Source organism: Ochotona curzoniae, unplaced genomic scaffold (assembly GCF_017591425.1).
Source record: "Ochotona curzoniae isolate NIBS_2020 unplaced genomic scaffold, NIBS_Ocur_1.0 scaffold_4701, whole genome shotgun sequence".
Taxonomy (NCBI): Eukaryota; Metazoa; Chordata; class Mammalia; order Lagomorpha; family Ochotonidae; genus Ochotona; species Ochotona curzoniae.
Window position 1 is genome coordinate 54631696 of NW_024467122.1, and position 72089 is coordinate 54703784.

The window sequence follows — 72089 nt, forward strand, 5'->3', positions numbered from 1 at the left end:
TATTTCTTTTGAAAGGCAAAGTGATAAAGAGCAAAGCATTCACACATAGGTGAGAAAGAGATATTTAACTCCTCTAGTGGTCATAAGATCCTGAGTTGGGCCAGGTCAAAGCCAGGAGCCTGGAGCTTCATCTGGTTCTCCGTCATGAATGACAGGAGTACAAGCATCCAGGCCACCTCCTGCTGCTTTCTCAGGTGCACTGGGAGAGAGCTGGATTGAAAGTGGAGTAGTCATGACTTGAGCCTCCAGTCTGACACGGGATGCTGCCATCAAAAGCAGCTGCTTAACTGCTGCATCACAAAAGCTGCTGGCCTTTATACATTTCCTTTTGATTTCATTTTCCATGAAGCTTTTGAAGTCCCAGCATATAGTTCCTGCCACTAGTCAGCTCAAATCACTTTCAATTGTTTGAGCATCGGTTTCCTTCCTTTAATGTGGAGAAGCTGGACAAGACTTGTGCGAAGGCATATTCCTAACAGTAAAATGCTATGAGATAGATGGGGCTACAAGGCCTACTCTCTGCAGAGAGAAGAATCTGTTTTTTTTTTCCCCAAGTTTGGTAAGAAGAGTGGGTTCTTTTCTGGAGTCCTGGTGACACAGTTCTGTGCAAACAAATTAACACACCCGTCTGTACTGACTCATTTGGCCTGGAACAAATTCTCTCATACCAAAGGAAACTGAGGAGGGAGATAAGAGAAATACTTTCTAGTTCGTTATTGTTGAGAATACCACACCCAAGTCTTATTTCATGAGTGCTAGGCAGGGTCAGCCTCTCCCTCTGAAGAATGGGTAAGTTCTGGATGACGCCTCTGAGCAGCAGTGGGGTCAAGGACAGGTGCCAAGGCACTGGAATATGTTGTCACACCTGCCTGTCTCCTCCTTGCCTTTGTGCATCATCACAATTGCAATTCAAAGGAAATTCTAAAGGGAGTATGAAGCTGAGAAAGACCTAGGTCTCTGACCATGACCTAAGAGACACCCCCAGCCCCGCCCATTCCTCTGTGGCCTCATCTGGTAGCTTGTTTGGTCTAATTCTGATGGGCTCCAGCCAATGCCCAGTTGAAAGCGTGGTTTTTTTTCTCTCTCCCCAGTCCTAATGCTTTTCATTTTTCTGCACCCATACTCTCTGCGCCTGTGATAGACTCTGAAGGTGGTGGGGGCATGTCACTTTAGCTTCCGGGTCCCCTGACCTCACATTTTGCAAAGGTTGGCACTAATGACTCATGCCTACAGACTTCATATTATTCTTCTCTGGTAATAGAATCCTAGCATTTTGACATTTCTAAAGAAACTTGACCATACAAGCCCTTCCACATCATCATGCAAGTGTTCCAAAAAGTACGAATTGCTGGTGCACATAATACTCATGGTTTGAAAACTTAGGGCAACCCACTATTTAAACGATTTCAGCAGTCAGTTTTCTAGGGTCCTGGTTTCTCTGAGTATGCACACTGACCTGTGCGGCAAGCCCTAGTTTTTTGCAATGTGATGTAATGTTGAGCCTTTTAGCTTACTGCTACTTTCTCACAGAATTGATTCATACTTTACATTCTCAAGGGTTCTACGAGCTGAGTCTCATCACTTCCAACAATCTGGTTATTCCAGGCACTACAGTTTTAATACAGCCTGCAGCCTCTTAAAATGTTATTCACAATGCTTTTCTCTAAGGCCCATAATCCTGCAAAACATACTGACAATCATCTATAATTAAAAGCACTTAATAACCCACATACAATAAGAGGACTCTAATCATAACCTCCATATAAATATATCTATCATACTATAAACACTCCAGCTATTTAATTTGAAAGGCAAAGATGAAGAGACTCTCCATTTGCTAGGTCACACCTTGAATACCCTGAGCCAGTTAGAGCTGGCCCAGAACAAAGCTGGGACCCACTAAGTCAGTCTAAATCTTCCGTATGTGTGAAAGGAATCCAAGCACACAAGCCATCACCCCCTGCCTCCTAGGGTGTATCTTAGCAAGAAGTCGAAATGGAAAGTGGAACAGGGACTCAAACCCAGGCACTCTGACACCGTGTGGACACCCCAAGTGGTGGTCAAAAAAGTTGCAGTGAGCAGCTGCCCTGACATATACTTCTTTATAGTGAGATCCTAAGGTCCTGTGTGGGAGTCATTCTACAAACCTCCACAAGTAACTGCCCCACATGCTTCTAGGTCTTGGCTTTTGTTCTATAGAGCAGCTAGTACCACCATAGGCAGAAACTCAGGTGCTCTATGCAGATCTTTACAAGACAAGAAGGCTTGGGTATTCCTTATCTTGCGGGGGAGTCAATGAAACAGATACTCGGCCACGGGGCTGGGGACTGGTCCTCTCCCAAAAAGGCTAAGAAGCAGAGGTGTTGGGGCTGGGGGAGAAGTGTTAAGTGAACTTACTGACCAGTAAGACACAGGAGGAAGAAAGAGCCAGCTTGGCTCCCATCTTCTGTTGACAGGTTGCTCTCAGGACCGCAGCAGTTGCCATGTTTTCAGAAACCAGCTTTGATTCACTGCATCTGATTACCCTGACTCACTCTCTGCACCCTCTCATTTCATTCTCTTTGGGGAAGAAGCACTGAAAGCCTGCCTGAGGTCCCTTCCTGGGGAACTTGGGCTGACGATTGCAGTGCATCCAAGAGTTGTCTCTGGAAGGCCATCGTGATTCTGATTACTCATTTATGTTGACTAAGCAGACTTCACATTCTCTTCTCTCCACTTTCCACTAAGAAGAGGAAAATTCTGATAGGATTTTTGTCTACAACATTTTGTTTATTGTCGTTGGTCCTACACTTGATTAATTCCAAAGTCTCTTCAGTAGATGACAAATTAAAAGTTTATTGAGGGGCCTGGCACAAGACCCTAGTGGCTAAATTCTTGCAACCACCAGAATCCCATATAGGCATCGGTTTGTGTCCCGGCTGCTCCACTTCCATCCAGCTCCCTGTTGTGGCCTGGGAAATCAGTAGAGGATGGCCCAACGCCTTGGGACCCTGCACCCATGTGGGTGATCCAGAAAGAACTCCTGGCTCCTGGCTTCAGATCGGCATAGCTCTGGCTGTTGTGGCTACTTGGGCAGTGAACCAGCAGATGGATCTTTTTCTCCATTTCTGCTTCTCTCTGTGTGTTGGCTTTTCCAGTAAAAAAAGAGAAAGAGATAATAAATTTTAAGTTCATTGAGGAAATGATTATGCTTGAGAAAAGAATATTGTAATTTCATCAGTGCTGAAGTATGGTTTAGCTCAGGATCTTTCATTCTAATGCTGCTCATATGAAAATATGTTCATAACAAGGGGTATGCAGGAGTGTCTGCAAACAAGTATGTTCTACAGTATAGAGAATGATTGAAGGTTTGAGAAAAAAAGAGATTAGTTTAGTCATAAGGGTTGGCAATAAACCGAAGAAGTGACTCATTTTCCATCTTCCCATGACACAATCATATAAAGCAAAATTTTTTTTTAAAGAAACTTGCATGTTTCCTGTAACCCAGGTCATGTAGAATTCCCTAGGACCTAGGTAATTATAATGTGTAATTTCCTGGGACCTAGCGAATGTATAAAGTATAATCTCCCGGGACCTAGGTAATGTGTTGTTCCCTGGGATCTAGGTTTTGTATAGTTCCCTGGGACCCAGGTAGTATGTAGGTCCCTGGGACCCAGGTAATGTGTAGTTCCTCAGACCTAGGTAGTGTGTAGGTTCCTGGCACCCAGGTAATGTACAGCTCCCTCGGATCTTGGTGGTGTAAAGTTCCCTGGAACTGAAAATGAGATTTTCCCCCCAAATCCTGATGGAAAAAGTTGTCCTTGACAATATATGTTATTCCCATCAAATGTGCTTACACTGACACTTGGAATTCCCCTCTTCAGTCAGGAGGAAGAGGATATGCTTGGTAACGAAGTAATTCTCTTGGTGTCTTAGAATAGTAATAGCTTATTTCACACTCTGCCTCCACATCTCTCAGGGTTGGCGTGGTAAGGTTTTCTTCAACATGAGACTTCCCTACTTTGGAAGCAGCCATCAGCTGGACCCTTGCATCATTGTGACAAATAAAGGAAGTGTGAGTTACACAGTAACTGGATGCTTCATCAGGAGATGATATGAGTATTTCTACCTACAAAGTGGTGAGGGAAATAAGTCAGCTATTCAGCTAGCCACACTTAGTTTGTGAGGAGTGGGGAAAACTGATGTTTCTACACAAGACCCTGGAGAAGACATGTAGGATTTTCCCTCAGCTCTGGGGACCAGTTTTATGCACTGCTACCGAAGGAAGAAATTATATCCCAGGAAAGAAAGCTTAGCAGAGTGTTTTGTGCGAAGTGCAGCTTGTCCTCCCTCAGATCATTGTAGCTTTCCAGCTCTTCTCAGGTACTGGGTCTGGGGGAGAGTGGTAGGACATGCGTAGGACATACTGGCACACATGCACACACAAGTACACATTTGTTCATACCCCCATCATGTCACCTGGTGTAGATTTGTAAATGATTGCTCCAAACAGCCATGCAAGAAGGGGCAAGTTGGGCTCCTCTTCTGTGCGCTGAGCAACTTGGATGAGGAGGGGGCTACAGCCAGCCCACTCCACTGTGGGGTATGTGCAGAAATCATACTCGGATGTGTGCTCTGCTGTGCCGAAGGCTTACTTCGCATTTCTGAGGACTGAGCTCTGGCAGTACAATGAACTCACTAATGATCTGGTATCCAGAGCACGTCACATCCAAACCCATCAGTCTGCTCTGGGAACCTTTGCAAATGAACTCCCCAAGTTCTCTGCACACAACATGCCTTCAACTTGGGACTTGGCTTGCTTTTCGTGGTGCTTTCTTTGCCATTTTCCACAGAGTTTTTGTGGATGATGCCTATAAATCAAGTTTGAAAGACACTGTGGCCAGAGGCTTTTCAAAGAAATTTCTGGTCTTTCTTCTCTAGGTTTTGAAAAAAAAAAAATCCCACATCTTTAAACGGCACTTTCTTTATCTATCTAGGGCTAAGCAAAGGATTATAGAGCAGAGACAAAATTTTCTTTAAAAAGAAAGAACAGATCATAAAGAGTTTTCAGGTACAGGAACCTAAAAGCTCTGATACTGGGAGCATTTTTATAACTCTATAAAAGTGTCTTTGTTTCTTCTTCAGCCCCATTAAATGAGGCAGAGGAGAAAAGCTCATTTCTCATCTTCTCCTCTGAGGTTATCCCCCATTATGCTGCCCACGTGCCCAGAGGTTAGTGCATTAGCCTCGCCAAGCCCCTTAAAGGTCTCGCCTCTCTGCTCAGATTCTCTCTGCCTGCTTGGAAAGCAGGCAGCAGTTTAATGAGACAAGTTCTCCCCGGAGACCCGTCTCCCCTCTAGGAATTCTGTAAGTGCTTTATATACAACAGTAATAGGATGGTTCAGCCAGACTCCCTGGCTCAGCTACACTAACTGCCGTTCCCTCCGGGAAGGAGGAGCGGGTCGCCCAGTGATAAAGCCATTAGGACTGACTGCGCCATGGGAACTGGTCGTCCCTGAAGCCGCTTTGCTGGCCCATTGTAAGCATGAAAGGAAGTCGGGGAATGATGATCAGAACGCACTTCCTGGTGGGAAATAAAGCTGTCTATGGGGCTGATCTGGATAACAATGAGCCAAAAGCGATGGAGTGCAATGCCTTGCTGCTGAGCGGAGGCTGGCAGCACTGGGTCTAGGAAGCTCAGAGTGAGGAGTCCCGAATCAGTCATGCTGGCCACATGTAGCTGAGTTTCCTGCTCATGGTTGGGAACCAAGGGGACCATCTGCGAAGCCAAGGCAAGGCATCTATGAGGCATCAGCGAAGAGGATCACATCTGTGGAGACTGTCTCCTCTCTGTCCATGACTGCTCTAGCTTTGTCCTCTGAATCCGGAGAACATTGGCTTTCTTATGACTCCAAGTTTCAGAAATCCAAGAGTCCCTACTCAAGTTGAGTTCAAATAGGATGAAAGCATTGAGCTTTACCATTGACAGATTAACAATCACAGGTAGGCATGTGACGGTGACAGCCATGAACAGCAGTGTCAGATGAATTAGGAATGGGGATGAAACTTGGGGTAGGAATTTGGATTAGAACAAATGAATACCTGTGTAGATTTGCACTTCAGTCTTCTTCCCATCCCCCCATCACTTCCTTCTCCCTCTCCTTTCTATTTCTATTCAATTGATGCGATGATGTTGAAGAGAAATTCACAAAATCTTGGTATTTAGTATAGCAGAATACCACTTAGGAAGCCTGCATCCCATTTCAAAGCCCCAGAATTTAATGTCTAGATTCCAATTCTATCTTCGATGCTAACATGCACCTTGGAAGGCAGCAGGTGCGCCCTGAGTCCTCAAGTTCTTGCTGTCTTTCTGAGACCCAGATTGAGTTCCTGGCTCCTAGTGTCAATCTGTTCCAGCCCTGTTGGCTATAGACATTTGAGCAGTGAATCAACCGGTGGAAAACCTCTGTGTTTCTGTCTTGCTATCTGTCAAATAAACAGAATGTTAAAAACAAAAGGAGACTAATCCCTTTCCTCTTGAGTTGGGATGAACGTGGTTTTAAGAGAAAGACCATGTGACTCTACACCTTTAAAGATGGTGTCTTCAGAATGGCTCTCTGTTGTTCTGTCTTTCCCTTTTATTTAGAGCACCTGTTCTGGGATACAGTGGCTTCCAGGTCCCGTGGACTGTCAGGCAGCCTACGGAGAGAGCCACGCTGGAAGGACTAAGGTCTCCTGCCAACAGCTGCATGGCACACCACTTGCAATCAGATTCCTAAGCCCCAGCCAAGCCTTCATTTGCCCTCAGCCCCTGGCAGTACTGTGACTACAACCTCAAAAGAGACACCCTGAGCCAGGATACCATGTCAAGCCACTCTGAGAGTCTGACCACGGAAATTGTGAGGTCATTCAGACTCTCTGTTTGCAGTCCCTACGTTTTGGAGTGATCTATTGTGCGAGAGTAGCCAGCTCAGGCAACTGGGAGTTCCATCATTTTGCAGCAACAGTGATTCCAAACAACAGCAAACGACCTTCAGAATGGAATCAGCGTCACGCGTCCTCTAGTTGCACTCTGATGTCTTAGTCTGTCCTTTTACACAACACATCAATAATCTAAAGGAGGGGGAAAAGAAAAATGAGCCAAAAACTTTCCATTCCTCTTCTTTCAGGTCTCCCATGTGGGTACAGGGTTCTAAGGACTTGAGCTATTCTCTACTGCCTTTACAGGTCATAAGCAGAGAGCTGGGTTAAAAGTGGAGCAGCCGGAACACAAAGCAGTCCCGTATGGGATGCTGGGACTGCAGGCAGAGGATTACTTTGCTATGTTACTGTGCTGGCCCTAATTTGTTATTTTAATGCAATTTAATATTGCTTTGAATGACTTTTCTTATGTCATGTGAAAAAAAGTTCTCAAGTTGAAAACTTCAAAGCAGTTCTGTCCATCTGATGCAATTTTGTTTAAAAAAAAATATTTACTTTATAAGGGAGCAGCATTTGACATAGTGATTAAGGTACTACCTGCAGCCCTCACCTTCTATACCGGAGTACCTAATTTGAGTCTCAGTTATCCCACTTTTGATCCAGCCTGTTTGCATGCGTTCTAGTAAGGTAGCAGATGACACCTCAAGTACTGAGGTCTGAGCCACCGATTTGGGAGACTCTTGACTTCTGACTTGGGCCATGTTCAACATCAGCTGTTGAGAGCATTTAGGCAGTGAACCACCAAATGGTGGAACTCTTTCTTCATACCTGTGTCTGTCTTTCAAATAAAATGAAAACTACTAAATATTTTAAAATTTTATTTATTTTTTATTTTAAATTTTATTTATTTCTTAAAATATTTATTTAAGTTTTAAAGATACAGAAACAGATACAGGTCTGCCATCCACTGATTTATTTCTCAAAAACTCAATAAACTGAAGTTGTAAGCCAGGATCTCAGCCTGGGTCTCCCGCACTAGGGACTGGGGTCCAGGGACTTGGGGTGCCCCTACTTCCTCCAAGCATGGACCTCAGCAGGAAGTCTGAACCAGGAGCAGAACCGGAGCTCAAGTCCATGTGCTCTGATTCGGAATGTGGGCATCTCAAGTGGCATAATACCCACCATAACAAACATTCTAGTGTGAGTCTTCATTTCTAAGCAGTTTAGAATATATATATTTTCCTATTCTGGTTTAGAGATTGTTAGACTGGCAAAAATTGCCACAGAAAAAAAGAGATGAGAGGGAGGAACAGGAGGGAAAAAATGAGTAAACATGAGAACCACAGCTCCTATTAGCTTCTCAGTGAGCCTCCTTTCCCTGGTTAGGGAATTCGTTTTTCTAGCAGCTGGCCCAGCGTGTCCTCTCACAGTTCTGGTTCTTGTGAACTGGTCCTTTGGCTTTCCCGCCCTGTTTGATTTATCAGCCTTTCTCAGCATTATATCTTGTTGACTCTGGAAAAACAGAGTGCAGTCAAATATCTGATACATTTTCCCAGATTCTATTATGAAATATCTTCAGTTTCTAATTCACTGAAAGGTAAACAAGTCATAGTCTTCCCCAGAAGTGACACACTTTGTTGTCAGAACCCACAGGCCGAAGGCAGGCGACAGAGGCTCCAGGACCCTCCCCAGGTTGGCTGCGGAGGGGCTCATCTTTTTCCATGTGGGTTAGCAGGAGGGGCCTAGTAACTCTTGGATGCTTTACCTAAACAAACACATCTGCTTGCTCAGGCAAAGTGGTGGTTTTTTAATTTCCAAGCAACGTGCTTTGATGTTGTTAAGAGGTCACTTATTTCATGACACTACAGTGGCATATAGTAATTGCTTAATTTCGGCAAAAATGCCTACCTCATTTTCATTCCAACTGTTCAAACCCAACACACACACACACACACACTACAGCTAGGCTTTAAAAAGACACTGTAGATGGTGTCAACGCCTACAGCTGCTTATAGTATCATATAGCCAGCTTCTCTTTCAAAGAGAAGAATCCCAGCAGATCTTTCTGACAGCAATCTGTCCTGAATCCAAAATGCACATTTCTGAAGTCTTTCATTTTATTAAATACTGGACAATGCCCATTAACTGAAAATAAACAGTATTTGTGTGGTGGCTCTTCACGGGTATATATGCATACATATATATATTATATATACCTTATTTTTTGTTATTATAATTTTATAATATATTTCCATAGACCCTGGAATGTCCCCTTCACAAGTCCCCCCCCCCGCCACTGAGTTACCCTAGATTATTACTATAGTATCGTTCTTCCAGAAACATGTTTTAGTAAGATATACTTATGGATGCAGCACATAGAAATAATAAACAGATACACTTGACTGACAGACAGGCGGGAATTCAGCATAAGGACTTCAAACAAGCATATAGCAGCTTCAAGTGCAACAAGCATCTGCCAAGAGTCTTGGAGTGACTCAGCGCCAGATGATTCCATAGCAGCTCATACAGAGAAACCAAGGTTGAATGTGGGAAAAAAAAGTCGGTTCATGTTTCATGTAAGTCGTGTCAGTGTAGTACAAACAATTCAGATGCAGGAAATCAAAAAAAGACCACAATACACACTTCCAAATTGAGGGAGGGAGGGATTCTATTGCCTAGACAAAAAGTAAATAAATAACCCACAACAGGACATGGGAACCATGACGAGCACGGATTTATTTGAATCACTCAGAGCCATCTTCAGGCCAGCAAGTAGATGTTCTCTTTGACAAAGGCAAGCTTCAATTTTAAGTTTTATTAAGTTCTAGACCCAGAACAGTGCTGGGCACACAATAAGAATTCAGTAAATGTGGGGCCTGCACAATGGCTCAACTTGCTAATGCTCTGCCCTGCAGTGCTGGTGTCCCATATGGGTGCCGGTTTGTGTACTAGCTGCCCCACTTTTGATTCAGTTCTCTGTTTGTGGCCCGGGAAAGTAGTGGAGGATAACCCAAAGCCTTGGGACCCTGCACCCATGTAGGAGATCCAGAGAAAGCTCTGGGTCCCAACTTCAGGTCGGCTCAGCTCCAGCTGATGCCAGAGTGAGGAGTGAACCAGTAGATGGAAGATTTGTTTCTCTGTGTTTCTTCTTCTCTTTGCAAATTTGCTTAATAAAAACAAACAAATTTTAAAAAATAAGAATTCAATAAATGTTGACTCAGGAAAAATTGGAGCAGTGTCTGTCATTTTGGATCACAGCTTTGATATTCATTGTGTACCTCGTGTTCTTGTTCCATTTGAAACTGCATGCAGGTGCGAGAGGAGCTCTGCCCCTCCCTCAGCCTCTCCCCTCGAGATAAATGGGCCTGCTGGAAACCCGCAGACTTTAGGGTCTCTGGTGAGATTGTTCACGTGGCTTCTCTGACTTTCTCTCATTTTGATTTCACCCTAGTAGCACTAAGCCTATTAATACTTCCACCTGGGGAAGCCAGCCAGGGAGAGGAAAGAGGCCACAAGCCGCATTTTGCCCTTCTTTTCCTGCAGGAGCCAAATTATGTTATTTTTCTAAAAGCATCTCTCCTGCTCTTGCCATTGTCAGCCTCAGTCATCTCTTGGAGCTGGTGGTGGATGCCCTCAGTGTGGGGGCTGCTTTTCTTGGTAGGAATCTGCTGGTGGGCTTTTGAAGCAGCCCCAAGCTGAGCTGTCTGCCGGCACTTCTTGGTGCTATTTTTTTTTTAAAGAATACAATGAAAAAAGAAGCCATTGCTGTCTTTTCTGGTGCATTGGGGTAGAAAATGCTAGTGAACATTTTCATTTTCAACTATAGTTTCTTAATTCCTTGCAGTAAAAGAAATACAGTCAGTTGACCAGCCAACTCAGAGCTTCACGGATCCCCACATTTCTGCTTAGCTTGTTTGCAAATATTGCACTATGGCACCAGGAAAGTAGGAACAAGGGATGGGAGACTACGTGAAGGCAGTGTGAGCAAATAATTTTATTTTACTTTTTCAGTGAAATTCTTTTTTAAATGCCAATCTAGGCTTGTTTGTAGCTGGCCTTTCCCTGCAAGTCTGCAGGCCACCAGGTCAGGCAGCTGTGTATGTGCCCCATGGGTGAGAAGTCTTATGGAAGAAGTCTGACCCATTATACAACTAAGTGCAATGGAGGCTTGAGTCATGAACAAATGCCCTTGAGCCTTTTTAATTGATATGAACAAACTTGGAAAGGTCTATTCAAAACTGCTTCGGGAATACAATGTTAGGAAGACAGTGACCAGGAAATATCAGACGAGACTGATTCAACACCGTAGAGCAGGTTGACACCTCACCACCCTCTTCTCATAACGTCAGACAGAATTTGAAAGGCTTTTTACAGCAATGTGTGGCCTTATCATGTGCTAGCTGCTGAGTGTATTGCCAGTCTGTGGCCAGGACTGCTGACTCTCAATTGGGATTGAATACATGAACATTACTATATTGAACAAAGAAGCCCAAAGGACAGAAGCAGACACTGGTTTATCTAATCTTGGTGACTATTAAATACAGAAATTAAAACAAGACTTAAAAACATAAGAAAGCTATGCCAGAAGAAAAGGATGCAGAATGGATTCGTTGTACTCTACACCTTGCTCATCGAACCCTGGGCTAAACTGTATTCAAAAATGTTAAGCCTAACCTAAATGTCACCAGTATCAGATCAATTGATTCACAATTTATGGACTAAGCAGTTTCAGATCAATTGATTCACAATTTATGGACTAAGATAAATACTATTTTATGAGGCTGCCTGTAGATTTTGGCCATCCTGGATAGAAGTGTCTATATGTGCAGAGACCGCAAGCCAGGAGCGTCACCATCCTGTATCTAAATTAAGATTCTTGGATTGGGCAGCAAGGACTTGGCCTTGAATGAGGTTGTCAAGTACAAGGACTCAAGTTACTGCTCACAATAAGGCAATCATGACGCCAAGAACCTACTCTCATGCAATGTGGGGAGAGAGAGTAGAACGAGAAGTGAATAAGGTGAGGTATAGGCTCCAGCAGTGAGGAGAAGTCAAGGTCTAATGGATTTCCAACAAAGGATTTAATGATGCAATGCTGCCAATGCTATGTGTTCTGTAGCTACTCTGGTCTGAATATCTGTGCCTTCCCCAAACTCCTATTGCCATCCTAACATCAAGGTGATGATATGGGAAGTCAGGGCCTCTTAAGAAGCGTCTGGATTAGAGGAACTTTCAAGAGCAGCATTAGTGGCCTTAAATAGGAGACCCAGAGAGCTCCCTTGCCCTTCTTGTCCTGAAAGTTAAGTAAGGAGGCCATCATCAGATATTATATCTGCCTTGATTTTCAACCCCTCAGCTTGGAGAACTACCAGAAATAAATGATTGTCATTTATAAAACAAGCAAGCTTATGGGATTTTGGATAAGGTGATGATAGCTCCGAAGAACTAAGACAGAAATAGATAGCAGACCATATCCTGTGTGTACTACAATCTGTCTCCATGTTGTTGGACTCCTCCAACAGAGTTTGATGAGCTAGGAAGTTCAGACTACACCTGGTTTCAGGGACGCACAGAGTGGCCTGTGCTCGCATCGGTGGCCAGAGGGAGCAAGGACGTGATCCAAAGACCGACAGATGGCTCCAGGACAGTAGGGTCGCCCAGGGATTCTCAGAAATGCAGAGGACGCCAAGGGATCATGGCCGTAGGCTTAAAATGTCTGGTTTTAACAGTGAAACCAAAGCTTACCTGGAAGTCTAGGACTAGGCAGAATCGTAGTGCGTGGCCATTGTCGCCTCTGGGATCGCTGGGAAACACAGGCTTCCTCCTGCTCTGTGTGCATGGTAGCACCGCTCCTGCTGGGCAGGCTCACTGCACCTAGTTTTAGGAAGTGCTGATTTGGCTGTCTCCACCATTCTCCAAAATGCCTAGGCTGAGTTCCTCAGTTTCCTAACTCCTTTCCTTTAATCTCTTTAGATCTCCTTGGCTGTGTAACGATTAGTAAGTCTGGTGTTACAGGTCCTGCTGAGCCTGGCGGTTACACTGTCAGTCAGCAGTTTAATGCCAGCCAAGGAGTGTGGGAGGCTGTGATGATTTATTGAATTTATTAATTCCACCAATATGAGTAAACAGGCCAACCTACATGTTTTTAAAAGCCATGAGTAAAGTGACTACTCCTGGGGAACCACTAAGCTGAAACGAAATGATTAGTGAAGAGCTTTAATGTAATACCATGCTAAATGTGTAGTGATAGAAGGCTAAATTGCTTTCACCTGGTCTTCCTGTCTTCTGACACTCTTTGTGACATTATCTGACCCTTTATCTTTTCCATCACTCAACCATCATCATCATTGTCCAGATTCGTGGTAGCATTAATTACTTTTTATTTTGTTTGTTAGGTTGATACCTCATATGGTGTGATGATTTCTATTCTCTTTTCTTTCTAATTGTTGAGAGAATTTACATACAGAGAATGAGTCCTAAAACGTGCTTACTATTCCTAACTATTACCCTGGTCAAGACATAAAACACATCCCTCACTCCAGAAAGTGGCCACACAGCCCTTCCCACTTTCTCACAACTACCAAACATCCTCTGCAAACTAACCACTGTTTTTATTTCAAAGCTTAAATGTAGGTACTTTAGAATTGTATATGGACAGAAGTATACTGTTTGCAATCCTTGTTATTTGATTATTTGGGGTAGCAAGTTTGTTGGTACATGCAGGAATAATTTGTTAATTTTTTATTACTGAGTTGTATTCCATTTTATACATGTACCATGATTTGTGCATTCCTTCTCCAGTTGATCTGCTTTTGGGTATTTTCCAGTGTGGGGCTACTGTGACCAACCTGCTATGAAGATTCTGTGCTAGCCTTTACGGGTATGTCTTTATCCTTCCTGGTAGAATCACAAGATCAAAGAGTGGGTGCATGTTTAACATTATAGGAAACTGCCAAACAGTTTTTCATGCCACTTCCAACATCTCATTTTCTTCAGTAAACTGTGAAAGCTCTGGTTGCTTCATGTCCTTGACGCTTCCTTTGATTCCAGTGAAATGACAGTTCACTAAGCATCTACACTTCTTCAGCAAAAATGAATTTATTTATATTAACTTTGTTTGAAAGGCAGTGAGTAAGAGATAGGTAGAGAGAGAAAAAGAGAACTAGCTAGCCTCCCCACATGCCTGCCACAGCCAGGGCTGGGCTAACCCAAAGTCAGGAACCTGGGATCCAGTCTAGATCTTGTACGTGTGTGGTACAAGATCCTGCGGCTCCCCAGGTGGAATAGAAATGGAGTCAGGATTCAAATCAAGGCTCTGTGATACGGCATGCAGGCCTCCCAAGTGGTGTCTTAAATACCGTACCAAACATCTGTCTCTGATTTCATTTTTATTTTTAAAAGGATTTGTGTATTTATTTATTTGAAAGACATGTGTGGAGGTGGAGAATGAGAGAGACATCTTTCATCTAGCAGTTCACTCTCCAAATAGATGCAACAATTGTGGCCAAGCCAGGCTGAAGCCAGAAGCCAGGAATTCCATCCTGTTCTCCTATGTGTAAGGCAGGGATTCAAGTTCTTGAACTGTCATCTGCTGTTTCCTAGGTACATTTGGAGAAGCTGGATTAAAAATGGAGTAGACAAAATGTGAATTGGTAGCTCTGATGTGTTATACCAGCATCCCAAGTGACAGTGTAACCCTATGCACCACAGTAGGATTCACTGATGTGGGAATCTTCCATTGGCCAAATGTGGACAACGTGAATATCAAAGTGATAAATTCAGAACAGATTTCAATCCATTGAATAAAGTCGGAAAATAATAGTCTGCACTGGTATTAATAAAGGATTAAAGACATTATTGAATGCAAAGAGAAAGCTCAAGTAAGTGTATAAGGAATAGAAGCACCAGAAAAGTGCCATTTGTCAACTGTAATAGTAAGAATTGATTCAGGAAAAAACACATATTGATAGATGCTAAAACCTGAACATAAATGCTGCATGAGGAGAAGGATTTTACATCATTTCAATGCTTCCATAACAAAGTCCATACATTTTATTCATTTTTTTTTCCATCTGAAGAGAGAGTTCTATTCATTGTTTTAACCTCTAAATGCACACAACAGCCAAGAATAGGTCAGATCCAAGCCAGGAACCTGAAACTATTTGAGTGTTTCAACTATTTGGACCATCTTACACTGTTTCCTGGGACATATTGGCAGGAAGCTGGATTAGAAGCAGAGCAGCCAGGACTTGAACTGGTACTCTGTAAATGTCCCCAAATGGTGGCTTAACTCACTACATTTCAATAACTACACAAATATATTCATTAATCACATAGAAAAAGCAACACCATTTTCTGGTGAAGAAATCTTGGCAGACACCAATTTCCATAGAATAATCAAAGTTGATACAAAGCAAAAAGACATGTGTCCTCTGAATAGGATAAACTGGAAAGAAGACAGCACCTGTGAAATTCCCTCAGCAAAGTACGGAATTAGGGCCTAATCAGGAGGAAACATTGGAAAACCCCAACTTGAGAAATCCTCATCCAAATGACTCATCTATAATCTTTGAAAATGTCAAAGCCATGGAGGTCAGGCATGACTCAGGAAGGACAGTAAATGTAAGGTCTTTGAACTCTTCTTGTAACATGTCTGTACATTTGGCATTGTTAAAGTGCAATATTAAACAAGTGTCTCAGCTTGATGCAGTGGGCTCTCAGCAGCTAACAGAAAATGTAGGAAGTGGAATAGATAGAAGAATAGATAGAAGGAATAGATAGGGAACACTGTCAATGGCATTTCTCATTGTCCAAAAAAAAAAAGACCCTTTGTGTACTCCCAGATTTTCACTGCTGTAAGTGCCTGATGAGGACTGATGATGGACCACTGTGGGTAAAGAGTCTCTCCACTGTTTGTAAATTCCAGGTTGCACAATGAGACAGGAGAAGACAAGCCAGGGAGCCTGGACAGAGAAGGACAAGAGAGAAGGGCATTGAGGGTAACTGAGCTAGTGCTCAGGAGGAGAAGCCCATGTGGGGAAGCCCTGCGCATCAGCAAGGGACAGCAGGAGCAGTGAGGAAGGTGTGGGGGGCAGTGAGCAAAGCCTGGAGCTGGTGCATCTCAGCAGAGAAAAACAAAGGAGGATGGGGGTCTGAGAAAGCAATGCTAGACAGCCAGGATGCAAAGCTAAAGCAAAAATACGCAAATTCTAAAGCCCAAAATTAAAAACATGTCAAGCTGATAAGAAGTACAAAATCAACAGAGCCTTACAGAGATTGTTTATTGGTGTTAGAGGCAAGCAGGTGGGAGAAAGGTACTCTTTCTAGGACGGTGTAAAAGCATAACTAGGAAAAGCAAGAACACATGGTTGGCCATGGAGAGATCACACATCCTGGGGCACGAGGCAGAGCCAAGTTTGGGAAGGCCATAGTGCAGAGTTCAAAAGCTACGTGGGAAAAATTAAAGCGTTTTCCTGCAAACTGTTTCCTAAATACAATTTAAAAAGCTGGCCAAGTGCATACTCTATAAATAGGGGAACATCCAGGGTTCCAGATACCGTTGTGGAATCAGACAGTAGAAAGAGTAAGAGAACGGTTTGACATCCTTAGTATGGAATCTCTGGCTTCTGTCCAGCTGGCAAGCATATATGCAAAATGTACTTGATGTCTCCTGAAGGTGTGAGTATTTGGATCCTCAGTACCTCATACAACAGACAATCACATAGCAGTTGTTCAAGAAATATTTATTGTTGAAAAGCAATGCTTCCCCTCAAAGGATAAAGGTGGAAAGAAACTGAGAGGTTTGCATTGTCCAGAGAAAGCATCAGCAATAAACAATTATAAAGGAAAAAAATCACTGATTTCCTTTTGCAACATGTTGAAACCAACCAGTGCAAAGCTTTTAGACAACAATTTACTCTTCTGAGTCCTTTCTGTTGGAATTCCAGGCAACCACTAATGAATGTACCCAGAAACCAACCCTACTCTTTCTTCTATGAAATGCATTTCCCTGGCCTCTTTCCCTCTTTGTTTACTGCAATCAGATGGTTTTAGACTAGGTCGAAAATCACATTATCTAAACACACACACATAGCAACACTTGAAGCAATCTACCCTCAAAGGCTCTTGCAAACATGTCTTTAAACTGATTGACCCTGGCCACCCTCTAGCTATGCGAGAGTGCAGCTGTGGGCAGGACACCAAAGTTTTGGAATATCGGAGCATTAGTGTCTATGAAGTGGCCTGAAACCAGCAAGAATAGAGGATAGTGGTTCAATGCCCCAGTGCTCACTTCTCTCACCAGGCATCACATAATTATCTGAGAAAGAAGTGGAGGAAGAAGGAGGGAAAATATATATATATTTTCTACACCATGTGCCAGTTTACTCCTTAAATGCTCAAAAACAGCTGGAGCTATGTCAGGCTGACCCCAGGAGCCAAGAACTCTATCTGGCACATCCATATGAAGAACAATTTAGATCATTGTCTTCTGTCTCTCTTAGCTATACTGACAGTAAGCTAGACCAGAAATACAGCGTAGATGAGGTCTGATGTGGGATGCAGGCATCCCAGATGGTGGCTTCACCTGCTGCCTCCCATGTGCATCCCACTGAAAGTAATTCTGAACTGTGCTCTCTCAGTCTTTCAGCCAACAGCGCATGCCCACACTCCACTGATCATTTTCCCTCGTCTCACTGTTCTGTTCCTCCATAGCATACCCTGGGGCCATCCCCTATTTGGAGGGAAAAACCAAAATAAAATACCAGAAACATGGAAATGTGACTTGAACAAGGGCCATCACAGTCCCACACTGAACTTTCACAAACTGGAACTAAGGGAATAAAATCTCTTCCTTGTGGAGAAGCTGAGAAAATGGGTAGAAGTGATGGTGATAGTTGGTCAATGAAAGTTGTAGAGAATGAAGACGTATGATGCCACCTCATGTAGGTTGCATTGTACATCCTAAGCAGCATCAACAAGATGTGAAGGGTGACCCCCAGTTACTTTGTGCTACAATAGGGAACTCAAGGATTCATTCTAATAAAACAGATTCTTGAATTATACTCCTCCCTCCATTTTACTGAGACCCTTGGATCAGGAGATTTTTGAAAATGATTTCACCAAATGTCAGCTTATGGTTCATTTTCAAGTTATGAGGCAAGAAGGTTAAAATACAGTGTGCAATCATTACATACTCACTAGAACAACTTGGAATGCTGGGGAGGGAGTGTAGCCACTGTAATCCCTCAATGCAATGAGAAGTAAAATGGTACAGCCATACTCAAAAACAGTCTGGCAATTTCTTGAGCTAGTCACCATATCAACGTTATGTGAACAATGAAGCCAATTTAGAGTTTGGAGAGTCTTTATTAGCCAGCTGGCAACTGCCCTCACGCAGAATGGGCCTGAAGGAGACAGCCCCAAGCTGTCAGGGCAGTAATCTTTTAAAGAAAAAAAACAAAAACAAAAACAAAAAAAACCACACATCCTGGTGGCCTTTATGCTGGCAAGTAAGCAAGCAAGGGTACAGAAGCTACAATAAGCAGGTTAGCAGCAAGCTGAGCAATTCCATAGTAATAGTTACAGTTTAACTTCTTAGAAATTGGTTCCACCTTTCAAGGGGCCCAGTTCCCAGGACCTGGCCCCACCTTAGGGGAGGCGGGTCAGTCTAACCCAACCAGTACCAGACAATCTTTCCTTTTCATTTCTGCATTAGTCTTCCGAGGAAGCAAAGGTATGTGTTCCCACAAAAACTTGTGCATGAAAGCTCATAGCAACTTTATTTTGTTTATTTTTAATTATTTGAAAGAGAAAAAGATCTTCCAAACACTATCTGCTGAGTCTGAACAGAGCCAAAGCTATGAGAACTCAATCTTGACCTCTCTTCTGGGTAACAAGAATCTAAATGTTTGAAACAAGACCTGATCCCTTCAAGGATACACAGTATCCCGAATCTGGAGATTGAAGCAAAGCCAAGCCTAGACTCAAGTTTGATGTGGCATTCAGGTATCCCAAGCAACATATTAATGACTGCATGAAGTGCCATCCCACTTTGTATTTTTCTAGATAATAGGTCTAAATTGGAAGCAGCCTCAATATTCATTAATTTGTAACTAGATCAAAGAAATTATGGTTCATGCATGCTGTGGCATACTCCTCGGCAAAATAAAACACAATAACCCAGGTGAATCTCAAAATCAATATTTTTAATGAAAGAAGTCTAGCAAATAAGAAAAAAATCAGACTGATTCCATTTCAGGGAAGTTTTAGACTTGCAGTTTTATAAATGCGAACTAAGATAGCACAAGATTAAAGATTTCTAGGGTTGGAGTCACAGAGGCAGGGCTAAGAGGAACATGAGGAATGTTTGGGATGATGGATTTGTCATTATCCCATATTAGAATTCAGTATGCCTGGGGGCTGTTTTCCAGTTGTGGTCTCTGGTTCACAGCAGGTGTTCCATCCTCCTCATCCTCCTTTTTCTTCCACTTTGCTGATTCTATTTCTCACCATGTATGTGATCCCCCCCCCCCCCAATGCATGTTTAAGCTTTGGTCCAGTCCCACAAGCAATTATTCCTTGGACCAAGAATACGGAGGCAAAAAACACAGTCTGCTGTCAAACAGATGGGCACCAGGAAAGGCCTGCTTAAATCCTAAAGCAGACTCAGGGACTTTGGGGTATGAGACTGGAGACCTGCATACCAAGGAACATAGTCTAAAAATCAGGAGGCTTGTGGACTATTATTTGCCATATGCATCTGGCTCCACCAACATCTTGTACCATTGAAGGAAGGCAGGCAGAGTGGGTCCACAGCTCAGACCCCTTTCTCTGTACCAAGGAGTGCATGTTCTGCTTGATAGGAAATGAACTTCTCAAAGTCTAGGCCTGATGAGGTGCCACCAGCATAAGATATGGCACTTCCTGCTTAAAGGACTTCTAACCAGAGGCCTGATGAGAAAGGGCTGAGGGATCATAGACACGTCTCACAGTCAAAAGAATGGGTCTATACACATCAGGCGCATCCAGATAACACAAAGCTCAGACATCCCTAGCACCAGCTGTACCCGTTCTCCTTTCATACTCTAATTCTTTGACTCAGTTCTAGCAAAGACTAGGAGGAGGAAGAGAAAGAGAGTTGTAGCTGACGATACCCTATGTACACTTCCATGGGTTTCCAAACCACAGTTAAGCTTCAACTGGAAATAAGGGAAATTTTCAAGTTAAATGAGCAGCTATGAATCACTATAAAAACCCTGAACTCTATGAGAGATTTGGCCAGAGCTAAAATCGCTAACAGCCAGTGTCCAGGAAATGATGGGGAATGAAGGTACTTCTTGTTCATTCTTACAGAGCTGGCTATTGCACACATTTATTTGGGGGGTGAGATATTGAACTGATGATGAATGGCTCACTGCAGCCAATTGTCCTGATTTATGTGGATCACTGTGTGTCTCCTTTTTCCACATGTGCAGTTGGCCTTTGATCTCTTTTATCCAAAAGGATTTTGAGGAACATAACCTCTTCTGCTGACATAAGTTACACATTAGCATGCCTGATAATCGTTTTTAGCCAGTCTTGATAGAGTACTAGGTGGACTTTCAAATAGACTCTGGCAGTAGAAAAGGAAATAAATTGTTTTGGAAGCTGGGATTCCCCCCTCCACCCCTTTTTAAAAAATGATAAACTTAGGAGGATATCTTTTTTCCTTATGATAGGAAAAACTAAACCTCAGGGAAGACAAATTCAGGAAAGACAGAATCTTGACAGTTACAGAGAATAGATCATGCTGAAGGGTAAGGATCTGGCAGGGTGGTCAATTTAATTGTGTCTCTCAATGAAGAAATGCTGAAAGTTGAAGGTAAATGGCTTTGTAAAGGGTAGCACATGAGCTGTCCTAAAAATCACAAAGCTTTAGTCTTGTCATGATAAGAGTAGATTAAAAGAAAATTATGTTAGGTGAGTCTGAAAGACTTTTTGTTTAATAAACTGAGGTTAAGATCTATATTTACACTCAAGCTAACCATAAGATACAGAAAATGAATTAAATATTACTTGGTTGGTGAGAGAAAAAAACGGATTCATGGTGATTTGACTGGGGAATTAAATTAATCAGGAGAGCCATAAAGGCATATACTGATTAGTAAAAAAAAAAAAAAAACCTTCTTTGGCACCCAGAAGTCAAATAAATAGTGACAGGAAAAGTCATGGTAAGAACAAGCTTCATTAAGATCCTGAAATATTAATTGAATTCCATTCTGTAGAGCGAGGAGTTCTCAACATGAATGGATCAATACAGAACTCAATCTCTGTTTTCTCTTTCAGAGCAGAATTCACCCTGCACAATGGACTGGCTTCACTGTCCTAAAATGCAGTCGTTGGCAAAAGGCTGGATAGAACATTCCAGATGGATGAGGATTTAGTGAGCTCTGAAAGTTCGAGGTGATCTGACTCCCATGAGGGCCATGGGACAGAGGAAGACAAGAAAAGGCATTAGATGCTTGCTTCAGCGGCACGCACACTGAACTTGGAACCATACAAAGAAGATTGGCATGGCCCCAGTGCAAGAACGATACACAAATTTGTGAACTGCTATGCTCCCAAAAATCGACAGAAGGGATTGCATCGAACAGAAAAGGAAAGCTAATGTCCAGCAAAGGAAATAGTCAAAAGAATGAAACAACAACCTATACGCTGGAAAAAATGTTTGAACACCATTCCTCCTAAAATAACATTCAAAATATATAAAGAATTCAAACAACTCAATAGAAAAAAAAAAAACTACAAGTCCTGTCTCCTGAAATAGTCTGATTTTTAGAATGGGCAAATGACCTCAACAGACATCTGTCAAAAGAATATATTGACAAAGGGTCACTAAGTATATGACAAAATGCTCATTGTCACTAATTATCAGGGAAACACAAATCAAATCACAGAGCAGATATGATCTCGTCCTAGGTAGAATGGGTAATTATTATCAAAGACCCAAAATGGCAAAGGCTGGTAAGGATATCAAAAAGAGAGAGTCCTCACCCACTGAGGAGAGGAATGTGTATCAGTAGAGTCATTAGGAAATACAGTATGGAGGTTCTCTAAAACTAAAGGTAGAACTGTCGAAGATTTCAAAAATCCCACTATTGGGTGTTTGAGTGTATCTCAGAAAGTTCAAGGAAAAATAAATTAACAGATAAAGGCTTTCAAGACCAAAAAAATTGAAATCCATGCTTAGGTTTTTGGTTTTTTTTTTTTTTTTGTAACATACTTTTGACAAAATTTTTAGTGACCTTATATGTCCAAAGGAAATGAAATCTCTCTGTCAGAGACACCTGCACTCCCACTTTCACTGCAGCACTAGACACAGTAGTTGATGCACAGAATCAGCCTAAGTGGCCTTGAGAGGGGATACAGAAAGGACAGTAGTATATTAACATGGTGAAATATTGTTCAGCCATAAGGAAGAATGAAATCCTGTCATCTGTAGCAACAAGGTTGGAACTGAAGGGTAGAGTTAAACGAAACATGTCAGGCACAGAAAGGCAATTGCTGTATTTTATCATTAATTTATGGGATCAAAAAAGTTAATCTCACAGAAGAGAACAGAATAGTTGTAACCAGAGGCAAGGATGGAGAGAGGGTAGGTGCTGGGTATACTAGGTACAGAAGTGTGGTCACAGAGGAGGATGTATTATATCCGATGTACAGCAGGATATCTATAGTTGTCAACAACGATTTCCAAATGTCTAATGAAGAGATTTCAAATGTCTCCAGCATCAAGAAATGACAAAAACTTAAAATAATAGGCCAATTATTCTGATCTGATTGTGGCACATCATGTACTTGTGTTGAAAACGTTACACTGTGGGCCTGGCGCAATAGCTTGGTTTCTAAATCTTCACCTTGCAAGCGCTAGGATCCCGTATAGGTACTAGTTCCTGTCCTGGCTGCCCCAGTTCCATCCAGCCTCCTGCTTATGGCCTGGGAAATCAGTCCAGGATGGCCCAAAGCCTAGGGACCCTGCATTCATGTAGGGGACCTGGAAGAATCTCCTGGCTTTGTTCTGATTGGCTCAGCTCCAGTCCTTGCAGCTGCTTGGGGAGTGAGCCAGTGGACAGGAGATCTTTCTGTCTGTCTCTCCTTCTCTTTGTAAAACTGCCTTTCCACCAACAAAAGAAATACTTTAAAAAAGAAAAAACAATGTTACACTGTATGTCATAAATATGTACAATTACTATGCATCAATTAATGTAAAAAATATATTTGGCAAGGAAAAGCAGGAGAGTCAATTCCCTGTAAGATCATACAGTCCCAGAAAACCCTTGATTAGATAACATTGCAAGACACTGAAACGGAAGGAATCAGCTATCATATCTATATGTTCAGCAAGCAGATCATTAACATCTTGTATGCAAGAGGCACCATTCTGGTACTCAGAAACAACACCAAGCAGATGTCATCGTCTTCGCAATAAGTGTGTAGTTGACTCAGGCTCAGAAGAAGAAAGCAGACAGCAGACCGTACATTGAAGGTAGAGAATTAGCTGTCCTCTGTCAAAAACTGCAAAGCCAAACGGGAGTGTCAGAGCACTAGATGTATATGCCCAGCAGTGGGCATTGATTTGGGAGACAGTTGTTACGTTTTAAGCAGCATTTTTCTTTTCTTGTTGGCTTTCTTTCTCTAGTAACTTTCTTCCTCTAAGATTGGATGATGTAATAGATAAATGCCTGAAGTTATTTCAGATTTTAAGCTCTGTGTGCTTATGTTTTCTATATTGCCTTATTTTTAGACTATTTTGTTCCAAAATATGCCTAATGCTTGACTGCATTAAGCAACATGAGGCCAACACAATCAATGAGACCCAGTCTTTGACTTAGTCTGAAAGGAAACAAAGTCTTAGAGGAAAATCAAATAATTACTGCTGCTTTTAATATCTTTCAAAAATAAAGATCGGCCACAACTGAAAGCTATTTTAAACAATCAGAAAAGTGTTCCTAGTTATTCTTCATTCTTTCCACTAACAGGCTTTGTGATGTGGCTTTGCAGTTCCTCCTATTGAGGGGCAAAGTCTAGCTCTCCCAGCCTTGAAACTTGGATGGTCTTGTGACTTGGATAATAAAAAGTGGAGGAGGTGAGGGTGTGGCATCTCTGAGCCTAAGCCTCAAGGGGCCTTGCCATTTCGTTTTTCTCCCACAACCCTGTTCTAACCAACAAAACCAAGACCAATTTCCTCTGTTGGGTGGACGAGAGCACAGTTGTAACAACTAAAGCCATCCTGGACCAACTCAGGCAGCATACCTCCTTCTAAGATGGTCAGAACCTCCTGCCATCACATCACGGTCTGCAGATACATGCATGAACACATATGGAACCATAGAACCACTCAGCTGACCTGCGTACTGCAAAGAAAAAAATGTAATTTACTGCTGTACACCACTAACGTTGACTTACTAATCACACATCTTTGTTGACAAAAGTAATAATTGAAACTAAAGTCTGCAAGAGGCAGGAGTCTTTGAACAAAGCTTTAAAGAATGACAAAGATTTTAACTTGGGGCTTAAATAGGAAGCATTTCAAGCCATAGGTATAGCATGAACAATACCATGGAGTGAGAAAGTCCAACAATTTGATCACAGAATGGCCACATCCCAAGTAAACATGAAGAGTTCAGAATTTCAAAATTATTGTTCTCATATCAACTACAAGAATTGATTCGGAGGTGTGCCCATCTTCCCAATGAGTCACCTAAAAAGGATGACTCATTCTGACCCAAAATGCTTAAATGCCCTGATATGGAAATATGAATACAGGTTACATTTTTCATTGGGCTGAACCCAAAAGCGGCAAAAGTGGGAAAGAATCAAATTTTGTATTTGTCCCTATTCTAACAGGTACATCAGAGCAGGTCATAAAAGTGAATACTTTAAATGAAGAGAACACGATTAGATTGTCAAACAGAGAACTGGAACAAATGAATACAGATGTTTGGGCAAAGACTTTTTTTTTCACTACAACTCAAAAGTACCCAAATCAAATTTTTATTCTGGTTTCTTAATGTTGTTTTGCAAAGAAATTAAATTTAGGAACATGCAGGTGTTACTGAGGTGCTATCAAATTGGATTTCTCAAAAAATCTTTAGGGAAGTAGGTGGCATATGAATAATCAATAGAAGACTAATCCCTTTCTAGAGAGATTGGGAGAAAAACAAAAACACGGTGTTGACTTTTTCATATTGATTGCTTGCTTTTACTTGAGGTTCTCTTTCTGTTTCCCACTATTGCCAACAAATTAGGTGACCTTTCTGTGTTTAATTACCCAAAAGAAACATGTGAAAAATAAATGCCAGGGGTAAAGAGAAAGTCTCTCTCCCCGAAGGTCTCATCAAAATAGCCAGCTGCAAGTTCCTCCCCCTCTGTAGGATACATGAAGCTTGTCTGAAATGAGCAAAGAAATAAGTGGGGTGGCATTGCCTGTGTGATGCGTGTCAGATAAGTGAGCCCCCAGGACAGGGGGTCTTGTAGGGCCCAGGTTGCCTGACCCAGGTCCTTGGGCTTGCCTGCACTGTGGGTGCTGAGTCTGTGAGCTCTGGGTATGGGGGATCAGGTTTGGGTCTGGTGATCTGGAGTGCCAGTGGCACCAGGGGAAGCTCACTGGCTGCCCAGAGGTACATTTGTGGGGACTTGGAGCCCTGCAAGCTCCTGGGGATGTGCTGGGGCCTGGAGTCTCATGTCCAGGATTGGTGGGCTGACCATGGAGTGCATGAGTCAGAACTAGGCCTTCTCAGTGGAAAGATGAAGCAGCATACGGCTGGCCCAGATGTACATGGAGGATATTGCAGTCCATTGGAGCCAGCAGAGGACATCTGGAACCATAGCAGAGGAAAGAGGACAGAACAAACTGGAAAACTACCCCAGCCAAACAATGACAGCAAACATCTGGACGAATGGAAGCTCTAAGGGTGACTGTGTCAGCCAATGGACATTGGAAGGGTTTCCTTCTCCTTGGATCAGGGAGAACCACAGCATTTCACAACCATCAACACCACTTGCACAGACCGCTCAGAGCATATACCACATCAGAGACCTTGGGTTGATATCAGATGGCCATTCCCCATCCTTGGGCGTTGAGGAGGTTGGGAGGCTGGGGGCGGCTTCTCCCCTTATCTTCCCTTTCCCCCAGATATAGGAAGGAGAAATGGAAAATTTGAAAAAAAAAAAAAGATCATACCCACTTTTCCCTAACTCTTGATCCTTACCACCTTGTTCAACTATTCAGACATCATCAAAAATAGAAATTAAAATTTTAAAAAGAAGTAAATGGGAGCAAGTATATAGCTGTGAGACCTGAGAATGTGGAACAGGGTAGGGAAAAGCCAAGTAAAAATTAATTTCTGCAAGCAAAACATATTTATCTTTGGAATATAGCAGCTCTTAAATGACACATTCCTGGGAATTATTAAGATAGAGTTGTCAAGTTGGACGCTTCAATTGGGAGACTTTGAGTAATTAGATCCGGTTATCTATGTGGCCAACTATGTGACCACTTCCAGTGCAGCCACTGCATGGCTACAGCCACTCTCATGAACGGTTGAAGAGAGTCAGAAAGAAGTTTCAACAATATTGCTACTCAGTCAAGTGGCACCATTCTCTCCAATGAGCACAGAGGATATACTTGTAATATTATTTTCCTCTCATTACCTTATTTGCATCCAATGCCTAGGGTGCCTAATAAAAGCTACTTTACTGCCTTGGATTATTTCCAGACTTAGTGACTATTTTATTTCACTATTATAGGGTTTGATAAGAGGTTCAGGGAGTGACACGGGAGAACTTCAATTTGAATTATAAGATTTCTCATTTGCAGTTTGGGCACCGAGACAGAACAACTCAGCTTCATTTCACAGCCCTCCAGCCAGAGTCCACATGGATGACAGGACAAATCAGAGTTCTCGAGTGTGTGTGCCAGGGGCCAGCACACACATCCACTGAAAAACAACCTCAAATTAAGAACTTTTTGCTCAAGTGTGTGGCGAGAGTAGTGAGGGAAGTACTGAAAGAAACGCTGTCTCCGTAAAGGAATTCAATCCGTGCTTATTGAGAGAAGATGGCAGCACATGTTAACATCTCATGGAGAACCAGAATTTGATGGAATGTAAGAATTGTAACCCCAACATTCTTCATTTCACCCAGGCGGAAACTGAGGCCAATAGAGTAGAAGATGCTCCCCACCTAACTCTCCCATAGCCACATTCAGGATTCCACTATCACCAAAGCTTCAGCTGGTGTTCTTCCAGCTTCAGCCTGAGCACTCACAGATCTGACATCCATCACTGCCTCCCATGCACCAGTTTCAGATTTCTGAGTGCAGATATTCCTCCCCATTATACCATCCACAAAGCAGACCGTCCCTGAGGGCCCAGGGCAATGTCATGTGCTCAGACAGCCACCTCAGTAGACCAGATATTTGGATCGCCCTTTCCCACATGTTGATATCTTAACTCCCAGTGCAGGATACTTAGAGGCAGAGTGGGGATGGGATAGAAGGTGAATAGGCCGTGAAGGCAGAACTCTTCTAAAATAGATTCCCTGAGCATGGGTGGGTCTGGAACACATCATGCTAAGTGAAATAAGCCACACACACGTAAAAACCAATAGCATATGTTCTATAGGAGCAGAGAATAGAAACAGAGACCAGGAGGAGGAGATGAGAGGGGTAGAGAGGTTTAGATAACGAGTATCAAAGCACAGTTAGTGAGGGAAATAAGTTGCAGTGTTCTGGCCCACTTCAGGATGATTACAGTTCATTGTACAGTATTACATATTTCACAAAGAACTGTAAGAGAGAGGTTCAAAGGTTTGTAATGCACAAAAAAATGACAGATTATAAGGAGATGAAATTGCTGATGATCCTTTTTTGACCATTTCATACTGAATACATCATACTGTGCCCCATAAATGCATACAATCCTTACAGGATAATGAAAAATTTAGTGCAGCACTGGCTTGAATCCCAGCTCCTCTGCTTCTGATCCACTTCCTTGCCAATGCACTTAGAAAAGTGGCAGAAAATGGCTGAAGCACTTGTGTCATACTTCCACATGGGCAATTAGAAGTGCAGGGTCTCTGGCTTCAGCCTGGCCCACTTTGGCTGTTGCAGCCATTTGGGAAGCGAATCAGCATATAGAAGCCCTCTCTCTCACTCTTGCTTTCTCATTCCATCTTTTGAGTAAACAAAATACACCTTCTTAAACAATTTATAAGGCATTGAAACAGAGAAGACTCCCAGAGAACTCGCTTCATCCAGCTGTATGGTCTCTGTAAGAATCTGGTGGTCCGGGCCCGGCGCGGTGGCCTAGTGGTTAAGGTCCTCGCCTAGCACGCCCGGGATCCCATATGGGTGCCGGTTCTAATCCCGGCAGCCCCGCTTCCCTTCCAGCTCCCTGCCTGTGGCCCAGGAAAGCAGTTGAGGACGGCCCAAAGCTTTGGGAACCTGCACCCGCGTGGGAGACCCGAAAGAGGCTCCTGGCTTCGGACCGGCATAGTATCGGCCCCGTTGCGCTCACCTGGGGAGTGAATCATCGGACGGAAGATCTTCCTCTCTGTCTCTCCTCTCTGTATATCCGCCTTTCCAATGAAAAAATAATAAAAATAAATCTTTAAAAAAAAAAAGAATCTGGTGGTCTATCACCCACAGCAGCTTTCCCCATACACTGTATTTGCCTTGATCTGGGACTTCCAAGCATCCAGGATCCTGAAAAATGAATTTCTGATATTTATAAGCCATGCAGGCTACATTGTTCTGTTACAGAATCCCAAAAGGCTAGGACATTGAGTGATTGACGAACATCCAACAGGGCCTCCCTTCTAGGCCGTACTCCATCAAGCTCAGACACAAAGAGATGGTTGAACTCCTTTGAATTACTTTCTCTTTGTATTAGCAGATGATCTGCTGAGCAAAAATTAAGGGAATCCCCATCCCTCCTGCACTGGATATCTTCCTTGGGCTACCAGTCACTGCAGGAATGATGACTACTGCTCCTCAACTAGACGCATGACCCAGCTTCCCTATCATGAGGCCTGGAAGTTCAGTTTTCCGATGCCATCCTGAAAAAGGAACAAGTGTCCACAATGGCTACAGAATGTGCCTTCCTTTCTTTGCCTACAAGAACTGTGCCATGAAAGCTGCTTAGCAATAGCTTTTAAAGGTTGAGGTAGTACCACTTTCTCAATCCTCTTTGCAAATGATCAATTGACTCTGCTTATGCTTAGAGCCATGAGTGTCCTTGGCTGCCTTCTTTGGATACGTCAGAAATGGTGTTCAGAATAGACTTTGGAGTATCTTCTTATCATTGCCTCCCAACAAATGTCTCCTCGTCTCCGATTTCCATGCACGAGAATATCAGTTTTCATGTTTCAGCTTGAGATCCTTGATTTAAATCCCTGATTTATTTTTACTCCTGTTCCCAGTTCCAACCTAGGAGAGTTCAGACATGTTTGCATAGGCACTGGGATGTCAGCGAAATTAAAAAAGAGGCAGATTTTTCATATCAGTCAGTTAAAGACTAATTACAACCATGCTTTCCAGCAAACCAGTGATTGGAGGCTAATTTTCAGTTATGAAACAGAAACCGAGGTTAATGAGGCTAATTGTGTTTACCAGCATTTTTGAACAAAAGAAAAGAAGCCAACACAATTTTGAAGAGAGTCCTTTGTCAGGAATAAATTGGAGAAAATTGCTACAGTTGTATCAGCATTTCCTGAAACTGCTTAGTGCCATGCTTGGGAAACTAAAATCCTTGAGTACAAGCTGGCAGTTCAGAAAATCTAGTCCCTGGACAATGACACTGTCCTGATCCAAAGAGCATCACTGTATGACAGTGATAGTAAAAATCTTGAGAGCAACATGACAGTCAATTGGCCGGCCATCCATTCTGTCTCATCATGCAGGATTTAGGGGTAGAAGGAATCAGCATATGCGATGTCTGAGAAGCCAAGATTCTGGCTTAGAGACTTTGGAGGTTAAGGGAGGTGACCCAGGCCTGTAGCCATCCGAGATGTGACCTGGTTTTATAGCATGAGGTCACCACAATACTGAATTTCTTGTGTTTCTGATTGCTTAATCCATCTTCTCTGTCATTTCTTTCTTTTTAGAAAGATTTATTTATTTTTATTACCAAATCAGATATACAGAGAGGAGGAGAGACAGTTCCCAAGTGACTGCAATGGCCAGAGCTGTGCCGATCCAAAGCCAGAAGCCAGGAACCTCCTCCAGGTCTCCCACACAGGTACAGGGCTCCAAGGCTTTGGGCCATCCTCGGCTGCTTTCCCAGGCCGCAGGCAGGGAGCTGGATGGGAAGTAGAGCTGCCAGGATTAGAACTGGTACCCATATGAGATCCCAGCAAGTTCAAGGTGAGGACTTTAGCCACTAGGCCACCACGCCAGGCCCTTCTCCAGCATTTCTAAGGAGACAGAAAGTTGGCTGAAACAACTCCTTGTGAAAAATCATCAGTCAAGAAGCTGATTCCCTACCATATACATGTGTTGAAATATTTTACTGTATTCCTTAAGACTGTACAAGTACTACATGTTAATAAAAATTTATTTTAAAAATTAATAAAAACTAATTTCCTGAGGCTGCAAATAGTTTTTTACACAACACAGCAAGTATCATCTCAATACAAAACTCATGAAAAAAGAAAAGTGAAATTCCCACAGTTCCCATGTATCCTTGTGCACTTGGTATGATGGCTTCTCTCCTTCATGGTGTGACATGATGTGCTAAATCAAATGAATTGCTACCCTGAAAGAGCCACCAATTCCAGGTAACTTTGGTTCTAAATTTAGGCATAGCCTAAGTCTCCCAGGGAGACCAAACCTGCCCACAGTTGACAAAACTGGGCACCAAGACTGCTACGCTGCGTATAATTAAATACTCCTTGTAAGACACAAGTACTGAAAATTATCAGAAATTTAAAAAAATTATCCCACTTACGAAAAAGTTCAGTCCAACTGTAGCCTCTTTTCTGGCCTTTCTAATCTCTGTGTTAACAGTCTGTCACCTTTTCATTGCACCGAGGGCAGTTTCAATCGTCTTTTAACATAGTTCACCTGTTTTGTTGGTAAACTTGTCTATGTAACTAGCTGCTGCTTTAAATTGTCAGCTCTTGTAGGATAAGGACCTTAATTTAGTATTCTTTACAGCTCATGATATTGACATAAATATGCATAGAGTAAATATTTATTAAAATGCAAATGAAAGAATGGGAGCATTTGTGTTTTCTAGAGATTATTGGGGAAAGAGTTATAGAGAAAATAAAAATAAGCCAGAGCCACAAGAGCTAGAAAAATAAGGTTTTAGAGAAAAGTAGTTGACTTTTCAAGATTGAGAAAACAGACTGAACAAATACAGAGAAAGACATAAACTTGTGAGTGGTGGGAATGGAGTGGGAGATATTGGTGATGTGATCATAGGTGAAGATTTGTCATGGATGAATGAGGAAAGATATGATTTGGAGAAGCTCATTACAGTGTAAGAAGCTTAAGTTCGCCAAAATTCAATGCATCACTCTTTTGCATCCCTTCCTAAAACACATGAAGGTGTTTCTGGAACGGGTTTGTAACCTCAGTGAATTATTTGTGTTTTCTGATCTTGTAAGACTAGAGGGGTGATATTGCAAGCCTTCCCAAGCTAGAGGATAGGATGCTTAGGCCAGAAGCAAACATTTGAAATGAACCCTGTATGCAAAAATGTTTTGTTAAAACTCAAACCAAGAAACATTTATTTGTTTATTTATTTGAGAGGCAGATGGACACACACACACACACACACAATTCAATTTTTACTTCCTAAGCTCCACAACAATCAGAGATGTGCCAGGTGGCAGTCAGGCCTGAAAACTTAATCTGGATCTTGCACAGAGATGACCTGAATCTAAGCATCGCTTCTTCTCAAGATCCCAAGATCCGTTAACAGCAAATGGGAGTCAGGAGCCAGAGCTGCTGTGGAACCCAGGTTCTTCAATGTGGCATGTGGGTATCTTATTACTAGCTAAATAGCTGTCCTACAAGAAGCAACTTGTTTTGAGGAAGCTAGGCTATGTTTATGTGCACAAAATAGTTGGTCACTCTGATTTGTCTAGTCTACTTGGCATATTAACGTAGTCTCCTTCAGAGATTCTTGGAGCTTGAGTACAAGCTCCCCAGAGTGAATAGAATTAATCACTCATTTTCTATGGTGGTAGTTTTTAGGTATTACAACCCATTTTGAGTGCAGATTTTCACATCATATTTTCTGACTTTCCTGTGTGATCCACAGGCTTAGTACAAGGGAAAGAAGCTTATGGCCATGTCCATTTAAAAAGACTGCACAATCACCCAGGGTGGTGGAACAACTCCTTTTTCTGCGGTCAGGGCCTGAGCGTCAACATCCCCATTCACCAAGGGCCACTTAGTCACAATAGGGCTTTGAGGTCACTTCAATTCTACATCCTACCCAGCTATCTCCAGAGCTCTCCAAAGCAATCCCAGCCTCTGGGTGGTTCATGGCAGGCACAGTCTCAGCTCATTAACAATTTTATAACTATGACATAACTGCACTTTGTTTCTGAATAGAAAACTGGTACAGAGTGGCATCCAAATTTCCCTGTGTCAAGGCCCTCTATGTACTATTGTTTGCAAAATTATAACAAAAAGATGCATTCTTAGTATTTTATAGCAGAAAGATGAAGAAGTGAATGAGGCAGAGAAGAGGATGGAGGAGGAGAAGGTCTTCAGTGCTGCTACCACCTCTAAAATGTAACCTGATGATTTCTCTTACTTTCCAATCTAATGTTCTAGAAGACTCTCTAGCCTTGCTCTTCAGGTTTAGACTTAAAAATATTCTGAAGGTCACGACAGGAGTTGGCAAGTTCCCAGGGCAGACCTAGCCCCGTGCTTTCCATGACGAGCCCACCCTCGCTTTTGCATTGTTGACTCCCACTCCCCAGACACTTCACAGCACCTGTCACTCTCCACACATGCTCTGTGCTCTCCTGCTTTGTTCTCCCTGGCTGGGCTGCAGCCCTCAGCCCTCTCTGCCAAGTGCCAGAAGTATGCAGCATTCCTGAAGGCCTGGCTCAAATCTCATCTCTTCTGGGAGGCAGGCAAAGTTCCTCGCTCTCTTTCCAGCATGTCCAACACATGATACTGTGCACACTTGTTCACCTCCTCATTTGTCATCTCATAGTGAAGCAAACATTCCAATGAATGTATCACTTGCTTCTCTGTGAACCAAGAGCACAGAGTTGGTTTTGCCCCCTTTGTACTATGACTGGACTGGCATACACTTAGTAAGCATTAATAATGCAGAATGAATGAATGGGAAAGTGAATTAAGCACTAAGGGTAAAAAAGGAAGCTTGTCTCTATTGTGACTTGAATGAAATCCTTTCTACATGGGACAAGGATGCCATTTTGAAATTTACCTTGCCTTAATCTAGACTTTGAGCATAGAACTAAAGATTTAGACCTTAGTCTTCGAGGAACCTTGTAATTAATAAAGTAGAAAGAGCCTGGGAAGGAGTAAAACAAATCAAAGAGAGTTACTGCAGGACAGAGAAAAAGAAAATTTACTGCCTTAACAGAGTGGAAGTCTACTGCTATGTATGTGTGTGTACACATGAGGACCGTCGTGCTTGTGCAAGGGCAACAGGCTGGGAGTAGAGGCATGATGGAGAAATACAAATGTATAGAAAACCATCTGGGTGGACAGAGTTAAAAATGGACTTTCCACAAATACAGAACATACTTGCACACTGAAGATAATCATAGGAAAGCTACCAAAAATAAAAATTACAAAATTCCAGAGGCAACCTTCACCTTACTACTTTAAGAGTGTTTATTATTGTGCAAATAGCTTTATCTTACTCTTCTCCATATAATAGATGCCAGTTCTTTATATCCTCCCATTAAAAAAAAAATGTTCATTTGTTATATCCCTGGTTAAAAGCAAGAGGACTCCCTAGCTCTCTGTGTGGATTGTGTCTGTCTTTTTAGCATTAGTGGGGTGAGAGCTGAGCGCCTAGTGCACCTAGACTTCACTGAAGCTGTTCATGGAAATAAAGAAGACGCATAATGCTTTGGTCTCACGAATCAGAACCATTCGTATAATAAGACAATATTTTCTTTAGGCTTAATGAGCTCAATGATATACAAGATCTGTTTTCAAGTATTATCTAACTTCCTATACAATGGTACTATTGTTGCTAACTTATAATATGAGGTCAGATAAGACTGCAGATAAACCCAACATGCTATGGAAGGTAAAATTCATGTAAGTCTAGTTTCTACTGACAAGACTGACGTCAGCTGTTACAGAGAGAATCTGCTCTATCACCCAAATAGTTTCATTTATTTTTTCTCTAAAATTATAACAATACTTTATTAAATTCTCCAATTTTCCTTCCATATGCAACAACAGATAAACAATTATTTGCTCTGAAAAGAAAACGCATTCTACAGCTTCTATAATGCATCCAAAAGACCGAAAAAAAAAAGAGTGCTTTGTTGGAAGAAAATTTGAGCTTAATTCAATACAAAATCTCCTGGTTTGAAGGCACTTGAGACATGGTCTCATGGAAGCCATCTCTGAATTACTGAATCCGGGCCCAGTGGAGCATCAGCCTTTGCTTTATTCTGACAAGAGAGTACCTAACAGAACATTTCATTTGTTTCCTGAAAGTTTTCTTCATTGCAAGTTCTGAGTACAATCGGCTTCCTTGAAATTCCATTCTACTTCTGTACTCTAGAGCTAAACAAAAGCTTCCTCTTTGACACGCCAACTTTAGTCACCATCAGCATTGAGTGTAATTAAGGTTGGCAGTGCCATCCAAGGAGTCATACCCCGATTGAGAAAATGAGGATAAGGTCCATTATTGGCACCAATAGGCCTTTGAGATATGTCATGAAATCAATGTTTGTATTCCTCAAAATCCATCTGTTGATACCTTAATCTCCAATATCACAGTATTTAGACATGGATTCTTTGGGAGGCAATTATGTTTCGAAGAGGGTATGAAGGTTCTCATGCAAGATTTAGTGCCCTTGTAAGAAGAAAAAGTAGTATTGTAGTAGCAAATTCCTCCACTGTAATGCACTGGCATCCCATATGAACTCTGATTCATGTCCTAACCGCTCCACTTGCAGTCCAGCTCTCTGCTTGTGGCCTGGAAAGACAGCGGAGGATGGCTCAAGTCCTTGGATCCCTTCACCCACACAGGAGATCTGGAAGAAAACTCCTGTCTCCCAGCTTCAGGTGCTCAGCTTTGGCCATTATAGTCATTTGGGAAGTGAACCAGTGGATGGAAGACTTTCTCTTTCCTTCTCGTTCTCCATGCCCAACTTTCAAATAAAAATATATAAATATCAGGAAAAATAAAGACGTCAGAGCTTTTTTCTCTCTACCACATGATGACTTGACTCAGCCAGAAAGTAGTCACCTGCAAGCCTGGAAAAGGCCCTCCACAATTGTTAAGTAATTCACCCATCTATTATATTAGTCTAAGTAGACTAATATCAGAACATATTGGACTGCTATGTCCATCATGGCTGTCGTTATCCAGTTGTCAGTGATTACTGAGTGCATAGAATACCTGGTCTGAACTGGGATATGCCATGTGTGTGAAGACTCCAGATTTTGAACACTTATATTTTAAAAGGGGCTAAAATACACTATTCATTAAAAAATGAATATAAAAAATATTTATTACAAGTTGAAATAACAATGTTTTGGAAACATTACATTTTAAAAATGCATTGTACTTAACAAATCTCCTGAAATTGTGACCTGCAGGGTTTAGGTTTTTTTATTTTCTTTTTCATTTCTTCAGTGATACATTGGTCCATTTTACTTCTAATTTAACTCCCTGCTAGTGGCCTGGGAAGAGCAGAGGAAGATGGTCCCAGGGCTTGGGCCCCTGCTGCCCATGTGAGAGATCTGAATAGATTTCTGCCTCTTAGCTTTGGACTGATTCAACCCTGGCCATGGTGACCATCTGAGGAATTAAACAGCAGATATAACATCTCTCTGTGTCTCCCTCTTTCTACAAATCTGGTATTCTAATAAATAGATCTTTCCAAAGTAAAATACTGTATTAAGATAATTTCACTTATTTGAGTTATTTATATAGTTATAAAATAACAAATAGACTATTAAATAATTTTTAATCAAATATATGGCTCACATTATATTTTTATAAGACAACGCTGCTCTCTGGGCAAAGGACTATTTGCAGATGTGACAGTTGCAAATGTAGCCCAGCTTCTGCTTTCTCCTCTTCTATTTTTGTGTCTCCCCAATTCCATTGGCCCATGTCTCTTATATTTTGCGCATCTGTAGCTTAGTTAGGTCTTGTCTTCACTAATGTGTGACCTGATTTCAATTTTTTACATGTCCTCAATTGAGCACGTGCTTGTGGAATCTTCAATAATATAGAAATTGGCCCATGTTATTTCAAGTTCTATTCCTCCAAATATCAAAGAGGTTTTTTTGGTAGCTACTCGGTGCAAAGTAGTATGTTAAGTATTAGGAAAGAAGTTCATGAGATGACACCCCTTTCTGAATGGAGCTTATGCTTGATCTGAGATAAAGATGTTAGATAAATACCTACACACACAAAAAAACACAAGCAATATACATAGTCAATCCAGTAGTGAAAAATTCTGTGATACATGTAATATTGCCAGAAACTCTGGTTAACCTTGGAAGCCACACAGAGTGTATAAGAAAATGACAAGGAAGAGAACACCTAGAAGATGGGAGGTTGTCCTCCAGTTGAAGACTGTGGAAAAGAAGTTCCCAGTGGTGAGAAGTTCTCAAAGCAAAAAGTGACTGGATCATATTAAGCTAAAGCTAAGAAACTCAGTGTAAAGAAATGTGGAGGATTGGGAAGAAATGGTTTAGGATGAAGTTAGAGACAGAGACATCACATTCAAGAGGAATCCTCTAACATGTCAAGAAGTTTAGATTTTACATTTATTGATAGTCAACTGTAAATTAAGATCAACTATGGCATGCCAACATCACATTATTTTCAAAAACCTGCTATCCTAAAAATTATGTGTAGAATGGATTTCAAAGTTTGAAAAAAGGACATGGAAAACTATCAATACTATTGTTGAGGAGCCTGTGGGTGGTTCAGCTCATAGGAGATGTAGAGGAAATAGGTGAACTCAAAACAGAATCCATAGGACTTGAAACAGATTGCTTAGAATAAGTTATCTGAAAATGAAGATTAAGAACAGCTCACAGGCTTCTGACTTGAGCATTTGCAAAGAGGAAGATGTATTACTGAGCAGAAGAAAACAGATGATAAAACAGTGGGAAGAAAATGAAGTGTTTGGGGAGTGGGTGCTTTGCCTAGAGATTAAGATGTCCATGTCCTGGGCCTGGCATGATGGTTTAATTGCCCAAACCCTCCTGCTGCAACTGCCAGGATCTCATATAAGCACAAGTTTGTGTCCCAGCTGCTCCATTTTCCATGCAGCTCCCTGTTGGTGGCCTGGAAAAACAGCAAAAGATGACTCAAAACCTTGGGACCCTGCACCCATACGGGAGACCTAGAAGAATTTTCTGGCTTCTGGTTTCAGGTTTGGCTCAACTCTGGCTATCATATGGAGAGTGACCAGTGAACAAAAGATCTTTTTCTCTGTCTCTCCTTCTTGAGCCAGCTCTCAAGAAGAGACTCTACCATATTGGAGAGCTAGATTTCATCCCCAGCTCCTGGCTGTGACCTATCCTGGCCTTGGTCGTAACAAACATTTGAGAAGTAAACCAGAAGATGAGAGCTTTCCCCATCTCTCGCTCGCTCTTTCTATCTTTACTTTTTCAATCAATAAAGTAATACCCAGAGTTCAGCTTAAAAAGTCCAAGAACTTGGTTCTTAGGAGGTCTTGCACACTATAATGAAACAACAGTAGCCACAAAGTTAAGGATTTTTTTGAGAAGCAACTGGTAACAGGACCTTCCTCACCATTGAAAGAGAGCAAACTTCTGAAACTCTATTGTATTACCCATGGCAGTGAAGGAGGACTGCCTGGCCAAAGGTTTTAATGGGACCTCCTCTGATGGCCAGGTGTGAGCGTAGAAGGATAACCTCAATGATTCTAAGACTATCAAACTTATGTCAAAGGTAATGTGTTCTCCTTTGAACAAAACAAATACCCTGGAACCATCTGAGAAGCTTTATATTTGTTCCCAGTACTACTTCTCAACTATTTACAACATTAAAAAAGAGGAATTATTGGGTGAAAATGGGAACATTTGAAATTATCGTGACACACAGGCATCAGTCTTCTAGGAAGTTTCTAACAGCTGGATTATTCTGTGCCTCTGCTGGGCAAGAAGAAAAAATTTCTGCCCCGGCATACCTATGCTCCTTTTGAAACTATGTCACACTGCTGAATGTAATGACACTCAATGAAAATAGAACATGTGTATCAGCTTTGGAAAGCTGATATCGAATATGCCCAAGGCTGCTGTGTCTTAGAACTAAAGGAAAGATCTGTGGTAAGCGGGGAGCAACCCAATGACCCAATCAGACCTTTGGGAACTAAAACGTTGGGGCCACCCTGCACGCATAAGGAGGTCCCTTTGTAGGCACATTACAATGCCTGCCAAGTCTGTAGTTTTTATGTTAAGGTCCCCCAGTGTACTACTTTGGATTTTTTCTGCTTTTATCTCTCCTTAAATTCTTCTTTGAAATACCAGCACCATGTCCACATTTCCTTCACTTACGAAAACAGTGCTGTTTCACTGCCATGCTTCTATGGGATTTACTCTCCTGTCAGCAACCCTCTGTGTCTACTCCCAGTTTATTACTATTACTATTATTATTATTACAAAATCTCAGACTAGTTGTGTTTGTTTTCTGTACTATGTCAAAATCTGAAGTTAACTATACCATTTATATTCCACACATTCTTTCTCTAAAATAAATATTTTTTGAATAGATGAAGATTCCGAATTGCCTATAAGCAATTACAAAACATGTCAAACACACCATAGAGACTAGTCAAGTATGAAATAATACACAAGAAAAGTGTTTTGAGACAAACTGACCTAAATTCACAGTCAATTGTTCTGCATTATTAGGATTTCACTAATGATTGTATTTGTTCCATCTTGTCAAGGTTGATCTGCCATTTACACAATTCATTGATCTACAGACAAGAATTAATTGTGGAACTCAACAACTTCTGTCAAAGCACGGTGCTTAGTATGAAAATACAATCTTTCTTTGTAGAGCTTTGTTGATACCTTCCAAAATTGAAATTCAGGAGGCACCAATACCACAAAACGAAAAGTAAAGCAAAGCAAAACACCAAGCAAATCCAGACTTGTCTGAAAGAATTCCAAATACATACTTTTTTAAAATATTGAGCTCATATGTGTTATGTATATAAAATGTTTGCAAAAAAAAAAAAAAATCTTTGTTGGGGACCAGCAGTGTGGTGAAGCAGGTTAAACTGTCAGCTGAGACACCAGCAACTCCATAATGGAGTTCTGTTTCTAATCACAGCTCTCCTGTTTCTAAACCAAATCCCTGCTAATATACCTGCAATTTAATGGAAGAAGGTGCAAGTATTTGAGTCCCTGAGACCAATTAGGAGACAAAGATTCAGTTCCTGGCTCCTGGCTTTGGCCTACTCAGCCCAGACTGTCATAGCCATTTGGGGAGTGAATCAGATGGAAGATCTCTCTGTTTCACTGTTTGCCTCTCCCATCTTTCTATCACTTTGCATTTAAAATAAATAAATAGACTTTATTTTCATTGGAAAGGTAGATTTTTAGAGAGAAGGAGATACACAGAAAAAGACCTTTCATCTGCTGGTTCACTCGCCAAATAGCTGGAACACCTGGAGCTGAACTGATCTGAAGCCAGGAGCTAGGAGCCAGGAGCTTATGCCAGGTCTCCCACACAGATGCAGGGTGCCAAGGCTTTGGGCGATCCTCTGCTGCTTTCCCAAGCCACAAACAGGGAGCTGGATGGGAAGTAGAGCAACCAGGACACAAACTAGTACCCATATAGTATCTCACTGCTTTAAGGGAGAGGATCAGCCAATTTTTTTATCAATAAATAAACTTTAAAAATTAACTTGGTTGAAGTAATTTTCATGAAATCTAAAAAAGTCATGGTTCTTTAACAAATGGCAGGAACTCAAATACTTAGACAGCATCTGTTGCCTCCCAGGGCCCAGTCTTTACCAGGAAGCTGGATGGTGAACACAGGAGCCAGATTCCAACATGGAGGGTGGATGTTCCAGCAGCAGTATAAGTTACTGCACCAAGTGGCCCTAATCTGTTAGAAGATGAAGCTAGAGCTCAATTACACTGCAAGAATCTCTTCTTAAGTGCCAAATATTTAAAAGTTCAGACATTTTCACTACCTTTTCTCTTTGGAACTTCGATTCCTATTTAATTTCTTGTCTCATTGACCTTCAATATGTTTTTTTTTTTTTAAGATTTATGTAGTTTACTTGGAAAATTGGAGTTACCAAGACAGGGAGAGACAGAGAGAGAAGAGAAAAACAAAGAGATCTTCCATAGCTGGTTCACTTCCTAAATGACTGCAATAGCCAGAGTTGGGCTGGTTCAAAGTTGGAAAGCAAGTGCAGGGGTTCTAGGACTTGAATCATCATCTATTGCTTTCTCAGCCCACAAGCACGGAGCTGGATAGGGAAATGGAGCAGCTGAGACACTAATTGGTGCTCACATGGAATGCTGGCCCCAGCGTGCGGAAGATTAGCCTGTGAAGCCACTGTGCTGCTTTCAGTATATTTGATATACTACTTGCAAAATGAAGATACTTATATCTACCTTTTTTCTATCTTTTGTTCTACTTGTACACAAAGTGTAGACATCCTTCAATCCATGACAGATTGCATTGCCAAAGTTACTTACATTCAAATTCTTTTTTTAAGACTTATTTTATTTATTTGAAAGTCAAAGTTCTAGAGAGAGAGAGAGAGAGAGAGAGAGAGAAATCTTCTGTCCATTTGTTCACTTTCCCAATAGTCACAACAACTAGGGTGGGTGCAGGAATCCAAGCTCGGAGACCATCTTCCATTGCTCTCCCAAGCTCATTAACAGGGAGCTGGACAGGAAGGGAAGCAGCTGGAATTCCATTGTGCGCTCATATGGCATGCAAGAGTCACAAATGGCACCTTAACATTGCTGCATCACAACACAGGCCCTATTTCTTCTCAATTTTTGTGTTTTCTAAGAAAGATTTTGTAGTTTAATACTTATACCTTTTTATTTCATTTTATTTTACATTAAGTTTTTCTAATCTCTCTGAATTTATTACTTAGGACAACTTTAAACACTTTACCTTTATTCTCTTCACAGTCTGCTTTGGAATACTTTAGGTTCTTTTAGTTGTCCTCATTTACTCAGACCTTTTTAGTTTCCAAAACTATTTATACAGAAATTTGTGTAGCAAGCATAGCGTTCTTCTGAAAAAGTAAAAGTACTTGCCAGGATACAAAACGACTCAAATTAGCAAGTTTTCCCTGAATGCTGACCAGGAGAAATCTGTGAAAGCACAATGAGTGTGTGATTAAAGCAAGGTGCTTCTCTGAAAATATCCTATCATGAAAACTTCATCGTAGAGCAATGACGTGACGTCTGTTCTGAAGCTGGAAGAACCTCACAAATGCCAGAATACACTCAGCTCTACAGAACAGTGACTGCATTGCAGTGCTGATATTTCCCAAGTGTCAGAATCGCCTTTCTTTCCGGAGGTCAGGTCTTCCTCCCATGACACTCCACCTTTAATATCTATCAGTCACCTACCATCTGCCAGAGCCAAGGAAACAGTTTAGAACGATGGCTTTAGCTATCTCCTAGGTCGCTGACTTCTTGGAGAATGTGACGAGAGCATCAGCATCTTTTCCCAGAAAAAAAATGTACATATCCCAAACTGCATGCATATAGTTATGTAGATTTCAACCCCTCCAGAGACCTCATGATCTGGAGGTGAGACCTTTTCTATGTGCTATAGAATCCAAGTGTTACAAATTGGAAGACTGTTGAATGACCCACACCATCGATTAACCACCTGGTCAGCAAATGTTCTGCTTTTAGCATTATCCAGGGAAATGTGATCAGAATCACCACCCCATGGTACTTTTTTCCAAAGGTTTTCTACTAACTGAAAGAGAGAGCTAGAAGCAACCCAATAATGAAGGTGTAAGATTTGAAAATTATCACTTTGTCCTTGATTAGGGCTTGTAGTAAACTCTACAAAAAAGGTGCTTCAAAATTAGCTTCTTACATAATTTTTATGCTTCTATCTCAAGGATAAGCCAATTTTTCTGTTCAGTGACATGTGGAACATTTGTCTGGAATTAGTGTGAACACAGGGCCAGGTTTGGTTAGTAGGAATTATGCAGATGGGAAACCATTGCCCCAGTATCACGGAGAGCCCGACCCAGGTCACTATTCTCTCAATTCTTACCCCACACCCTGTCTCTGTGTAGAAATATTCAACCTGGCTTTTGTCCTCTCCTATTTGGGTGTGGAGAAATATGACTTTTTTGTTCACAGAAATGGAGTGTCAGAACAAGGAATTGCATCTGGGTCAAAAGCCATTATAAGGGGGCTTCAAAAGCTGTCATTTCTCCTCTTGTGTCTGAATTCAGAATCGTCAAGAATGCAATATGAAAAACAGGAACTTGACAGAGCACATGCTTGTCCGCGTGCCCTCCTATCTGGAGGAAGGAGTTGTCTCAAAACTATCTACCATCACCTGAATTAATATACCTTAACTGTTGAGCAGAGCAGTGCACAACCTTCAGAATCGACTCATTTAGCAGAGATGACTAACTAGCTATGGAAACACACATTGAATTATTAATAGAAAACCCCACATAGCTTACTCAAATTAAGATGTAAGTGCTAATTTTCCAGCATAGCCCTTGCATCCTAGAGCTACATAGCCATTCTTTCCCAAAGGTGCCTGACATCTTCAGGTCGTTGCTGTCTCGCACACAGGACCTCCATGGGGTTATTTGGCTATGTTTTATTACTTTGCTCAGGACTTGCTTGTGCCAGAACCGGGGATGCTGACCTTTTATAATTGAGGCAATCTCCTCAAAGGTCAACCCTGACAGAAAAGATTGTAATTGGGATGGTTGGAATTGCTGAATCCCAGGGCTGCGTAAACTCAGAGGAGCCTCAGCTGTTTCCTTTCAATGCTCTTTCTTGAACTCTAGCTACGCCACTAGGGCTTTCGTATCATCAGCTAGGGGCAAAAATAGACCAACAACCAAATATGATAGCTGTCTTTGCTTGAGGCCAGGGTTGTGTCCTTTTCCAGCATGGTGATATGTTGCCCAATTAGCCAAATAAACAAATGAACATTCTTATAATAGTTGCCAAATTCCAGCATTTTCCTGGGGTTTTTTTTTTAAGGAAATGATCTAGCTTTGTCATTTTCTAGAAATGTCGAAGGTTGTAAGTTACTGACACTGAAAGCAAAATAGTTAAAATTTTCTGATCGACTTTCTGCTTCTCATATTCCATCTGATCTCCCCTTTACGAAGAGATGTCTATTGTATGCTGTTAAGTCCCCAGCCCAGAAGTACTAATAATCTGATAGGTGGGAAAATTGAGACTGAGGAAGATTAAAAATCTTTCCAAGAACACAGAGATACACAGAGGTGATCTAATTTTTAAAATCTAGGTCTGCTGGATGATGGCATCCAGAACTTTCTCCACCGCGCAATACTGAGCTATCTTTTGAGTGGAGATTCAGCTTGTCCCCAGATGCCTCTACTTTCATCCCAAATTACCATTACCTGTAGCGAGGGAACTTTTGCATTTGTCTACATAACATTTTTCTACACATGGCCCCTATAAAATTGTTAGAGTTGCATTGAGTAGAATCTCAGATGAGATGAACAGTATGTCTGACATGCTATCCCAGCAGGGAGTTGCACCAAAAGTGCAGTAACTGGAACTTGAGCTGGTGCTCATGTAGAATGCTAGCATTGCAGGTGGCAGCTTACTGCACTTCACCACAATGTTGGCTCCACCCTGTTTCATCTTAATGTGCATAATATCCTTCAGAGAATCTTGCCATGATGGATCATTAGCTAAATCCTCACCTTGCCAGTGCTAGAATCCCAAATGGGCGCCAGTGCATGTCCTAGCTGTTTCACTTCCCATACAGCTCCCTGCTTTTGGCCTGGGAAAGTATCAGAGAATGGCCCAATTCCTTGGGACCCTGCACCTGTGTAGGAGACCCAGAAGAAGCTCCTGGATTCAGATGAGCTCAGCTGTGGTTGTTGTGGCTACTTGGGGAATGGACCCTCTGTAATAGGGAACACACAGGACTCCACCTACAGAAGTCTGTGAACATGCTTGGAGACCAAAAGGATCATGATCCATGGATTTGCAAGGGATAGGTGCTAGGCTCACTGCCTCTGGTCCCAGAGGATGTACAACTTTAAGGAGAGTTGGGAATACTAGCCACCTGGGGATGCAGTCCTGAGACTCAGAGCACACTGTCTCTCACCTGCACTGTAGGTTACTGGGGTCTCGTTCCAAAGGCAATTTTTGCCTCCACTTTGTATTCAGCCAAGTATAACAGGAAGGCAGAGGCTCCTGTGAATTTGATTCATTAGGTATCTTCCTTCCATACAGGGATGATCTGGTCTGGTTCCAATTCAACCCAATGCAATTCAGGAAAGTGTGTGTGTGTGTGTGTGTGTGTGTGTGTGTGTGTGTGTCTGAAGATTGTCTGTTCCTGTCATTTACCTCCTTTATAATATAGCAAGGAGAAATAAGATAATATATCTGTAATGTCATGAGCTCCTTGGGAAAGCAACGCTCTCTAAGTGCATGATATTAATAATAGCAATAATTCTGTTAGTACTAAGACAGGTGGAGTCCATCTTTCACATGTTCTTTTAAGTCATTTTCTCTGTAGCTGCCTTTTCTTGTAAAACAGTTCTGAACATGCCATACAAATCTCTAGTTTTAAAATACTCACTGGGAAAAAATGCTGATTAGGTTCTGTCCTATGGGGTGGGTGAGGGTCTTCCTCTGTTTGTCTCTTAAAAGGACAATGATTCTGGTAAGATCAGACACCCAGGTTTCAGTAATGTGAAGGAAGAATCTAGTGTGGAAAACAGACATCTGCAGATGTCCTGCCCTCTCTGGTCAGAGCTCTGTGCCCTGTAGAGAGCAATGCAAACAATAAACTCCCTCAAATGGAACCAAGAAACAGAGTGTCTTGGTAGCCAAGATCCTCACTCTAGGAGAGAAACTGTGCTACCAGGTCTCAGGTATTTAAACCTTGTCTGCACTCTTTACCATCAGCTCTCCTGCTTTGGGGATTTTCAACTTCAGACACCAACCTCCTGTGTTTCCAACTTGCAGCATGGATACTATGGTACTTCTTAGCCTCTATAATCCTGTGAATCAGCTACTATAATATTTCTGCTATGCATATATTCTTACATCTCCTTTCTCTTTCGGACAGAGACACGGGCACAGAACAATGCAGAGATTCTATTGGCTTTAGAGAACTGTGACTAATGCAGTGTGTTTTGTGTGCATACGTTAGGATGGAAACACATGGATGAGTAAACAAATCGAAGAAAGAAGCCAGCCTGCATGAATGTGAGGATGTGGACCACCAAAGGGAAGTGTGTGTTTCCCGGCTGGTCTTTGGGACTGCCACCTGAACCACAGCCTGTGATCTTGTAATTTTTACCCGTTTAGCCTCTAAGTCCAAGCTTTGCTCACTCATTAATGTCCTCCTTCCTGGAGAGCCTGTAAGTGTGCCACAAACAAAACTAAAGAGAGTGGAACTAAAGGCCCGTTGAACTTTGGACAGTACAACAGCAGAGGCCCCAGTGTAAGTTAAGGCTCATTTTCTGTCTATAATCTAGCACCTACTTGCTGTGTGACCATAAGCACGTCAGTCTCCCTGGGATTTAATGGCTAACACAATAAATGGAAATAGTATTGCCCATTGCCCAGAGTGGTTGAAAGTACTGAATGAATCAGTCTTATTTAAAGGCTTCAACACAAGCTTGGCAGCTACATGGCGTTCCATTGTGGTAAATGCACTTACTGTTGTGAAATCCAAGAAGGTTCCAGAACAACAAAGCCTTAAAAGTAAAACCTACTGGAGACTGGTGGAATGGCAGCAAGAGCATTCTGAAGTTTGTGAAATCTGTAACACCACCTTCTTCCAGCACCCAGACAGTGCGAAACTCTTCTGTACAGGGAGATTGCTAATAAAATGAAAGCAAAGGAAATCACCCCTTCAACAATACAATAAAGTCCATGCAAACCGCCACCTGCCCCCTACCATAGCTGTTTGGAGGGTCATCAGGCAGGGGGCCAAGGCTGTAATTGGAGCCGCCTTATTCAACAGGACCCTGAAGAGAGGCCCTGCATGCACAGACTAGAGCCCCCAGCAGTTCTGGATTGTCACCACTTTGTTAACAAATGCTCCCTTCTTCAAAAGAAGATTGACACAGCACTGGGCATTGTTAAGTGCCTTCTAATTCATGATGGTACAGGGCCTTGTTCTTATGAAACTGAGAATGAACTTGATATTTAACCTTAATGAAGGAAAACAAATCTCAGTGTTAAGGAGACCCTAACTTCCTGGAGTGACTGGCAAGCGTATCTCGTTTTACTCTTTCACACTAATCACATGCTCTCGTTAATGTTGTTCCCTGGAGGATTCATTGTGAGGTAAACCAAATGTGACAATTGACATGTCGACCCCTGGGCTAATATTGTGTAATGTCACACATTCTGGTATTTCTGCTGGATGTATACAGTCTGACCCCCAGATACTGGTCTTAGAAAATGAGGCCACGCTGCCCAAACACAAAACAAGTAAGACCTTTTCAATATTCTGTCAGGTGCCTTTATTTATCTTGCCATTTGTCTCCTTCAATAAGAAGTCTAAATAAGAAAATTATTTCCTATTGTTCCTAGTTCACATTCTTTAGCTTATAAAAATTATCTTGCTTCATTTTTGAAAACAGAATTCATAAATGAAGTTAAGAATTTTTTTGTGGTATGACAATAAAATGTCTGATTTGAAGGAAACACATGAAAATAAGTGTTAGCATAATGGTGGCCATCTTAGGAAGCCCCACAAATACAACAGCCCTTCTTTCTTGCTGACGGGGTACTGAAGAGGTGTTAGAGTTCATTCTGTACTCTGCTTGAGGCAAAGGTGCATCCTAAATTGCCCAAGCCAGCGACAGAGATTCCCCTTGGAAGATGCTGACCTTGGGCAATGAAATGTGAGAGGAGACCCATGTGAGCCTTTAAGGAAAGGCTTCAAAAAAAGGCACAAGCCCAAGTGCTGCTTGGTAGCTTTACATTGTATAAGAACATGCCCGACCCCCGCTTTTTGATTTAGCTGATGAGTTGAAGATTTCTTATTTGTCACTTGAAACATTCAAACTGATAAATGATAAGTGCTCAGATCATTTTGTAATCTTCTCTATGAAAAATACTGTCAAGATCAATTTAGCACCACCACAAGGAAATTTGTATAGCAGCCGCCTGTTGCTTCTGCTCAGCAGCCACGCCCTGTGCCCAGAAAGCAAATCAGCACTGCTCAAGCTAGAATGTGCAGCTGTGCCATCTGCAAGTCTTAGCAAAGCACAGATTCCAATGCCGGAGGGTCAGGGTGAGCACTGAGACCTTGCATTTCCCCCCATGACAGTGTTGAGACTACTGTTTCTTGAACTACTCTATTTCCATTGAGAAAATTGGCCTTTCCCTTACTCTATAGTAGTCACTGGAAATTAGCTATTGAATCAGAGGAACCCATTCCTGGGCAGTAGTTATTGATTTGGAAATGGATAGGTCACCCAACATCAGCCTATGAAACAAGAGTTATGTGCTATGAACCAATGAGAAAGAATGCCTTTTGGCCCTCCAAGAAAAGCTACTCTGAGAGCCACTGGGGATGGACTGTACAAAGTTGTCATGGCTGGAATTATGATAACCATTCCTGATGTAGTGAGAGGAATGCCCACTCACTGAAGAGGGTGGATCTGAGCACAGCTCACAGACACGGAGCCCCTGGGGATGAAGTTGTAAAGCTCTGGGTTGAGTTCAGGCTAAAAGTAAGGATTCTCCTAGACCCTCCGTGACAGAGCCAGAAGATTCCCTTGATCCCTTCTTTAAGCTGTTTTGGACTGAACTTTTTGTTAGTTGCAAAGTCTTAAGTGATACAATTAGAATTCGTGCTTTCAATGTCAGCAGGATTCTGGGAACTACAGCCAGACACATGCTTTGGTATAGCTGTGGAGCTAACGATGGTTTTTACTGTTTAAATTTTTCAGATTTCATATATGTATTCATTCAAGGAAATAAATCAAGCAACTCACTTGCTAAATACTCACAACAACCAGGATTATACCAAACCAAAGTCAGAAGGCTGGAATTCAATCTGAATTGGCCTCACAGGTGGCAGGGACCCAAGTACCGAGCACTGGAGCTATTACCTGCTGCCTCCCAGATGGCAGCAGCAAGACGTTGGATCAGAAGCAGAACTGGAAATCCTCCCAGACCCTCCATATGGGATGTGGGTTTCCAAGCTGTGTCTCTTAAGCTATGCCAAGCTCTTGCCCTGGCATCTGCTTTTTAAAAATTGAACGTATTGGAGAACAGGGAGGAAAAAACGAGAAAATGTAAGGAGAAGGAAAATGGAATGGAGAGAAAGATGAAAATGAGGACGAAGGACCAGGAGAAGCCAGTATTTGGCTACAAAGCTGTAGTCAGGAAGGTGTTCTTCTGTAAGTAACCACACCAGAGACACTCTAGACACTGCAAGTCATACATTCAGTCTTGTAACCCCTCAACTCTGCAGTTAACGTGGAAAATAGCCAGTGAGGATATGTAAATGAATAGGCATGACTATGCATCAATAAAACTTTGTTTATGGAAACAGGCACTAGATCAAATTCGGCCCATGGGCCTACTTTGCCTGTACTCCCTTAGCACCTACACATTCTTTTGATTAAATAAAAGACAAATATGTTAAAAGAAAAAGAATAAAAGAAGAAGGCTCTGATTAAATGTCTTTTTCAGAAGCTCTGTTCGTGAGAAGCTTTGGGATGTAACCAAGCAAGTCAGTCTCTGTGTTAAGGAGTGATGAGCATTTGTTACTGACTGGGCTGTTGGAAGGAATGAACCAAGGGTCTTGAAAAAATTCCCACGCAGGAGTGGCCAAACATCTAAGTATGAGTCCACTTGGGTCACAACACAGTCTTATTTGTTTTTAATTCTCAGTTTTCATTACACAGTTTTGTAGGTATACGGCTTCCCCCTTCTCCTTCCTTTCTTGCCTCCCTCTTCTCCACTCCTCCTTGTTCCCTGTCCTTCAGCTATGCAGTCAGTCTTTTGGAGTCGTGACTCCGACATCCTGCTGTTTACATATGTCGTAACATTGTAGGAATAGGCAGTGGTGAAGAGTCTAATATATTGTTAAGGTGCATTTAACACTTTTGTTGGAGGTCATTCTTTTATTCAGGGGTAGTGATACATACTGCAGTTCTTTATTGTTTCCCAGTATTCTATTATCTGTTACATCATCATTTAGGAGGCTAGGAGTGCATTTGTTTACTTATATGTTTCTTTGTATTTTGAATGAAAATTTTTGTATATCAGAGAAAAATATGATATTTGTCCTTTTGGGATTGGCTTATTTGCTCGAGCGTATTGGTCTCTAGATAGGACTGATTTGTTGCCAATGGTAGAATTTCATTCTTTTAAGTGGCTGAGTAATAGTCCATAGAGCAAATGTGCCTCAGTTTCTTTATCCAATACTTTTTTGATGGGCATTTAGGCTGTTTCCATGTTTTTGCTATATATGTTGTGCTGCTATTAATATAAGGATGCAGGTTGCTTTCTTATATGTAGGTTTCACTTCTTTTGAGTATATTCCCAGGAGTGAGATTGCTGGGTCATACAGTAAATGAATTTTCCATTATCTTAGCAGTTACAATACTGACTTCTATAGTGGCTGAACGAGTGTACAATCTTACCAGTAACAGAATCGGGAATCTTTTTCCTCACATCCTTGCCAGCAGGTTGAGAAAAAGTGGCAGATCAGGGTAGGAAGGTGTAGCCTTGAGAGAGAGCAGTGGGAGAAAAGTAGGTACTGTGCAGAGCTGGGGAAGGGAACTCAGTGCATTAGGTGAGGGGAGTTTGCAGGAGGCCTGTAGAGGGAAGGTGAAGCTGCACAAAGGGAAAGACTGTTATAAACACAGTACATCCTTTCAGATGTTTGCTTTGAGCCTCTGTGGTCACAAGAGCCCTGGTATCTTTGCAATGACTCATGTTTTCCAGGCCTGCCAGTTTGCACATACAAATGGCTATTAGAAACTCAACACTGGATTTATTCTTTCTTGTAAAGATTTATTTATTTTGTTGAAAGAGTGACAGAAAGAGGAAGAAAGCAAGAAAGAGAGATCTTCTATCCATTGATTCACTTCCAAACTGGATGCAACAGCTTGGACTGGCCCAGGCTAATGCCATAAGGTTTCCAACATGGGTGTCAGGGGCCTGAGTACTGAGGCCATCTTACACTGTCTTCCTAAGCACATTAGCAAGGAGTTAGATTTGAAACAGACCAGCTGGGACTTTGATACAGGAGTCTGGCTGGTACTGTATGCTTAGTACCTGCTTCTTCTGATTTCACATTGCCACACTGAATTGATTCTGAGGGAATTCCTCCTGCTCCTCAAATCTTCCAATGGTTCTTGTAATTTCTGCAGGCTCTGCATGTTAGCCCCTATAGCTGCATTTCTAAAAAAAAAAAAAAACAAAAACAAAAACAAAAAACTACCTCGTTTTTCCAGATTCATGAAGCAATAAATGATAGATGTGGTATAAAGCTAAGCCAAGACAAGGGATCACCATGAAAATGCACAGTTCATTCACTGGCCTCTAAGCTAATGTGCTGGTTCCACAGCAGAGGGCTCTGATTCTTATCTAACAATGCATGCCAATGTTTGGGTATAAAGACTCCAATGGCTGACAGTGAGGTCCCCAATATTGCAGCTGTTCTGTCTTTGCTACTGGGTGCTTATGATAGATATGTCATCTAGTCTTGAAAGAAATCACTTTTTATAAGATTTTTATTTGAAAGGTGGCATTAAAAAAAAGGAAAGACAGAGGAAGATCTTCCTCCCTCCTTCTGCTGGTTTATTCTGCAAATGGCACAACATCTGGAGTTGGGTTTATCTGGACTCAGGAACCAGGAGCTTCTTCTGGATTTCCCATATGGGTGCATTTTCCCAAGAATGTGAGACCCTCTGCTGCTTTCCAAGTCATTAGCAGGGAACTGGAGCAGCTGGGATTTCAATGATAGTGCCAATATGTTTAATTTAGACAATTAAACCAAAAGATGCCAGAAGCCATTAAATACTGGAAGAGATTCTCTAAGAAATCTCCAGAAGGAACTGCTGCTGTCTATATCTTTTTTTTGAAGCTTTATATATGTTTATTAGAAGGCAGATTTCCAGAGAGAAGGAGAGGCAGAGAGACAGAGCTCTTCCATATGTCGGTTCACTCCTCAGATGGCCACAATGGCCACAACTGAGCTGATCTGAAGCTGAGAACAAGGAGTTTCGTCTGGATTTCCCACATGGGAGCAGGCTCCCAAGGACTTGAATGATTTTTTTTCCATTGCTTTCCCAGATCATAAGCTGGGAGCTGGTTTGGATGTGGAACAGCTGGGACAACACTAACCATCACTCACATGGGATGCTGGTGCTGCAGGGGGAGGCTTAGCCTATTATACCACAGCACCAGCTCCTGTTTACACTTTTATTTGAGCTCTAAAGAGCTTATTTTGGAAAACAGAGCCATGCATCTAAATACAAACATAGGCAAAATCAAGGAATCCTAAAGGTTGTTTCAATTCACATTATTTTTGTAATTGAACCTATAGGGACACCATTTTGAAACATTCCCACTGTTAACCCTCTCCTCACTTTCTTAACTCCTAAATTCTGTTAGAATTTATAGATAGGGTCCACCCAGCCTCTAAAGTTCCTTCCAATTCACTGTTGTTATGATTCCAGCTTATTAAGAGAAGTCCAAACGACGAGTCATCCTCCCCACCATGCAATGCACAGTGGGCTTCCAAGAAGTGGCTTCTTGATGTTATAGCAAAGGAATCTCAGACTTTTTAGTTAAGGGTGTCAAAAGCCAATAATTAGTAGGTGTGCACTTTCACCCACAAATGCTTTCCTAGCACCAGATCATAATCAAACGAACCCAGTTATACAGAAAAAAATGTACTTGCAAAGATGTTGATCAGCATTTAGTGTATGATTGCAAAATAGGAAGAAACAAAAGAAATAGAGAAAGTATCTTAGGAGATGATTTATTATTAAATAAATCATGAGACCTCCTTATGATTGAATGCTGTGTAACCATTAAAATTATGTTATAAAAAATTAATGACATGAGAAATACTCACATGAAATTATGAAGACAAAGAATCAGGTTGTAAAACAATGTTGATGTTAGGCTCCCCTGTGTATATACACCAAGATAAAAGCCTGGAATTACATAATCTAAACGTTAAAAATGGTTCTTTCTTGGCTACAAAATTACGAATGCTTTTTATTTCTCTTGTGTGTGTGTTTTCAATTTTCTCTACAATCATTATACTATTTACGTGACTTAAATGAAAACTTTTCTTACAAAACAAAGGGTACAGTCTCTGAGTCAGAGTTCTGAGTTCAATTCATATTTTAATCAAAAACCGGTTGGATGTCCTCAGAAAAATTATTTCCTCTCTCTCTGGAACTCAATGCTCTCATCATTAAAAGGAGCTATTGGGTAGCACACAGGGTTTTAAGGGGTGCTTGAATTCATAGGTGCTGTGGATCTCCATCCCTGCCTTAATTATGTCAGTTATATTTTTTTGTGTTCTAAATATCAGGCATTGACCTCATGTTTTGTTTGGGAAAAAAAGGCAAAAATAATTTTTAAATGTTAAAAATTATTGATCTAGATATTTTTCTGATATCCCTTCTAGTAATCATGGCATTCATTGACCTCATTGTAATTTTCACACCCAAGGACTTGCCAATCCATGCAGCCCATATTCTGCTTCAAATGGAGGCTGTCACCAAGTGGATATAAAGAAAGGTAGGGGTTCCAGAAAGATGACAAGAAAGTTCAGCCATCAGCTTTTGGCATGTGGATGTGGCATGCCAAGGTCATTTGGGGTCTCAGTTTGATCATCCATTCACCCACCCTAATCAAAGGCTCGTGCCTTCTACAAGTGAGTCTATGCCTTTCCTTTGAAACACTGTTATCAGGCTGTGTGTTCTGCTGATGGCTGATCATCCTGGCTCTTTTTTGTCTTTCTATGTGACAGTCAACATCAGTTGGCAGACAAGTGAATGAAGGTGCACCCAAATGATCTCAGTCTCATCACCATCAGTCATACTGTCTTCTTACTTGAGGTCCCCGATAACAAAGAACAGCAGCAGTCTTTGAGTACCCAACTTACACAGTAAGTGAGCAAAACCAGTGATTTTGAAGATACTCAGTTTAGGGTAATGAGTTATCAGCAGTAGACCTAGGTACCTAGGACCTAGGAAGACACTAGACCTAACTGCCTAAGAATTCCAGTAAGTTTTACTGACTTTAATAAACTATGTGCCCTGCCTTTACAACCAATTTTCACACAACTCCTCTGCTAGGGTAGAAATCTTGTATCCCCTCAAAGTGTTATTTTGAAACCTAATCCCCGGGCCCGGCGCGGTGGCACAAGTGGTTAAAGGTCCTCGCCTTGCACGCCCGGGATCCCATATGGGCGCCGGTTCTAATCCCGGCAGCCCCGCTTCCCTTCCAGCTCCCTGCCTGTGGCCTGGGAAAGCAGTCGAGGACGGCCCAAAGCTTTGGGAACCTGCACCCGCGTGGGAGACCCGGAAGAGGCTCCTGGCTTCGGATCGGCATAGTATCGGCCCATTGCGCTCACTTGGGGAGTGAATCATCGGACGGAAGATCTTCCTCTCTGTCTCTCCTCTCTGTATATCCGCCTTTCCAATGAAAAAAAAAAAAATAAAAAAAAAAAAAAAAAAAAGAAACCTAATCCCCACTAGTATTAAGGCTTAGGGCCTTTACAGGTGACTAAATCATGAGGGGATAGCCCCCATGAATGAGACTAGGGCTCTCATAAAATAAACCTGTGGGAAGTTGCCCTTTCCTCCAGCCAGAAGGCACTGCCCAAGACTCAGAAGGAGCCCTCAAAATATGCCACATTGCTCTGAGACTTACCAGCTGCCAGAATTGTGAGCAATAAGTTGTGTTGTTCCTAAGGCATCCCGTTGTAGGAGCTGCAACAGAAGACTAAGATATCCCTGGGAAATATCTGCATTCCCTCCAGGAGCCCTGTCTACTCCCTATGTGGCAGGCTCTTTGACCTTTCGTTGCATCCCAGAATTGACAACAATCCCCATGACCAGGCTGAGGTGCAACGGCTTCACCATTCTTCTCCCCCAAATCTTCATAAATGCAGCTTCATCCGTGTGTCAGTCTACCAAATGGCTACAGACCTGGGCAGGAAGCCAGATGCCATCAACCCAACCATTTCTCCCTTCTCTTGGAAGTGAAAAACAAAGGAGACATTAACTCACACCAGCTGTTACCAGGGAAGGGCCAGAAACAGTAAGTATTACCCACAAGTGGGAACATATTGGATTTCACCATGACGTTCTTAGTTCAGGACATCGGAAACAATGTTCTCAGTGAGGAGTTCCACTGTTCACTGCCCTGAAGTCAGGATGCTTCTCCAGCATCAGCAAAGAACTTGAGAACTTGGGTTTCAATTCCAGTCAAATGGAGCTCTGCTTCAGCTTCTGCAGAATTTCAATGAATGAGTGAAAAATCCTGCACCCTGACTGCCACCTCTCAGGAGTATTCCCTCATATTCCATTTTCTTTATCTGAAAGCCCTTATGTTGATTCTGATGACCACCAATCTCATTCAAATTCCACATGACACCTTAACTACTCCATGACTAAGTCATCCTCCAAACTACTCTAAAAATCTTTCCCAAAAAGCTTCAGTATGAACTCTCTCATGAGACTCAGGGTCTTCACCTCCTCCTCTTTCCTGACTGAAACCAAGCATTTGTTCTGGCTCCATGCTGAGTCCCTGGTAGCTAACATTGTAATTATATTGGCTACAACCTATGTTTTAGCTCAGAAGCTGTCACTGGCCAGTTGTTGTAAATATATTGCAGCTTGGCTCACCAGAGAAGGGAAGGGAAATTCTGACCCTAAATTCTTTTTTTTTTTTTTTATGACTTGGCATCTCTGTGGTCCCTTAATTATATATTGCTCAGCCTGTGTCCAACCAATACAAAGCCACCATCTGCTAACTCATGGAAAGACAAAAGATGGGAAGTAGGCCTCATGACTTGGGCTCAGGCTTGCTATGAAGTTTTAAGAAGCTACCCTTCTCATATGATTCTGTTGGGTTAATACATTATAGAGGTTTTTTTTTTAAAATTTTTTGAAAATCAACACACTGTTACTATCTGTAGTGTTTGGAAGTTATAGTTAATTATTCACTCACATGAAATTCAGAAAACATTATCAAACTTGTTTCATTGTCTCTGATCCAGTCACCCTTTTGCCTACAAAGGCCTAAATGTGGCACCTGGGAGTTCTTTTCTGCTCTTCTCTCTGCTTTCGCACTGCCCCCACCCAGGGAGCACCTGACCCACGCTTTCAGAGGGCAACACCAGCAAGTCATGGCTTTTCAAGGCCAACAGGCAATGACTCAAGTTCTCTCCACCTTGTGATGATGGTGATTGACGTGAGTTACTATGAGTGACCTCAGATTCCTTTGTCAGTATTCATAGCCCTACAAGTCATTTCCTGTTGTTAGCCCTTCTTCTTGCTGTTGTTGCCTCACTCCTGTTTACCCATGAACAATTTGGCTCCACTTCGCCCCAGCACATTGACATGTGACTGACTGGCCAATGAAACCCTATCGTAGGGTTGCTCAATTGCCTGTCTGGAAAGAGGTTCTCTCCTTTATGAGAGGACAGTGTAGTCTGGAGCCGTGAGGGCCTGTGTTGATGGCCATAGGAAAACAGCCAGAGGATGAAGCCAATCCAGTGTAGTAGACATCAGAGATGGGAAATATCCAAGGTTCTCCCTAGAAGAGTCCAAGGAGTAGATTCTTGTTCAAGCTGCTTACTGAGGAATCCCTCAGGAAAGAAGTGAGAGTGGGAAGAGTTTGAAGTCAGTCAGTCCAGAGAAGGCAGGAAGTCTAAGCAAAGACAGCTGGGTCCAGCTCCGCCCTGACCCAACATCTCAGAGAATTCTAGAGCAGGAACTGAGCCTCAGGGTGGGACACACCTGTGAGAAGCATTCAGTGTTTTGTGCCCTAAATTGATCAGTTAATATCTGTCAGCTACTCCTGGAATGAAGGGAGATTATTATCTCATAGGCCAACCAGGAAATCAGGAGCTCTTCAAGTCAACATGGACAGTAGTTAGAAAATAGTGCACTGCCTGCTAAAGTGAATTGGGGTAGGACACCAAGAGCATCTGCCAAAGAGAGAGAGCTGCATCTTCACCCTGGAAAGTTACTTAACCTCTTTGTGACACAGTTCATACATTTGGCAAAAAAGGATACTAGTAATACATTCCAAATGAGAAAAAATATACACAAAGTGCCCGCCACAAAAAAAACAACAACAAAAAACATTGCTATTGTATACCTTTAGGGAGGAAAAGCAAACCATCTCCCAAGACATCCAGTTCCCAAAATATCTGATGAACTCACAATGAACCTTGGAGCCTGCCCCCCATTCCCTTCTGTGCATGATGGGTAAGGAAAGAAGTAAACATCACACATATTCATGCATTACCAGGGCTTGATGTTACCAGGAACTAGTGTCTCTAGAGAGGCACTTTTCAGAGACGCTTAGCAGAGTAGGGGGTGGGGGACAAAGAAAGCAGGATTGTTCATTGGGCATTCCCTAGAGTGGTTTCTGAGGGCTTATTTCTGAATACCGTAAACTGTCCCCAGAAGGAGTGACCCTGTAAAGTAGAGGCTCTCAAAAAACATGTAGATGGAATTTCTGGGATTTGTGATGTTGCAATTGGTTGTTTTCCCTTCTGACAAACAGCAACCCCAGGGGCCTGGCAAGCAAGCTCTCCTCAATACCAACAGATAAGCAAAGAGCAACTGAAAGAGACTCTCCTGGCGATCCCCACGGTACAGCAGGCAGGAGCTAAGCACACAAAAGGACACAATTGGTATTTACGCTAAGGAAGCACTGCAGCTCTAATCCTGTGCCCTCTGACCCTGCACTATATTCCGATAGGTCAGAGCATCCTTGCTTGGCTTCCCTAATGCACGTTATCCTCTCTGGTCAATAAAGTCCCCCTCTTTCTCTACTGTGACGATAGACGTGAAGGTCAGCTCGCCCCTCCTGCTGCATCAGGGTCTGAGCTGTCAGGGGGAATTTGAATTAAGGACATAAGTAATCATTTCATTGCTTTTAGGGAAAAAAAGAAAAAAAAAGGAAAGCGGCTGTGCTTTGGCTGTGATCAGATTCTCAGAAGAAAAGTGAAAAGATCTCAGGCTCCCAGGGGAAGATATTTTAAAGTGCCGGAGGGAGGGCTGCAGCACACAATGGCTTCAAGTGGTAAATTTCCTTAGACTTTCTCCTTTACAGAATTCCTGTTGCAAGTCACCCTCTTTCACAGCTTTCACTGTCAAACAGTGTCCCATTCCAGAGGGAGGGAGACTGTGATGAAAGTGCAAAGAAAAAGAAGTGACAAGAGAAGGAAGGCTGGAGGAAGGGAAGGAATGCCTGAGGAACAGAGAGAGAAGGCAACCAGGCAGGTCTGGCGTCCTGAGCCCTGGCCTGGCTCTGCAGCTTGTTAGCTATGGGGCTGAACGGAAGTCCACCAGCCCTTCCTGGATGCATCCTCCTTGTCAGCCAAATTACTCTAAGGTCATTTCTGTTTCTAATATTTCCTGCCTTACACGTCATCATCGTGGTTTCTGGTTGTTTAGGATATGCTAGTGTCATTTTAAAAAGAGGAGATGAGTGACGTGGTTTGTTCTCAGAATCCTCAAGTCCCATAAACCAAGTCAGAATGAACTCACAGGTTCATCTGCCAAACTTATTTCCAACTTTTGATGTGAGATCTTCACTTTTAGTTCAGAGTTTTTGAGGTGCCAATGAAAAATATAGGAAAGGAGCAGACTAGCTCAAATTTCTTTTTAAAAAGGAGAAAAGAAAAAAGAACTGTTTGTGAGCACTTTCACATGCTTAATTTTCAGGGTGATAATTTTTTAGGTTCATGGAAAATGTGTATTATAAAAAAAAGTATAAATAGCCTTTGAAATTATTTATGTACAGATATACTAATTTTTTATTACATTTTGCAGAACTTTGGGAAGTATCTTTATATACAACCCTGGTAGGCAGGAATTTCTGAGCATGCTAAACACAGAAGCCAAAAATGAATAGACTTTATATATTCACCTTTTATATTATAGTAATAAAAAAATTTAAAAGAACTCAATATCAAAATACCTACACAAAATTAATTTTTCAAAAGAAAATCATGGAAAAATACGCAATTCATGTGATAGAATTAGTGTCGTTGCTGTATAAACATGTCTTACAAGTTAGTAAGGGAAAAAGCATGAACACATAGTAAAATGAACAAAAGATATGAGAAGTCAAAGAAAAAAACAAAAATACTCCACCAATATGAAAAGCCATCAAGTGTGTTTTGCTTATGAAGTTGACAAGGCTTGTTTACATTGGTTTTTATAGTAACAGCAGCCAGCCTTAATAATGGGGTTTAACAATCTTTGTAGAAGTGTAAGTGGGTATAACTGGCAGCACAAACACAGGGAAGAAACTTTAAAACAGAGAACTCTTGAACTTAGAAACTCCACCCCCAGGAATGTTACATCTTAGAATTTATTCCAAGGGATTAATCAGGGATACCTTCAGTGCCTACTGTAGGGGTGGTCAAGTCTGAATTTAGAAGTCAAGTGTTTTACCTACAAAACCCTCAGGGGTGCCCAAAGCTCCCATGCCTCCTCTTTGCCTTCTCACCAACACCACCATGGATGGAAGACCCCACATATTGGTCTGTTTAGGCTTTCTAACCAACACATCACAGACTTACTGGCTTACTCAATAGAAATTTATTTTTTCATAATTTTTGAGATTACAAATATAAAATTCAAGGTGCTGAAGCTTTCTTCCTGGTGAGTGACTTCTTCCTGGCTTAATGTGGCTGATCTTGCTGTTTCTTTAAATGAAACAAGAAAGAGTGATATTTCTGATCTCTTCTTTTTAATTTTTTTTTTAAATTTGAAAGGCAGAAGGAAAGAGAGGGAGAGCCAGAAAGAGAGAGAGAGATCTTCCATTTGCTGATTCACTGCTCAAATAAGTGCCTGCAACAGTCAGGGCTGGACCAACACAAAACCAGGAGCCAGGCGCTCCTTTCAGGGGTGTCAGAAATTCAGGCAACTGAGCCATCATCCACTGCTTCCCAGGCACATTAGCTCAGTTGGGATCCAGATGGATTGCAGGTGTCCCCCTAAGCAGTTTAATAAGTCGTGCCACATGCCCACCCCTTTGGTAACTTCATTTAAGGGCACCAGTTCTACCATATTAGGACTCCACACTTATCACCTCACATCTTAAGTACATCTTTGAAGACTCTATCTCTAGTTAAAGTGGATTCCTGAACTTAAGGGGGATGAGATCCAATCTATAACACCCTGAGAGAACCTGTTTGCATGTTCATTCACTTGTTCATTTACCCATTGTGCATAAGTAAGTACAAATGGACAGCAGTGTGTTATGTCTGGAATGTCTGTTTAGTATGTATGTCTTTCTTGGTTGATCTATGTGGTATACAAGATTGGGCTAAGAACATGTCTGATCCAGATACTGACAGTTTCATAATAGACAATAGAAAGATAGGAAGCTTACACACATACACACACGCCACACACACACAACTTGCACATGAATGCTTACAGCACTGATATTCCTAAATGTCAAAATATGGAAGCAATCAAGATGTACTGCAGTAGCTGAAGTTAAATTAACTGATATACCCACATAACGGAGTATTAATCACTGGAAAAAACAAGTGGCTATAAGGCCACAGAGAGACATGCAGGAAAAATAAATCCATATTACTAAGCAAAAGGTTTTGCATCATATGTTCCCAACTAGAAGACGTCCTGAGAAAGGGCAGCAACATGCTGAGTGGGTGCCACGGCTCAGCGCAGAGTGGGGAATGAGTAAGCAGAGCATGGACACAGTCAAAATATTTTGTATGATCACACAGTGAGGGAACACTTGGCTTTTTACAGTTAACAGAAGTTTCTGCACAAAGACTGAACCCTGATATAGTTAAGGACTTTAATTCCTAACAGTTGGACTACCACCATCACCTCGTCAGTTTCTAAGAAATATACCCCACTAATGTTGACATTAATGGTATGGAAAAAGAAGGAGAAATGTACATCTATTACTTTATTCTATAAACAAGAAAAATAAAACTTCAGAAAAGATTACTTTCTCTTCCAACTGGCCCTAGCCCCAGGTACACATACACACTCAGACTTTCTTGAAAGGATTTTTAAAAGCTTCAAATCTGAATATTTCACCTGGGATACTGCTTGGACTCAGTGTGCTTGCTGTGATAATACTTCTTAAACATTATTCTAGAAAGAAATCTAGCCACAGCCTTGACACTTTCTGCTATCAAAGTGCACTACCCAACTGATCAAAAGGCTGCCGGACTTACCCTGGCCTGGCATTCGGGCCAGGAAGCACCTCCTGAACAGGACGACCCTACCTCCCTACAGAGGCCTTTGTTCTCCAAATCACTTAGATGCAGGAGAGCAGTGCAGTTCCTCGCTGAGGTCAGTGGTACTGGGAAACAAAGAAAACCAAAAGGGAAATTGCTCAGGATTTGAAGTTGGCCGATTTCAGGATTTTCTTTTTTTTTTTTTTTAAACTCATGGAATAAAGCCCCGTTGTCTTTGAGAATAGAAAAAATCTGAATCTTAACTTTGAAGCTGTATGAATGGGGCTACGAACATGTTACTTAATATGAAAGCTGAGATTTCAAAGACTTTTCCATTTGACTCTACAGCCTACCACTCTGGTCATCAGACCCTCATGTGGCTATTGCAAGACATGGTTCATTTCCTCGTATCTGGTTGGCAGTTGGGAGTGTAGGGCTGGCCTTGGCTCATCACCCCGCCCCAATGCTCCACAGCTGAGCCACTGTACCTTGTGCATGAAAACATTTTGTCTGACTTGAAAGAACAAAGGAACAAGAGATTGTCCCACCTCCACTTCTCTCCTGTGAAGATCAGTAAGGGTTGATTGCGACTGCTGTTATAGCCTTAAGGGAAAAGATAGGAATGAAACCAATAGCAAAAACCAGCAAATGATACTTAAAAATGCTGTGTTTAAAAGAGGTGTTTAATCATTACAATTGTTCTGGACACATGGGCCTTTAAAATAGTGTAATTATAGAAGTCCACAGTTATACCTTATCTAAGTGCAGATCCCTCCCCATTCCCCATCATGAACAGTCATAGATAGGAACCACCCCCCTCAGAAAATATGATGGTTGGAGAAAGTGACAAGAATGTGAAGGGTCAATACAAAGATGAATTTTTCCACCTTTCATTCTCATGGCCATTCTGCTTGCTTGCCAGGGTTAAGAGAGAATTACTGTAGCAATAATACAGAAAATGGTATTGAAAGCAGCCTTAAGTATTTAATAAACACCCCCTCTGCAAGCATCTAAGCTTCTCCTGGGAAGGGGTTCAGACACAAGGGATAATCCATTATCCTATGGCTTATTATCTGCAGCACACAGACTCCAGAAAACCAATGGAGCTCAATTTCTATCCCTTTCGTAATATCATTGCAAATTGGAATGCATTGAACAACTCCATCTGTAAACTCCTGGTCAAAATTGAAGCTGCATCTAATCAACTGGAACGACAAGACCAGGGAACAATAGAACCCATCAATTGGGATCACCATGGCCTGTCTACTCAGTCCAGATGGATGTGCCTCAAGTCCCACACCACTCACTCTGATGCACTGCAAAGATGGTGTGGGGCCAAGGCTCAGTGATGTTTCAGGCTGGTAGTTCCACAACAAAGAGACATGGCCTTGAATCAAGCTAGTCATTCTTAATCCCCAGCAAACAACATTCAAAGATCTAAGTATTTGAATTATTAAATCTGTTGCTTCCCCACCCGCAATATTATGTATCAAGGGCAAAAGAATGATGTCTGAAAAAACAATGGTCATTTGTCCCATGGGCTGCTAATTTAAAAAAAAAGGGGGGGGGGAAATACTTCATGGCTATTTCACAGACTCACAACTCTGTTGGATAAAATTGCCCCAAAATGACCTCTGCTATTGTTATTACTTTTTGTTCAAATGTCCATTAAATATTGTCTATTTGCCCGGTTGTGCTAGCAGGTCACAGACTGGAAGGAGAGAGAGGATCTACAGTGACTACATTCTGCCAAATGTCCTGGCTTCATGGGTCTGGCTTCTTGTGCCTGTCGATTTCATTGGCATAATTGTTTGTTCCAGTTTCAGTATATAATTGGCTAATTTTTTATCTATTACTGTGAGTCATTTATTTCTCTTTGATGTTAATTGTATGGAAAGCAGTTAAAAGGAGAGTTCTGTGTGTCGCCTTTGTGTAATAGAAAGCATGGCTGAAAGTCACAGCAGAAGAAAATGACAGGATCTGATTAGTCAGATGTACTTTTGGAAGATGACTGATGGCCATTGACTGTGTTAGAACATTTGATTTCCGAATGATTCCCCAATGCTCCCAAGTGCAGCACAGCATGAACTCCACTCAATGACTCCTTATAGATTGGTAATTGATCAGCTTTCAAACAAAAATCAAGCTCTGATCAGAATACTTGCTGCAAAGTTGCCTTAAACTCACTCTTCTTTAGTCAAGGCCTGACATTTAGTTTGTGTTTATTGAATGTCTAGTCTGATTTGAAAATTATCCAGATGAAGAGTGCCAAGGGAACAAAGCATGACTTTTTTTTTAACTGTACATGAAGACAAATTTGTGTCCTGGAAACCAGTATTTCAGTGACCAAACAGAAAATTTTGCAATAGGAACATTTGAAAGATGCTTGTCTTTGACGTTCATCTGTTTACCTTAAAAACTTCTTTCATACCCTACATGGTACACAGCTTGGATTTTAAATATTTGCTATGATCTCTTGGTTTTCAGGTAAGTTTCAGGGTTTTCCTGAAGTCTGCCACTAATGGATGAAGAACAGATTTATCCATTGTTAAATTTAAGTCATAGCATTTTTTATGGATTAGAGTCAGAAACTCAATGTGAGTTCAAAAATGTATCGATGCTTTAGAGAAATGCTTATGTTAATGGGACTATAGTACAGCTTGCAAGGACCAAGATGGCCAGACAGAACCACAAATTGATAGAAGCCCTGTTTTTATTTTCATGTAATGATCAGACTTTCATCTAATTATCATATCTGGCCTATTTTTGTTAGCACTCACACAGTATATTGAGTGCTCCATTGACTAATGATTTACACTACACAATTGCTAAAGATCATGATAGTAGCAATTTAGAAGCATATCAGTGCAATTTGTTTGTTGTGCTGAATCAATCAAAATATTGTTCCCATTTTCCCTTTCATGGTTTTACTGAAGCAATTTTAATATTCTGCCATTAACCATTCATCTTTGACAATTTCCTCTTTGAAGCTGAAACAGATTTTTAAATTTATGGTATGGATGAAGTTGTATGGAACTAAATACATAGAAATTTGCTCTTCCAATAAGAGCTTTCTGTTGACTTTGCTCCATAGACAAGGTATACCGAAGTATATAACATGGTGTTTAGCTAGGCTAGACCAAGAACTCAGATATTTCTGATCAACAGAGTTAGTAGGCACTAATTCACCCTATTTCTATATTAATGTATTTATTTATATTTTTTTAAAGATTTATTTTCTTTTTATTGGAAAGGCAGATATACAGAGAGGAGAGACAGAGAGGAAGATCTTCCGTCCGATGATTCACTCCCCAAGTGAGCACAACGGCCGATGCTATGCCAATCTGAAGCCAGGAGCCTCTTCCAGGTCTCCCACGCGGGTGCAGGGTCCCAAAGCTTTGGGCCGTCCTCGACTGCTTTCCCGGGCCACAGGCAGGGAGCTGGAAGGGAAAGGAAGCGGGGCTGCCAGGATTAGAACCGGCGCCCATATGGGATCTTGGGCGTGCAAGGCGAGGACCTTAACCACTGCGCCACTGCGCCGGGCCCTTAATGTATTTATTTATTTTTCAATAGTTTTATGTGCAATTCCACAGCATTCATAGCAGATGGGAAGATCCTAGGGGAACAATAAAGGAAAAAGGCAATGTTGGCAAGAGCCATTAGCAATTCATAAATATGAACTTATGAACTAATCGGTACTATTATAGAGAGAGCATATCATAGGGGTCAAGAAGAAATAGAAATACTTAATTTAAAAGGTGCAGTACATAAATGGACATAGGTAGAAAGAATAAACTATGTGAACAAAAGCCTCATAGTAGGAAGGAATACGTAGCATTTGATTATATGGCAGAGTCTGGTCAGTTCATAGAAAGTGAAGGGAGAGTACTGATGGATGAGGCCAAAGAATAGATGGAAGCCAGATCACACAAAATCTTTTTAAGAATTCTGGTCTTTATTCCAAGAACTATGGAAAATCACTAAGAAGATTCTTTAAACATGATCGTATTTTAATTGGCTTAATCCAGTTCTATGAAGAATACGGACTAGAGGAGGCTTCTCAGTGAACCATCTAAGTTACCCCTGTGATAGATACTAGGTGGTTTGGACTGGAACAGGATGACCAAGATGGAGACAGTGGATAGACTGAAAATATATGGGAGACAGGCTATCCAGGCATAGTGGTGACATCACACAGTGAGGATATGTGTTGGACAGATGGGCTGTGGTAGTCTGAGCTGTGTAATTTTGGAAGAGGACCAATTTAAGGAGTCAGGGGGAGGTAAGTGAAATTAAGATAATCATCAGACTTTCATGAAAAGATGTCAAGTAGATACTACCTATGTGATCTAGAACCCAAAGGGAAAATACCAGCCTAAGTATGGATGTTAATATCACCAGTATGTTAATATTTGAAGAGGAGACATGAAGAAATTCAAGTACTGTCTGTGGTGGAAGGATTGCAAAGAGAACGTTTACAAGCAGCACCAAGCTTCTGTTACATTTGGTGATCCATCTAGCCATTGTTAGAATGGTTTTCCTGAACAACGAGGTTAAAGGCCAGCCGGAAACAGATGGAGGAAAGAATGTAAAGTGGATAAAATGGAGGCCTCAGGTGGAGAAAACATTGTTAACGTACAGGCTCCTATGGGCTTTCTAGGGATAATTAAGAAGGAAGGTAATGTCAGACTAATGGGATTTCAGACTAATGAGAATTAGGATTTAGCATTAATAATATCTGAGCTAACCTCATGTGGAAGCCTGATAAATATTCCACAGAGCCAATAAGCCTTAAACTATGAACCAAAATATGATCAGATTACTTTTTTTTTCAGCTAAAACCCAAATTAGATCATAGAGCACAGCAAACAAATTGATTATTTGGCAGTTGGCCCATAATGATCAATCCAAGGAAATACAAGGTCTTTGACTCTAAGCTGCCTCCACCATGATACTCATGGGGGCATTTCATCTTGGCTAATGTCAAGGAAGATAAGGGAATGGGGGTGTGTGAGTAGTGTGCCCACCAAGGAAGGACAGATGACTTACCTGGTTGAGAAACAAGTGCAGAAAACTAAAAGGAGCAAAGTCCTTAAGGGAGCAGACACTACCCTGTTCACTCTGACCATCGTCCTGGGAGATGTCAGACATCAATCAGCATTTCACGGGAAATCTGCCAACGTGCTATTATTGCAAAACTTTGAAGACATCTTTGGCTGTTGGTTTGCTGGTCTGTGATGTCTGTTACAGGTTTATGAACTTATATTTTGTGAATGTTTCACAAGCTATTTTCACAAGTGAGGTTGTGGGGAAGCAGAGGTGGTGTGGTCTTGGCTATTTTAGAGGTCATGGTTGAATAGGGAAAGAAAACTGAAAGCACCTACCACCTCAAGCAAAGGAGCTACAAAGATCAGCTTCCAGAATGGAGAGGAATGAGCCAAGGATTTTGGCTGGCGAGAAGGCCAGCAGAAGACTTTGTGAAGGTGACAATTGTACTTGGCTTTGAAGAAGTTCCATGGGGGTACAAAGGACTTAGAGGAATAAATAACTTTTCAACACAGTCTCCAATCTCCCTTTATGCTATGTAATAGAACCTTCAGAATAAAAACAAATGCCAGCACAATGCATGACTTTTCCAAGTTCAAAAAGCTTTGTCTTGCCATGCTGAGATCCTCATTGCAGATAGAATCTTTCCACAAAGGAGGTAATTAGTTAGCAGATGACATCAGCTAGTCTTCTGCTAATTACTGTTAATGATAAGAGCTACAATTAACACAAAAATTGCTTTTACTTTACCTGCAGCTACCATCCACTTGTACTCACTGAAGGATGTGATTCAACTTAGGGTACTTCAAGCCTGATGCAGACCCCTGCACCTGTGGTTAGCATCATTCATAGTCAGAAATCTTGCTCTCTGGTTATGGTACAAGTGCTAGCCTTACCTCCCTTTAAACAGTTCAGAACTAATCCAGTTCTGCTGTCTCTGAACTTGTCCTAGATATCTTTCCTGTGAAGGGCCAGGTATATTTTATTCATTGAAATTATTCTTTCTGTAGTTAAGTAAAATATTTGTGTGTGTGTGGATTGAGGAGCTGTTCATGTTCTTATTCAGAGGGGCAGCAAAATCTATGAATGTGTGAGTCTTTAAGTCTTGAGCAGGATTTGTAGCCTGGAAATTATCTGTATTTCATAGAGTAGAATTGCAAGAATGGGACCACTTCTGGATAATGCAATCTAGTTCCCACACTGTAAGTACTTCTCTGAGGTGGTTCTCATCCTCATGGTCAATTCTCACCTTGCAGAATAGTGTGAAAGCACTTTCCAAGGCTTTCAAATACCTTTTTTGAGGAAGGTAATGCTTATTCCTTTATACTAGTGACAAATCCTTGCTAGGAGGAAACCCACAGCAACCACTGACTCAGAGTACCAATATCTTTTACTTGATTCTAAGAGCAGGAACCAGTTGATTTTTTCTTAATAAATAACTTAAGACAAGTCAGCTTAAAATGTCCCTAGTGATTTCAATCCACTAGCATAATTCAGGTGACCACAGGATATGAGGTAAGCAATAAAAATACAGCTACCCTGACATGTTACATCCATACAGTACATGCCCACGGCCAGAATGGTGTTGATGGATAGCATTTTAATTAATTCATTCATTATATTTAGTAGGGAGGGAAGGGAGTGGTGAGAAAGGGGAAGAGAGAAGAGACCCTACTACCTGAGCCATGACCTGCTGTCTCCCATGAGATGCATTAGCAAAAATCTGGAATTGAGAGTGAAGCCCATACCACCCCAGGCACTCTAATACGTGGAATACAGGTGACTCAAGTGGTATCTTACCTGCATTGCTAAGGTTCCATCTTGTGCACAGCAGCTTCAAGCGCATCTGAAATCAAGCCTCATTAAACTGAATCATCACACCATAGTCAAGTGGTTTTCAAACATTTCTAGACCCTAAACACCAACCAGGCATTGTAATAGATAAAGCCCAGTGATATAGATTTGGAGGGCTGGAGCAGGCTTCCAAAATATAAATCTTAAGAGGATTTCCAGATCATTCTGAACAGGTGACTATCCATGCACTTGCCTTTGAGGATCATTAATGAGAACTAGCTATTTCCATAAAGAATTTCCCACTGCTAGAATGTCTTCAGAATCAGCAACACATGCTGGTGAACACTGATGCTCTACTTAAGGTCAGAGTCTTTTGTGGTCAAGGTGTCCAATTCAATAGTGCTTCAAATCTGGGCAGCAGAAGCAAAGTAACTTGGATCACCTTCCATCACATTCCCAAACACATCTCCAGGGAGCAGGCTAGGAGGTGGAATAGGCAGGCCTCGAACCATAAAAGATGCTGGCTAGACAGTACACTAATCAACTGTGCCAGAATACCAACTCCAACAACCTGATTTTCAATATAAATCTTGTAATGATGTTTCAAAAAGCACATATCTGTTAAATTGCATTTTCTGTGTTAACACTACTAATAGCTTCAGTTTAAAGTTTAAACCCTATTAGGTTTATTTTTGTTTGGATATTTATTTGTATTTTATAGCATGCCAAGAGCTCCCAAAACTTTGCAATTGTTGTAGAGAAATCATCTTAGAAAACCAGAACCTAAAAGATAAAACTTTCAAAAATGCTGCTTGGTAGGATTTTAAATATGCACCACTAAAGTAGAGTCATTTATTTTGTTTCCATGTCTCAGGCTTAGCATGGCTGAACTGCTTCCCAATTGTACCATAGTACAATAGGAATTTATCTACATTAAGATGGGGAAAATAACTTTTCACTCTCAAAAGCTGAGCCACAAGAAAGGCCTTTTTCTAGCAATCACTAAGCTGAACTGTCCCTGGACAGATTGTAATAAAACATTCATTCATGGGGAGAAGAACTGCAACATTTACTTACTCTCACTGGGTGTTTATAATCTATTTATTCATTCTCTCTATCTCCCTCTCTCTCTCTCTCTCCCACACACACACACACACACACAATTAATACTTCCTATTTTTAAGCCTGATGCATCATTGGCATGAGCAATATCTGTTTTTTTTTTATTTGATAATTTCCAGAATTCTGTGGGAGCAACTCATTTCACTGTTTGTTTAGCAAATTCCACAGGGATGCCCATATGGATATTTAGTAGGGTTATACAGTTAATGGGCTGCTGGGGCAAGTCTGTCAAACTAGTTGTTTTCTGGTGACTTATCTGTAATAAGAAGGGAACTACACAATGTTATCTGTGTGTAAATAATTGGAAATCTTTCCTGAGCTTGCAGGGAAAAATGCTTTATGGCTAAATGGAGTTGAATCCCCTGGTAGTTTGGTTTTCTTACATAAATCTCCTTGCCGACCTCAAACCAATACCTAACTTTTCTCATCTGTTTTCCTCCCTGAAGGTGGAAAACCAAATAAACAAAAATCAGACTGGTGAGACTACAGTGTTCTGTTAAGCGGGAGCTAGATTAGTTGGTGATTAGTGTTATTTCAATTAAATAGGATACATAGATGAAACCTGTGGGAGGTTATCCACCAGTACAGAAAATAAATTCGGAGAGAGAGATTAGTATCGGGCTTCTAGAAGAGAGGGTTTTGTATCATACAGTGTTAGCCATGTTTAGGATTATACTTAATTTGGAAACCAAGGATACTTAGATAATTTTAAATATTTAATTACTTGAGGTCAATTAAAATAACAGTATTTTATATCTGTGTTGTGCTTTATAATTTACAGAATGCCTTAAAATAGTTATACTTAGAGATTATCTTTCACAATATTATTGTTTTTGCGAAAAATATTCATTTATTTATTTTAAAGATAGTGTTATGGAGAGGGGAGATACAGAGAGAAAGAGGGAAAGGTATATGTTTTTCCTACTCTGGTTTACTCCCCAAAGGATGCAAAAGCCAGTCCTGGATCAGACCTGAACCAGGAGCCTGGAATTTCATCTGGGTTTGCCTCGTGGATGCAACGACTATGGCATTTGGGCCATTTTCAGGTGCTTTGCTAGGCATACTGACAGGGAGTAAGATCGGAACAGGAGCAGTTGGAACTCATACCAGTATGTATTTGGATGCCAGCACTGCAGATGGCAATTAACTCAGTGTGGGACAACACTGGCCCCTCATATGATTTTTAATATCCTCTGGCTGGGGTCTTTCTCCATGCCTCAGAAATTACATCAAGTAAACTCCCTAACTGAAATCTACAAGTTATGTTAAGAAGAGTTTCAGTCATCTTGAAAATACTTTCTTAAATGAAAATGCTCCTTTAACGTAGTGCACATTTTCTATTGTGCAGTTTTGGTTTGTTTTGTTTCTTAAACCTGCCGTCTAAGAACCATATCAAGTTATTACACTCTGGGCACAACCCAGTGGAAATAGGAAGGAAGTCAGTCCTTCCAGATGGTCTCTGCTTCTTGGTGACTCGAGAGAGCAGGTAGATGAAAACCATGTGACCAGGGGTCATTTCCAACCAGAAAGACAGTGATGAGTATTAAAGCATGCATTCACTAACCATCAACTGGGTTACAATGCTAAATAGCAAATGGGACCAGGAGCTCTTTGTAGGGGACCCAGATTATAAACAGAGAAGCCCCTTTGAGTCTGTGTGACCCAGCTCCCTGCACTAAGACCAGAGGTATCAGAGAGACCACGCTAGCATGGTGCAGGGGCAAAAGAGAGCAGCTTCCCAGTGTCGCCTGCCTACAAGGAAGGTTGAGATGCTGGAATAAGAATGTGTTTTCCATGAAGAAAGATAAAAATTAACAAAGGCTTTTGGAAAAATTTCAAATAGGTCATAAGAAATACATTTGAACTGGGGTCACATAAAGGGAAATCAGCTCTAGAAATAGATGCGGTTTGTGAAGTTTGCAAAGGAAGAAAATGTTGCTCCTTCAGAGAAAATTAGTTTTAAAATCACAATGTCAAGAATTCATCAAAATCCATTTCTCCGTGTCCTCCTCCAGGTTTCTCTGCCTCCTTCTGGTGCTAAGGGTTGGCAGTCAACTCCAGGCACTAAGTCATGGCGGCAGACACATTGCAGATGGAAAGATCATTTTGTTTCTAGACGCTGTAACAAAGGACTTGGCAGTTGGTGCAGATCCCTCCTGCTGGGAGCAGGTGTCCTCCCTTTGACAAGATTGCATTTCATACAGAAGAGCCTGAAATGGACTGTAACTGGTAACAGGTCAAACAAGTCAGGATTTTGAAAAGGCTTGGCTAACCAGCTGGAGGTGAGGAACAATGACATGGGAAACGAATTACCTGCTTACTAATGTCACAATAATTCAGCCATTCATTTTGACTGCAGCATGCAGCATTAGCACCCTTTACTGCTGGCCTGAGGTGTAAACCATTGGAAAACTCAGTGGAAATTATTCTCTGGGAGGACAATAAGTCACACACACACACACACACTAAAAAGAGCATCAGAGATTTTGGGAAAATAACTCCGTTGCATAGTTCCATAGAATTTTTTTCTCAGTGGAATGTACCACACCTCATGTGTCTAAAAGATAACTTCATCACTTTAAGTTAGTGCTTTCTGCACATACCACAATAAAAAATACTTCAGAACACTACTCAAACATGCAATATTCATAGAAGGAGTGAATAAATTGCGATATAGTCACACAGTGGATGAACAAATAAGAATACATGTAACAGTGAAGGTGATTCTCACTCTCAACTAAAGGGTGAGCAAACTATATCAGGGTGGCATTTGGCAAAGCAGTTGGGACACAAGGATCCCTTAGCAGGGCACCTCTGTCGTGTCCCAGCTGCTCTGCTCTCGAGCCAGCCTCCTTCTATGGCACATCTTGGGAGGCAGTAGGTGATGGTTAAAATAGTTGTGCCCCTGCCAGCTATATGAAACATGCAGATAGAGCCTTCATGTTTTTGCTTTTAGCATGGCTCCACCTTAAACTGTTGCAAGCTTTTGGGGAGCGAACCAGAAGAGGAAAGTTATCTACCTCTCTTTGCCTGTCTTTTTGTCTTTTGAATAAAATGGAAGTAAGTGAACAAGTCTAAACAGTAATAATTATAAGAGAATTCAGACTCGCTAAAGCACATACCACATCATTTCATTGGAAGGCAGTACAAGGCAGGAGAACCCGGGGTATGCTGATAGAAAGCAGGATGGTAGTTACTCGGAGGATGGGGCAGGTGGTATTATCAGTGACTGAAAGAGTCTGTGGAGTTGCGTACATACTTACTCATCAGATCTCTTAAAAACTCAATGGATTAGAACTTGCTCCTACATGCTTACTTTTATTAAGTGGTTAATTACAACAAAAGGCATGGCATGGGATG

The 72089-nt window shown here is 41.6% G+C and overlaps 1 non-coding gene across 1 annotated transcript; it reads left to right on the forward strand.

The window, feature by feature from the left end:
* The first annotated feature begins 21401 nt into the window (after positions 1-21401).
* LOC121149568 lies at positions 21402-21504 on the forward strand. The gene has a single exon (XR_005882719.1). It is a non-coding gene; the product is annotated as a U6 spliceosomal RNA (small nuclear RNA).
* Positions 21505-72089: the final 50585 nt, after the last annotated feature.